Below are 72,089 nucleotides of genomic sequence, written 5' to 3'. Positions count from 1 at the left end.
TCCTCCTTCTCTCTCTCTCTCTCTCTCTCTCTCTCTCTCTCTCTCTCCGTATTCGGAACCATCACCTGGATTTGAAGTCGTCCTCTGGTTTTAGTTAACTCTTCATGCCAACAGACTTACTGGGACCCTTTCAACTCTCTCTCTCTCTCTCTCTCTCTCTCTCTCTCTGTATATACTATAGATAGATAGATAGATAGATAGACACAGATAGATAGATGGGTAGATAGACAGACAGACAGATAGATAGATAGATAGATATACACTAATTGGCTGTACAGGTCCAATTTTGATCCTTCACACCTACATGAAGTTAATTAAGCCCCCTCCACTCTGTTCGCAGAACTGGCTTCTTTTCTCGACTTTTTAAAAAAATTTCTTACTTTTCTTTCTCCTAACTTCTGCATATTTCTTTAGTCTCTCTCTCTCTCTCTCTCTCTCTCTCTCTCTCTCTCTCTCTCTCTCAACTTACTTCTGCATATTTCTTTAGTCTCCCTCTCTCTCTCTCTCTCTCTCTCTCTCTCTCTCTCTCTCTCAACTTTCCCATCTTTCTTTGCCTTGACTTGTCTCTTTCTTAAAGTATTCACTTTATTTTTTTTCTTTCTTCATATCTTTACTTTAATCTTTAGTTCCTTGACCTTTTCTAACCTACCTCTGTGTCAATTCTTTTCCTCTAACCTACCTCTGTGTCAATTCTTTTCCTCTAACCTACCTCTGTGTCAATTCTTTTCCTCTAACCTACCTCTGTGTCAATTCTTTTCCTCAAACCTACCTCTGTGTCAATTCTTTTCCTCTAACCTACCTCTGTGTCAATTCTTTTCCTCTAACCTACCTCTGTGTCAATTCTTTTCCTCTAACCTACCTCTGTGTCAATTCTTTTCCTCTAACCTACCTCTGTGTCAATTCTTTTCCTCCTACTTTCGATCCAGTTTCCTGTGTTTCAGATCTCCCTACTTCACTGGTTTTCCCCTCATTTCTTTTTTATGCTTTGCCTTTTGTTTCCTCACTTTTCCTCTCTTCTGTTCTTCAGTTTGGTACTCATTTTCAGTTTTGTTATTTCTGCATCTTTTCTTTAACTCCCTCCCTCCCTCTCTCTCTCCCTCTCTCTCTCTCTAATCCTCCCTCACACACGGTAGGATGTTTTGACGTATCTCGACCCTCTAATGACGTGCTGTTATGGCTTCTCTCTCGCACCCCCTCCTCCCCTCTCCGTAACACCCCCCTCCCCTCCCCCGTCTCCCCCTTCCAAATTTTGTGCCCCATCCCTAGTTCTGCGTCTTTCCCCCCTTACCCCATCCCCTCCCTCATTCTGTGCACCCGCCCCAACCCCCTCCCTCATTCTGTGCCCCCGCCCCTACCCCCTCCCTCATTCTGTGCCAACTCCCCCACCCCTATCCCCCTTCCTGATTCTGTCTTTCTTCCCCTACTGCCTTCCTGTGCCCCAAACACTACCCCACACACTCTCTTCCTCCCTAACCCCCTCCTACTTAAGACTTTTTGCTCTTACCCCATCTTTCCACCCCCTCCCTTTCTCACTTCCCTATCCTACCCATGATCATCTCACAGTCCTTCGCTCCTCCCTTATTAGCGCTATATCTTCTCCCCTCCCCCCCCCAGGTCCCTCACTGCTGCTGTACCCCCTCTTTTCCCCTTTCCCCAATCCTTCCTTGACCTTCTCCCTCCCCCCTCCCTCCCCCATTTCCTTCCTCTCCTCCCCTCTCATCTCCTCCCTCTCCCCTTCCACTCCCCTGCTGCAGTATTCCCTCCCTTACCTCCCGCCACTCCCCTTCACCTCCTCCCCCTATCTCCTCCTATCCTTGGCGGTTTCCTCCCTTTCCCTTCCTTTTTTCTTTTTTTAATATATCTCCATTAGATTCCCTCTCTCTCTCTCTCTCTCTCTCTCTCTCTCTCTCAGGTCACTTTGGCCTCAATTCTGCAGGATAATTCCCCGCAATCTTAAAAGGTGCTGAAATACCTCACATCCGGAGAGAGAGAGAGAGAGAGAGAGAGAGAGAGAAATAATATCGATCACTGATTATAGAGATGCCACTGAGAAGTATGGAATGAGGGTTGAAGCTAATATTTACCTGTCTCTTGACCTCCTCTCTCTCTCTCTCTCTCTCTCTCTCTCTCTCTCTCTCTCTCTCTCTCTCTCTCTCTCTCCTTCATTTTCGTTCCCATTCATCTTTCTTTTTTCTTTCACCTTCATCTTTTTCTCTGTTATTCTTCCATCCATAATTCCTTCACCTTTCCTTCCTTGTTTTTTCTTTTCATCTTTCCTTTCATACGTTTTCATGCACCCTTCCTTCCTTTCCTCCTCATCTACCCCATTTTTATTAATATCCTTCATTCTTCCCCATTTTCTTCATCTTTCCTTACCGTTTTCCTTCATCCTTCCTTTCTCATTTATTCTTCCTTTCCTTTTCCATCATTCTACTTCCCCTACATCGTTTCTTTTCCTTCATTTTCATCATCGTTCACTCTTGTTTCCTTTCTCTTCATACTTCTTTTCTTTCCTTTTCTTTTAACCTCTATTTCACTTCTCTATTCAACCTGCCTCTTCATTCATATTCATCCTTTCTGTATTTCTTCTTTTATTCACCTCTCATTCTTCTTTTCTTTAATTTCCTTTCCTTTTAACCTCATTATTTCACTCCTCCATTCAACCTGCCTCTTCATTCTTATTCATCCTTTCTGTATTTCTTCTTTTATTCACCTCTCACTCTTCTTTTCTTTAATTTCCTTTCCTTTTAACCTCATTATTTCAATCCTCCATTCAACCTGCCTCTTCATTCATATTCATCCTTTCTTTATTTTTTTTCTTTTATTCACCTCTCATTCTTCGCTTCCGTCTCCATTCAACCTTCAAAGAGAACATAATTCTCCCCAAGCTCAAAAAGGGACTCTTGACAATGCCCTCTCTCTCTCTCTCTCTCTCTCTCTCTCTCTCTCTCTCTCTCCATTAGCCCTCCATTCTCTCCTCTTCTCTCCCCCTTTCCCCTCCATCTCCTCTCCACAGGGGGCGATTAAGATGGAATGAGGGTGGTCCTAGTGTGTGTGTGTGTGTGTGTGTGTGTGTGTGTGTGTGTGTGTGTGTGTGTGTGTGTGTGTGTGTGTGTGTGTGTGTGTGTGTGTGTGTGTGTGTGTGTGTGTGTGTGTGTGTGTGAGAGAGAGAGAGAGAGAGAGAGAGATGCAACACTGCAGCAAAGAGAAAGAAGACAAACATCAGTAATGAGTCTTCCCATATATAAGATATAAGGGCACACAGTATATGAGTGACAGTGTTGTGAGATGGAGGGAGGAATGTCTGATGGCGGAGGATAAGGCGATGTGGAGGCGACTTGTTTACTGTCAACCCCTCTGGATTAAGGCGTCTGGCTATACAGATAAATACCAAGGCTCACAGTTACTGGTACACACAAAGACAAATATTCGCCTATTTTATCAATGCGTCTCCTTTACGTTCAAGGTATTTCCAGCACTTATCTCCTTGACACATTATATCAAGGAGAATCATTTTTGGGCAGAGAAACATACCAGGCTTCTCTCAAAATCAGAACATTAGCCAGCAGAGAAAAGGTAAAAATAGACGGAGTTAAATATTAGGTGACCTTATGATCCCGATGGCACAGAGAAACATACTAAGCCTCTCTCAATTTACGAACATTATCTAGAAGAGGAAAGTGAAAAAGAAGGGGTAAAATACTGTGCAACAATGAAAAACTGAAGAGATGAACTATTAGGCGACAGTGAAAAGAGGTGAAATATTACGTAGAACTAGTTAAATATCTGCGAGTGAAAAGTAGAAGAGATGAAATATTAGTTGACTGAGTAGAAAGGTTAAAATACTAAGCGACATTTTGACTCCTACTGTAGAATGGGGGAGAGAGGACGTGATGGCGTGATGGCCGAAAAAAATAAAAAATAATTGGACTGAATTGGTTAACAGTAAACAATTTCCAGGTGTTGGATAATCTATAAAATGCCCATAAAATATTCGTAAATAATCGCGTACTGGCTGGAGGCCGCATCTGTAAGCTTAATTGATATCTGTGCTCGTCCCCCCCCCCCGCCCCCTCCTCATTTCCCCCTTCCCCCTCCTCCCTTTCTCCTCCTCCCCCCTCTCCCTCTCTCCCCTTTCTTCCCTTCACTATGCCACCCCTCTCCCTCCACTCCCTTTCCCAATTCCCTCCCTCCTTCCCCTCCCTCTCCCCCCTCTTCATCCTGTTCTTCCGTTCATTCTCCCGCTCTTCTTCCTATACTTCCTCTCCCTCTCCTCTCTCTTCCCCTCCCTCCTCCTCACCTTTCACGAGACAGACAGAAATACAATCGTAATCAAGAATCCCTTTACACTCTCTAAACCTCATAAAAACCCACTGTCAAAACCTATTAAGTGTATCTGATTATTTCTGAGTGGGATTATTGTAAACATCAACACCAGAAAATCAAAGAGGTTAAGGTCTGAATTGCGCGTTTACGTTAATATGACAAAGATCTTACCTCCACTCAGCATATGGCCATTTCCTAGTCCCTTTCAGCTTACAGTAGTTTATGGCAAAGCGTTGTCAGACTGGAGGATAAATGTGACTAGTAACCAAGGAGACTCATCGCTACCCCATAACCAAGGCTCATCATGTCATGCAACCACGAATTAGTGTTCAAATTATAGGAGTGGTTCAGTTCCCTCAGATGAAAACAAACGGACTATAGCGAAGTGACCTGCCCCACTCAGGTCCCCACAAATGAACCAGTTAACTTTTCTTTTCAATTCCAGTAATGAGGAGGAAAACACACTTGTCCTCCCCTGTTTCATGCGTCATTTGCTGCAGCGGAAAAAAGTGTTAAGTCTGATTTTTTGTCCTCTCTCTCTCTCTCTCTCTCTCTCTCTCTCTCTCTCTCTCTCTCTCTCTCTCGTGTGTGTGTGTGTGTGTGTGTGTGTGTGTGTGTGTGTGTGTGTATTTTCTATTATCTTCTACCGGAATAAATCGTTAAGGGGAAGGTGTTACAAAATATCCATTGCCACTAGGACTACAACCTTATTAACTTAGAATACTGGGATGTAGTGAGGAGAATAAATCACTACAGAAAAAGTGTTGCAGGACCCTTAAAGCACGCACACACACACACACACACACACACACACACACACACACACACACACACACACACAACGAACGAGCACTACCTTTGAACTCTATCCCACTTTTAATTTTGATCCTAAGAGCGCATTACAAGAGCCAGTGGGTGAGCGACCTGGTAAGAAGATTATGTCCCGCCAAAAAATGTTGTTCGAGCTACTTCTCAAGGGGATACATTAGGAGGGCCGCCTGATGAAAGACGAGGCCGGGGATCATTATTAGATGTGGGGAGGGTGGGGATGATAGGATGGGTGGGGATAGGGAGGATGGTAGACTGATGGTTGACGGACAGACAGTGGGCGCAGAAGTGGGAGGGTGACAGGTAGGATGGGGCTAGGGGTGAAAGGTTGGATGGGGCTGGGGGTGACAGATGGGATGGGGCTGGGGTGACAGATGGGATGGGGCTGGGGTGACAGTTGGGGTGGGGCTAGGGTGACAGATGAGGTTATCCATACCTTTTTATTTCGACAAATTTCTTCAATAACATATAAGAGGAAACTGGGAGGTAACTGAGTGGAATGAATCGCTAAGGAAAAAGTGTTCCGAGATCTCAAAAGCCACTTAGAATAGGACCCACAGAGTCAAGATATCAAGTCAGGTTGGTGATAAAACTGACGGCGGTACAGGCAAGCGATTCCACAGGTCTGAAAAATTGGCTCAAAGTTGTCGCAAAATGCTGGTTTGTCTTTTTTTTTAGGCAATCTGGAGGCAAGTGTGTGTGTGTGTGTGTGTGTGTGTGTGTGTAACAGACACACGGACAGACTGGGGGAGAGAGAGAGAGAGAGAGAGAGAGAGAGGGAGAGAGAGAGAGAGAACCCGTACCCTACTGGAATCTGAACAAATGATAGGTTTTCTCAACTGACTTATATATGAATAGGTATTAAGGAAGGAGAATATTTTCCCGTTCGATCTTTTTAGTTTGCATTCAGTAGTGGTGGGGATGAATAGGACTGTGATCAAATAAGCTGCTTTTATTACTCTCTCTCTCTCTCTCTCTGAAGCAAACTCTCTCTCTTTTTTTTCTTTCAGTGTTTCTGTCCTCTCAGTCATCCTTGAGTTCACCTTTTCTTCAACCAGCACAAACACAAACATTCACTCATGCACACACAGGCATGGAATGACACACACACACACACACACACACACACACACACACACACACACATCTCTTGAGGGTCGGAGGATCACAGGAGAGTAAAAGGAAAGTTTTGAGCCAAGTAAGTCTCAGTTTATCTTGCTTGTCTTTTAAGTGTGTGTGTGTGTGTGTGTGTGTGTGTGTGTGTGTGTGTGTGTGTGTGTGTGTGTGTGTGTGTTACTGGCACGTACTGGGTTAATGTATGCAGGATGCCGAAAAAAAAAAATCGGCTTGGAATATATGCTAGCGACTGCGAGCTCAGTAAGCCATGAGACCGAATGACAGCACCACTAATACCAAAAACAGCAACAACAAGATAGGGAAAATATAACAATAAAAACAACAGCAACAACAACAGTAATAATAATAATAATAATGACAACAATAATAATGATAATACTCTGGTCTTTTGTCTGTCAATATTCATATACCATACAAACCATCTGCATGTTAAAATAAATAAAATAATCATACAGTACAACTGTAAAGATAGTAGCTTTAAAAAAATACTTTGATCCGTCTCTTAAAACATCACAACCCATACCTGTGAAAAGCTCAACTCTTTCAATCAGACGGTTTATTAATTTACTTCAGTCTTACTGCCTTCAGGCGGTTTTATTCATGCTCAGAAATATCTCTGGTAGAATTTAATGAAGGGCTAAATTTAACGCCTCTGGTTCGAGGTCTCGAATAAGTAAAATTAAGCTGTCTGGACAGAGGAAGAATAAAATGAAAATGACATGCTCGGGTTAAAAAGTTTAACGGGAAGGTACAGTATTTACCTCAAAATCCATGGCCCTTTTCTGAACATACTCAGAACTGGTAGACGCACACGCTACCCACAAGTGTATAAAGAAATGGACTGGTACCAGTGTACTGAGCTCTCGTTTACACAAACATGTCACTGAAATCGCTACATCGACTGAAGGTGGGCCTCCCAAGAAGATGTAACAGAGCATTCGCAGGGCTGCCAACCTGTTATATTCCCACGCCACAACAAATTTCATTAAACATGTTTCCTCATACTCTTATTAGCTTGCAGCAGAAATAAATTTCCTCTGTACTATTACAGTGTTTTGTTCTCGCATAACTTTAACATAACACACAGCGTACTCGATACTTCCTCCTGATGATTCAAAAACACATGCGCGCGCACCATGTTGGTATGCCTGCGACTAGTTAAAGCGCCCACCGTGTGATTTAAACCATAAACATTTACACTACTTCCTGCCTCTCGTCACCTGCCCCTGACGTATTTACAAACCCTGTGAGACAGTATCATCACGTGGAAAGCTAACAGAGACGCATAACTAAAATACAAGTATTTACTGGAGAGGCTGATCAACACAACAATGTGGGATGCTGCGTACTTACATTACTGATATCTGTAGCCACTCAAGCTGTACACAACAATTTCATGCATCTGCCATTGCTGCCTTGTTCACTGTCACCGCGCAGCACATCGCGAGTCCGATAACCACTGTCTTCAGACAGATACGTAGAAATTTATAGCGGACGTCTCTCACTCACACACTCGCGTCACCATGTCAACTCGCGAACGAGTTGACGTGCTGATTCTGACTTACGTTGAGGTTTGATTATACGATAATATTTGTATGAATGCACTACCATTGAATACTGACAAGAATATTACTACAAAGTCCATTGTAATTTACATAATTATTTGTGTAATATCCGTTTCTCAGAAATTAGAATGCTCCCTCAATTCTTGATTACATAAGCAGGAAATACACAGTTAAAGGTCCCTGCGCTGTGTTTACGGAAGATGCCATTGGTCATTTAAATGGAATTTACTTTGGTCTGCACTTTGTTTCGGGGTGGATTTTACAGCCAAGTCTAATCATTACACGAGTTGAGAGAAATTAGATATAATCCTATACATGAAGCCCCTGATTAGACGGGATGAAGTACAGTGACCAGACTAATTCTCGCAGTAGCACACCTTATTATCTCTTAGCCATCCTGTGATCCTAACAGACGCTGTAGCCTTGATATTTACAGACAGTTTTATTTGGCTGAGGAGACTTTTCAGACTTCAGCGGTTAGATATACTGTAGCCTCGATTAACTCCCGCACGTCTAAAGATCTTTCCTAAGTTTGAGATGACTGTTTAGAAGTAACACAATTCAGCTGAAACAGACGTCACCGTACTGAAAGAGTTTAAGGATCGTGCTCTCGCCAAAATCACCGCCAAAAGTGACAATGGAAAAGTGAAACTGAACAGTGAGAAGATCCGTTGATTAGTATTTTAACCCCTTTTCTATGACGACGTATATTTTAGCTTACCCTTGTTATCTCGAGATGTTACTCAGCTCAGAGAAAAAGTCTGCTATTTCGAGACGTTATTATTCAGCTCAGGGGAGACATTTCGAATGGGGGCGGGGGTTAGAGATTGTTTTCTTTGACTCCTTTGCTATTACAGGTCCTTCCTTACTTGAAAAAATTATATGCTGATAGCCAGAGGAAAAAAAAAATCGTAGTAAAGAGATTAACACAGAGTAGTAGTAGTAGTAGTAGTAGTAATAGTAGTCGTCGTCGTCGTCGTCGTCGTCGTATAATAACAATGATAATAATAATAATAATAATAACAATAATAATAATAATAATAATAGAGCGCCTGTGGAAGCAAGTCTTAATGAGTCTTTAAAATCAGTAGTGAAAATTACAGGTCTGTGCCGATGTCTTCACCTATCTAATTAAATTAAGGTGGTGCGGTGTTCATGTTTTGCTCGTTGTCATAGCAACCTGGAGAAGGGAGGGAAGGAGGAGAGGAAGAAGTGGAAGAGGACTGAGAAAGGGAAATGGCGAGGGACATGTAGGGAAGAGAGAGAGAGGAAGGGAAGGGAAGGGACGGGAAAGGGTGAGCGAAGGGGAAAAATAAAAGGAAATGGAAATGGAGTGGGGGAAAGAGGGGACGGGAGGGAAGGGGGTAAAGGACAGGGAGAGGAATATGAAGAGGGAGAAGAAAGGGAGGGAGGGGAGAAGAGAGGGTAAGGAGGGGAGGGGAAGGAGGGGAGGGGAGAGGGAGAGTTACATCTCGCACATCACATAAAATTATTCTCTTCCGAGGGACCCCTCTCTCGACGACCTGACCTGCGACTCACAGACATACAACCAAATGCCGTCGTTAATGTGATATTTTCTTTTTGCAGTACCAAAGCTCAGACATTTAATTTTACAGGAGGGACAAGGATAGAAGAATGCTGAATCTTTCCAGGCCATTATCAGCAACGTAGGCCTTGTTACCTCTCCCGCTTCGCTGAATGGACTTCAGTCTGGTGATTCAGGAGTACACAGCATTGATTACTGTATCTGTATTTAGCCAGAGATCAGTGTCATCAGTGTCGTTTCCTTCGAATCCAAGAGACTAATTAACGCAGTCCACCAAAAGAATAGGCAGGAGAAGCAACAGGACATTTGTTGTTGATAGGAGGATCAGTGGAACATCTGTCTTAGTAGTTTTAGTTTTGTATGAATAAACTTTACAACTTAAGAAAGATAACGAGTCTCATCTCCGATTATCCATCTTTTCCAAGCTGTATTAATTAAAGCTGAGACAGATACTTCGTCCGCTTACTATACAACAAAAAGAGGACAAATGATCCTGAGTACCATGACAAGAGTGTCCCAAGGTCCTTCGGAGACGTTGCCCTTCAGGACTAGTAAAACGTGACCTGATGGTGTATACTCGTAGCAGAGCTGTGTCCACGCGTCTTGAATTGAACAGATCTTGATACACTCGAAGAACAACTATCTTCCTAGTTTCGTCTGAAGAAAATTTACAACCGGCGAAATACATTGAAAAACCCTCTCTCTACTGGTGCGTGTTTCAGATGGATCGATCTTTCCGCTAAATATTCGTCAAACTCTGGGAATGTATTTGCATCTCTGTCTGTACTTGATTGGTATGTTAAGTATGAGAAGTGTGGCGGGGAGGAATGAGCAAACCAAGTGTGTGGCCATGAGATACGGAGTGAGTAAGGAGTAAGGGCAAGAAGTGGGCGAAACAAGTGTATGGCCGTAAGAGTGAGAAGTGGGCAGGAGTAAGGAGGAAGAGTAAAGAGTAAGAGTATGAAGTAAGAGTAAGAATAAAGAATAAGAGTAAGAAGTAAGAGCCGGAGTAAAATGTAAGAGTTAGGAGTAAGAGTATGAAGTAAGAGACCAGTGAAGAGCAAGAGTGAAGAATAAGGAGTAACAGTAATAAGTGAGCGAGACAAGTGTGTGACCGTGTGATAAGAAATGAGGAAAGTAAGAAGTAAGCAAGAGTGTAACAGTAAGAGTAAAGAGTACGAATCAAGAGTAAGGAAGACATATGTGTGGCCATAAGAACAACACACATACTTACCCCCATCTTCCCCACCATATAATCTCCCCGTATAATTGCAATAAGCTTTCCCAGGTGGCTACACACGCGTCCGCTCAGTTTCTCTTGGTTACTTCGACGGAGGGGATCGATTTCTAGCTGGCTTTCAGTATTACGTAACGCTTCTTCCTCAGCGATTTATCCTGTACATTATACGTCAATATTCGCAGCTGTGTTAGTGATGGAGACTATGTTGATATTGAAGACAAAGATATCACACGAGAGAACATCAATCTGTAATGTGGAAAATGAATAGCAAAGGAGAAGGTGCTACGGGAATACGAGCACTAGATCTCACGGGCTTTGGAGGCGAAACGCTTCTTCCTTAGCGATTTAATCTGCATATTACAGTTTATTATTTTCTTGTACGTCCTTTAAACCTTTTTAACATCCACACAGACTGATCCATAACAAACAATTATTAACAAACTCGATGAAAAAAACTGTTAGAGATGATATGACGTATTTTCCCACGATATTTGTTTATTCATCCATCTATCCATCAATATCTATCTATCTATCTATCTACCTACCTATCCATATATCTATTCCTAACTCCCGCAGTTCGAAAAGTCTCTCCAAGGCTGAATAAAATCCTCTGGTGGCAGCAATAATACAACATAAAATACAACATCGGTGTGAAGTACTTAAGCAGCGAAAATACGGAATATACTGTATAAAGACTCGTATTCTTGTGTGGTAAGAAGGCTTCCTAGCACCTCTTCCTTACCGGTTTATTTTTGCATATAGCTCGTAATTAATCCCAGACGTGTTATTTTTTACGTCTATGCTGATGTTAAAAAGACGCAGACATGATAAAAGAAGGCAGCAAAATGTTGTACACATAAACTAAATCGCAAAGGAAAAGGCGTTAGGGAATTAACTGTCGAGAACACGAGCCCAGGTGTGTTGTTGTGGGGTCGAACCGAATGGGAACAGCAATTTTTACACCTTTTCCTGACAGGTAAGACGTTCGTTATCTTTCTGAGGGGGCGGGGGAGCTATGAAAATTTATTGTATCACATTTATATACCGCTGAGTCCGGCGATGCCTGTTTCATTAAATTCTTTTCGTCTCGACGATTTTATTCAGATCAGTCTCCCGTATACTCTGAATTTCCTGGTTTCTGTACCCTACCTCACTATATCTTTCTCTATGAATGAGCATCCATGATGATGATGATGATAGCAAAATGGTAAAGATGATGATAATGATGATGATGATGATGATGATGATGATGACTATAAAAACGGCGGTAAGGATAATGATAATGTTACTGATGCTGCTGTTGTTGATGATGATGATGAACCTTACATCCCTCATTACCACCAACACAACCTGACTGACGGAGGGATGGACAATTGATTAGAGACGTTAATTAGGTAGACTTAATTAAGGCTGTTAAATGAGGCTCAGTTAATTACCACTGGGCGCCTTGTGAGGGTGTTGGAGTTGTTGTGGGTCGATAACATTGGGACGATTGGCCTAGGGGAGAAGGAGGCAGAGTGGGAGAAAAGGGAGATGGAAGAGAAGAAGAAGGATGAGGTGGGAGTGGTAGGAAAGGGAAAAGGGAGAGAGAGGGAAGAAAGGGAAATAGGGGAGGTGGAGGTAGAGATGGGGAGAAAAAAAGGTGAGGTAGGGAAGGGGAGAGGAAAGGAAGGAAAGAGGGAAAATGAGGGTGACGGAGGAAAGGGGAGAAAAGAGGGAGAAGGAAGGAAGGATGACGGGAAGATGAGGGACGACGGGGGGGAAAGGGAGAGAGAGGGAAGGAAGGGCGGGAGAGGAAGGAGGGAATGATAGTTAAAGGGGAGGGGGGAGGGAGGAAAAAGGGGAGAGAAAGCAGAAACTGAAATGAGGAAGGGAAGAAGGGGAACAATGATCAAAGAGGCAAGGAAAAGGGAAAGAGGCGGGAAAGGAAAGAAGAAAGGGAGGAGTCGTGAGGGAAGAAGAAAGAGGAAGGGGGAAGGGGGGATATATATATATATATATATATATATATATATATATATATATATATATATATATATATATATATATATATATATATATATATATATATATATATATATATATATATATATGAGAGAGAGAGAGAGAGAGAGAGAGAGAGAGAGAGAAGATCAAAGCAAATCCTCTCTATCTCTCTCTCACATCATCATCATGAACATCATCATTTTGTGACCTGCTAGTAATTCCTTTCAGTCGCTTATACAAACGTACAGTGCATGCAGATTGAAGGTTCTCGTCCTTTTAATCTCTCTCTCTCTCTCTCTCTCTCTCTCTCTCTCTCTCTCTCTCTCTCTCTCTCTCTCTCTCTCTCTCTCTCTCTCATTCCATTTCTCCACAGTCTGGAAATTCTGACCTGTAAGCTTTGCCACAATTACTCTCAGTTCCTTCTTTTCATTTTCATTTTTCCCCGTCGTAAAGGACTTCGTTTGGCTTCTTTTTAATAATATTATCTCGGGAGCCACATACCGCCTCGTCTTTTTATTCTGTCCTGTTTTAGGATTATTATGTATCCGGGTTTCAATTAGGTGTCTGTCTCTGATTGTCTGTGTATCTGTCTGTCTCTCTGTCTGTCTATCCATTTACAAATATGTATGCATGTATGTATCTGATATCTATCTACTGTACCTAGCTTAGTCTCCATTTCTCTCTCTCTCTCTCTCTCTCTCTCTCTCTCTCTCTCTCTCCAACTATCTACCTGTCTATCTATCTCTTCGAGCTTTACAGAAACTCTCCCACCACAAGCAAAAATACGACAACAAAATCCTGACATTCTCACCAGCGACACACTTTCACACTTCCCTGCATTCTGCTTTGACTCAAGGTTTTTCCTTTTAGCTCTTATTTTCTCCTAATCCCTTTACCACCTTGGGTTCTTACTGCGTTGTAATATAATCCCCTCTTGCTCTCTTTTTAATTTCTTTTCTTGTCTTCTGGTTTCTCTTCTTCCTTGTTCTCTTTTCTGGTTTTCTTGTCTCTACTTCTCTTCCTTTCATTTTTTCTCCTCTCTTCCGTTTTCTCTTCTTTCTTTGTACTTCTCTTCCATAACCCTCCCTTCTCTTGCCTTCCGTTTCTTCACAACGCTTCTCTTTTTCTTTTCTCATCTCTCCATGCTCTACATTTGTTCTCCCCTCTAATCTTCACGTCTCTTTACCTCTCTTTCGCTTCTTTTCTCTCTTTCCTCTTGTCTTCTTTCCTCTCTCTTTTTCTCCACCTGATCCCCCACGACTCTCAGTTAGGCTTATTTTTCCTCGCCAAAGGTTACGAGTTAATCAAGAACTTTTTCAATCACAAACTGATCGGCCTTTCTTGTATTCGTCTTTTATTGGTTTTCTGTTCTCTCTCTCTCTCTCTCTCTCTCTCTCTCTCTCTCTCTCTCTCTCTCTCTCTCTCTCTCTCTCTCTCTCTCTCTCTCTCTCTCTCTCAGTTTTCAAGCAATCAGTCCGTTATTTTATTATGAGTACCTCCAGATGATATTATATAAACTCTGAAAAATTCTACGTGCCTCTGATTGCTGAAAATACACCATAAACACTTCAATACATGACCTTTAGTATTAGTTCTTCTAGCCATAAAGAATTAAGATTTTTTATTTTATTTTTTTCAGTTATTCAAATTTCTCTTAGGTTCCATTCGATTTTTTTTAAATTACTGTAACTCAGAATTGTGTCATATTCTTCCTGGTTGCTGTGTAATGATGATGATGATGATGATGATGATGATGATGATGGCTCTATCTAGATTATTTATGTTGTCTTTAATTTTCTTAGCCCCCAACCAATTAATTTACGTTCTAACCAATCGGAAATGACTTTGTCTCATTTTTCTTAGCTCCTTTCCAAATATTACCCTCCAGCCAAACAGAAGAAATGTTTTTAGTGTCTCAACTGCATGTCCATTATTTTATTTTCAAACCACCCAGATAAACCAGTTTCCTAGTTCCTCTTATCTAGTTATCTATAGTCAGACGCCTTAATCCTGGAAGAGGTGGCCACAAACAAATCCCCTCATGTCACAGTCTTTCGTCATCAGGCTGCCTCCTCTCCAACTTACACCCCGTCTTTCATATACTCGTACCTCTCTCCAAAATCCCTCCCTCTCATCCTCAGCCTCCCCCTCCCTTCCGCCCCCCCCCTCGCTCCACTACAATTATTTTATCCTCCAACCAGCCAGAATACATTGTTCTTGTCTTTATTGTCTTAGTTCCGGTCCAATTATGTTACCACCCAACCAACTGGAATTGTTGTTTTTGTTGTCTTCACCCGCGTCAAACTTCCCCCTCTGTCCTCCCCCGTGACGATTCTTCCGTTCCGTGTCGTCGCCTCAACTTTGCGATCAATTTGGCTTCATCTTGCAATTAAAGCCTCTCTCTCTCTCTCTCTCTCTCTCTCTCTCTCTCTCTCTCTCAACAAAGGCATATATGTAAGTTGGCTGCTGTTCTTTCATCACAACGACGAAGATGTTTAGTGTGTGTGTGTGTGTGTGTGTGTGTGTGTGTGTGTGTGTGTGTGTGTGTGTGTGTGTGTGTGTGTGTGTGTGTGTGTGTGTGTGTGTGTGTGTGTGTGTGTGTGTGTGTGTGTGTGTGTGTGTGTCTATTCCACGCACAAACTCAGACCCCATTCATCAGGCAACAACACAGTCTTTACATCCAGCGCTGAAAAAGCTAAAAAGAATACATTTGTCTTCGTTGTCTTTGTTTTCTTATATTTTCTTCGGGTTTTCAGAGATACTGTGTGGGTTTCATGTACCATCTTTAGCTTCCTCAGACAAAAGGACATTCTCTGTTCTCCGCAGCATCTCTCTCTTTCTCTCTCTCTCTCTGATACCATGATTCTTTCCTATACATTCTCTGGAATTCTTGTAAGGCTGGGTTTCGGGTTTTTCTTTTTTCTTCTGATAACACTATATGAAAAGTTCCTGTTCTCTATTTTCCTGCAAATCAAAGAGTATTTTAAACTTCCTTTGAGGATTATAAAAGAAAATGCCTGTTATCGGTGATCCCTATTTTCTAAGATATCCTGCATTTTGCCCGAGATATTTATTTCCCCTTTAATCTGATTTTCCGAGTTTCCTTTAATGTTTTATGTTTCCTTATTTATTCTATTAATGATAAAATGATAAAAGGATGCACCCCTGTTTCCGTTCGTCTTTCTCTTCTCGAATTTTATAGTTTCTGGGAGTTGCGACGGAGCTCTGCCTGAGGGACATTCACAACACTGGCCCACCGCTCCACCAAACAGGGTCGAAGGAGGCCAAGATGTTTCCTATACCCCTCTTACTTTAACTTGGCCTAAAATTGTCATCTCTTCATCTTCTGTGCCCCTCTGTAACAAATGCTGATCACCAGAACATGTTGCTAGTCACGAATAAGTGCTAAGGAATGGGTGTAGAGTCATAGTACTCTCTATTTCTGCCAGTGAGCTCTGTAAAATATTCTGCACAGTGATGGAAATTTGAGGCAAGGTAAGGTGAAGAGGGTAGAGTATAGCTTGCCCATGTACAACCCAGTAGCAATGTCTTCCTTTCTTCATTTCTTCCTTCATGCCTTCCTTCCGTTCTTTTTCTTTTTTCCTCCCTTCCTTCTTTCTCTTATTTTCTTTCTTCCTTCTTTCAGGGTTTTTCAAGGCAGACTATGGCGTCCCTTCGTGAACCTTATTTATGAACAGGTTATCGGTATCGCCTTCTTTTCTTCATTTCTTCTTTTTTCCTTGCTTCCTTTCTTCCTTCATTTAATCGTACCTACTTCCTTTCTCCTTCCTTCATTCCTATTTTCCCCTCTCTTCCTTCCTTCCTTCCTTTTTTCACAAGTCTTGCAAGGCGGGTCGAGGCATCCCCTGGCAGCTGGCTCATGCACAACTCTCCTCAACCTCCTTCCTTCCTTTACTAGTTTTCTTTCCGTTCTTTCCTGCCTGTTGCGTCGTCTTCGGGATTATTCATTCATTCATTTATTTATTTTTTACTTCAGGGATTCGGGTTATACAGTTCCACAGCCATACCATATTTTATTCTACCTGCTTATCATCATTATCATCATCATCATCATCATCATCGTCATCATTATTTCTTTCCTTCATAAAGTTTCTTAATCTCTTCGTTGTTCTAAAGTTGTTGCCAGCTGGTTCTATTTTTGTGGTTTTTCTTTTTTCATATTCATTCTTTTACGTTGCTCTCTTTTTATTTCCTCTTTTCATCATCCTCATCCTCACGACTTCCGTTTTCAAATGAGTTACCCTCGTTTCTCTTGCATGATTCTTGGTTATTTCGTCGTAGTTATCATTCTAGTACATTCCTCTTATTCTCGCTACCCACTTCTATCATTACTTTTATGTTCATGTCGTGTCTCTTCATCGTTTTTGCATGTCTGTTAGTTCTGTGTAATTATTCGCTTTTTTTCATTCCTTCTTTCACTGAGGCTGTTTCTATACTGACTTTGCCCTCTCTGCCTTCCTTCCACTGTATCATCATTTCTACCTTCCTTCTAAAATTGCAGTTCTGGGAAAATGACTTTGATTCCACCTTCCCCCTTCCCCTACCCCTTTCCCCCTCCTCTCCACCTTTCCCCCACCCGTCTCCTCCTCCTCCTTCCCTTCATTTCCCTCTGCCTTTCTCCTTCTTCCATCTCCCTCCCCGTTCTCTCTTTCCATCCTCTTCACTTCCCGCCTCTTCTTCCCTCCCCTTCCTCCATTCTCACACCGCCTCCTTTCCTCCCCCTCCTCTCTATCTTTTTCTCCTCCTTCTCTCCATGTCCTTCCTCCTTCCACCATTCCAATCCCTCTCCCCCTTCCACCATTCCAATCCCCCTCCCCCTTCCCTCTCCCTCCCCTCTCCCCCTCCCCCTCTTCACCTTAGGGACAACTTGGTGACGAACAGATAATTGTCACGAATTACAGGGAGTTTTGACGGAGGGGAAGGGGAAGGGAAGGAGGAAAGGAGGGAAGCAAGGTAGAAAGGAAGAGAAAAAGGGAAGGAGGGAGGGAGGGAGGAAGGGAGAGACAGAGGGAAGAGAAGGAGAGAGGATCAGACAGGAGGAGGAATGGAAAAAGGTGGGAAAAGAAATGAAGGAAGGAAGGAAGAAGACAGACAGACAGATAGATAGAAAAGACAGACAGACAGACAGAAAAAAGGAAGGAAACAGAAAAAGAAAGCAGACTGAGAGAATTATCGATAACAAAATGAATAATGGAAGGAATGAAACACGCAAATAAATACAGGAAGAGGGAAACCAGGAAGTAAGCAACTAACGAGAAAGAGAGAGAGAGAGAGAGAGAGAGAGAGAGAGAGAGAGAGAGAGAGAGAGATAAGGGTGAAAGAAGGAGGAAAGGAAGAAAAAAGTAAAATGAAAAAGAGAGGACGAGGAAAGATAAAGAGGAGGGAGGAAAGAGGAGGGGAATAAAAGGAAGAGAAGGAGGTAGAAGAGGGAAAGAATGAAGGAAAGGGAGAGAAGGGAGGAAGGGTGAATGGAGGAGAGAGGTGAAGGAAAGAGGGAAGGTGTGAAGAGGGAGGGAGGAAAGAGGGAGAAGTGGAGAGAAGGGAAGGGATGGAGGAAGACGGATGGCTGGAGGTACAGATAATTGTGACGAATTATGGTGAACTCGGGACAGAGAGAGAGAGAGAGAGAGAGAGAGAGAGAGAGAATTGTCTACCTTTAAATCCCCTGGAGTTAGCAAGAATTAAAAAAAAAAAAGACGTTACAGAGATGGAGATGGGAAGATGGTGTGGGGAGAGATGGGAGAAATATGGGTATGTGTAATAATAATAATAATAATAATAATAATAATAATAATAATAACGACATGATGATATATATAAAAGAATCCTTCATTTATTGACCGTACAATTTATTCCCAAAATATAAGCTACCGTCACCAATATATGACATCTGTTTTCCTTCTCACTCAGCACACAATAATATGCCACAGTGGATTTCTGTGACTCACCTCTCTCTCTCTCTCTCTCTCTCTCTCTCTCTCTCTCTCTCTCTCTCTCTCTCTCTCATCCAACATGCCTCATTCTATTTCGCCTGCCATGCTTAACTCACTTTTATTTTCCTCCTTCCTTTGCTCTTCCCTCTTCCTCTTCCTCCTCCTCCTCCTCCTCCTCCTCTTCCTCCTTCTACTTCTTCTCCTCCTCCTCCATCTCTTGTTCTTCTTCTTCTTCTTCTTTCTCGTCCTCTCTTCTTTTCAGCCTAAATCACTTAATCTCCCTCTCATTGCCTGCTTTTCTCACTTCCTGCTTCTTTCAGTCTCTCAGTGCTGACTCACATTCTCTCTCTCTCTCTCTCTCTCTCTCTCTCTCTCTCTCTCTCTCTCTCTCTCTCTCTCTGCCGAGCACCTGTCTGTCTATCTATCCATCCATCTATCTACCTATCAATGTACTTATCTACCTATCTTTCTACCAACTCATTTATCTGCCATCTTTCACTCCGTTCCTCTCTCTCTCCTTTTATCCCTTCATTTTCTCCACCTTCCCTCTTTCACTCCTCCATCTTTCCCTTCTCTCCCTCGACCTAGTTTACCTCTCTACCCTCCTGTTCCCTCCCTCCTTCTGCTCCCTCTCATTATGTTGTTATTTTCTTCCTCCCTTGTCCCACTTCCATCATAAATCCTTTTCCTTATTTCTGCTTGTACCTCACGTCTCCTTCTTCCCACCTTACCCACTTTCTCTATTTCTGCATTTTTTCTCTTTCTTCCTTCGTACCACACTTCTGCTTCTTTCTCCCTCTCTGCTTTTTTTTATTTCTACTTTCTCTTTGGTGTGGAGAGCTCCTGTATGCCCTCCATTTCTATCTTCTTCTTCCAGCGGATTTTCCAAGTTGGCGTTTTTCCTTTATTTCTTCACTAATTCGCGTCAAACTTTGTCCAACTGTTCTTGGAGTCAATAGTACCAGACACCTTTTTCTTTTTTTTTCTTTTTTAATTCATGTTTTTAAAAGGGATTCATGGGAACAAACGTCTAACCACATAAACACGCAAAATTTTGAGATCCCGTGGTTTTGCATTTTCATTACTCATCCTGGCAATTCGCAGAGATGCATATCAATGTTTTTTCAACTATTCATCTTTCTTCGTGCTTTATTTCTGTTTTTTCCCTCCTCCTTTCCTTCTTTATTCAGTTCTTTCCTTCCTTTACTTCTTTCTTCTACCCCAGTCTTTTAAATATACTCTGCGTTTCTCTGTCTCCTTCTCCCCCTCACTCTACCCCTATCCACCTTGTACCACTTCCTCTACCTCTCTACCTGTCCCCTTTTCCCCACCTACTCTCTTGTTTCCTCCCTCCTTCACCCTGTAATCTCCTGTTGCTTCTTTCTCCTCTTCCCCCACCACTCCGTACCTTTGCTTTCATCCTCTGCCTCCATCTCTATACCTACCCCCTGAACCCTTACCCCGACCTACAAACACCCTCATCACGCGACAGTGCTTCCTTTTATCCCAATTAGCAGCAGTGGTCCCTTATGCTCGCTACCTACCTACCTAACTACCCATCAACCTACCCCTACTTCCTCCATCTCACGTAGCACTGCTCGCTACCTACCTACCTACCTACCTACCTACCCATCAACCTACCCCTACTTCCTCCATCTCACGTAGCACTGCTCGCTACCTACCTACCTACCTACCTACCTACCTACCTACCCATCAACCTACCCCTACTTCCTCCATCTCACGTAGCACTGGGCCCTCTTACTCCTCACCTCAACCCTATTATTTACCTTATCAACTTTTTGCTACCTCTTCTTCACTCTACCTCTCTTTACCTCTCTTCTCTGCCCCTGTCTTCTACTTCCTCTCTCTTTCTCTACTTCCTCTCATCATTCTCTTCCCTTTCTCTGCTTCCCCTTACCTTTCCTCCCCTTTTCTCTACTTCTCCTCCCCTCTCCTTCTCTTTACTTCTACTTCCCCTCGTCTCTACGTCTTCTTTCCCTTTTTCTCCATTTTCTCCTCTAATTCTGCTTTCCTTTACCTGCACTTTCTCACACTTCCTCTCCTTCTAATTACCTCCACTTCCTCACCTTTTCTCGTTTTCCCCTTGCCTCTATTTCCTCCACCTTTTCTCTACTTCTCCCTACTGTCATTTCCACTCCCTTTTCTTCACTTTCTCCACCTGTCTCCCCATCCCCTCACCTCTCTCCCCTCCACCCTCTTCACGCAGCACTACACCCTTCGTCCTCGCCTCCTACACCCCGTCCTAACGAAGGCCATTCACTTCCATCCACAATTTCACCCCCTCCCTCCCCTCCACTCAAAGTCTAGCCGGGACGTAGGTAAGTGCAGTGGCGGGGAAGAGGATGACACAAATGAGGTAATAGGTTGGTCTTTGGCTAATAACACCTCCTGCATTACTCTCTCTCTCTCTCTCTCTCTCTCTCTCTCTCTCTCTCTCTCTCTTATATATACTCCATCAACCTATCTTTCCTTTCACCTGGTTCTCTTCCTTCTTCGTCTCTCGCCCACCCCACTCTCATACACCCTCCTTGTCAATCTCCCAATCTCCATTCACTCAACGTCGCTGCCACAATACCCAGACCGTAATAATCAACTGGGTGTACCTTCGACTACGTGTGCTAGGGGAAAATGGGATGATGAAGATGATGATGATGACGATGATGATGATAATGATAACGATGATGATGCTCAAGGTAATGCTTAGTTTCCATGCCTAACCCCACTATTCCACAGGCCAGCATTAATACACACACACACACACACACACACACACACACACACACACACACACACACACACACACACACACTCCTGGCCTTGTTTACTGCACTCACCCAACCGAAGGGATGGCGTAAGCTGAAGGTTGGTAGGAAGGACAATCTAAAAGCCGCATACTCGTTGACATAGGCTTCGTGGCACCTTCCCCATCCCCTCTCTCTCCACCACATTATCATCCATCATCCTCTCATTCACCTCTCTTTCCTCCCTCATCTCACTCCCGTCCCTTTTTCCACGACCCCCTCCCTTCTTTCTCCCTACCACTTTCACATATTTTCTCCCTCTTCCTCTCTCTGTTTTCCTTTTTCCTTCTCTCCCCTTTCCTGCGTAATAATATTATCTCATGTGAACACTCATATACAATCTTTTATACTCTCTCTCTCTCTCTCTCTCTCTCTCTCTCTCTCTCTCTCTCTCTCCCGGCGTTGCATTGCCATGATTTAAATGATCTTTCCCTGACGTTCAATTTCCGCCCCTAATGACGCACGGCTCATCAGATGACGTCGTGTGTGTGTGTGTGTGTGTGTGTGTGTGTGTGTGTGTGTGTGTGTGTGTGTGTGTGTGTGTGTGTGTGTGTGTGTGTGTGTGTGTGTGTGTGTGTGTGTGTGTGTGTGTGTGTGTGAGCGTCATTCACTACCTGGCACAAGTCTATCTAATCAGAGTCTCAAAGGTACGAGATAAGACGCGATTCTCAGACTACCTGCCCAACGTCTCAACCTGTGCATGGAGCAACTGGCCTGGGCGTTCACTTAACACCATCAGTACTATTACATCTTTTTAGTCCATTCTTGTTACCTGCAGAGGATTTTACCGTTTCTTCGACACTCTTGCCTCGCTCCAGCTAATTCTTGTTACCTCCAGACGATTTTACTCATCTTCTCTTTAAGATTTCATTATTTTTATCTTATTTCTACCTCCAGACGATTTTTCTTATTTTCTGTAGGGCCTAATCTATCTATATCTGTCTATATTTAATCCCTCCAACTCGAAATGTCTTCCTGAAGCTGCATAAAAATCATCTTGACTCTTTAATGATATGCTTTACTTCAACGAGTGTTTGCTCAGTGGCGGTCTAGTGGTACGGCAACTGACTACGAATCGAAAGAACGCAAGACCGATTCCAGGACTGTGCTTTATAATCTTCATCATCTTCTTTCTCTTCTTCGCAGTTTCTTCTTCGCTATCATGGCATCTTGGGTCAAAGATTCCCTCCCTTTTTTCTTCACCACAACCTCCTCTCCTCCTCCTCCTCCTCCTCCTCCTCCTCCCCATCCTCCTCCTCCTCCTCCTCCTTCTCCTCCTCCTCATTGTTTCAGCATCCTGGCTCAAAGTTCATCTCTTCCTCCTTCCTCTTCCGTCTTCCCGTCTCTCATTGTCCTCTCTCTCTCTCTCTCTCTCTCTCTCTCTCTCTCTCAAACATTTCAGTGGTTCTGTTTATCAATCCATCTGTTTCTTTACCAGTCTATCCATTACTTCATGTCTCTTCAGCCCTCAATTCTCCCTATTTATCTATCTTTATCTATTTACCTAATATTTTTAACCACTCTGTTTAATCATCCATTCTGTCTATCTGTCTACCAATATCTTTCTTCCTACCTATTTACCTACCTACCTACCTACCTATCCATCTATCTAACCATCTATATATATCTATTCGTATCTATTTATCTATCTATTTATATCTATCTTCCTGCTATTATTACACACTCTCCAGTTTCTCCCTCAAATACAGTCTGCCGCAAAAATAATCAGCCTGTCAATCATTCCTGTCTGCCCTTTTCCATCCTGTCAATCCCTCAGTCTATCTGCGTGCCTGCCTGTCTGTCTGTCTGTTTGTCTATCTGTCTCTGTCTACCTAGCAATCTATTTATCTATCAGTTACCTATCCCTGTTTATCCTATTTTAATGCTTGTTCTTCGTGCTTGTAATTGTAGTTAAATCTCTCTCTCTCTCTCTCTCTCTCTCTCTCTCTCTCTCTCTCTAGATGCAGCCAGTTTAAGACCAACAAAACTTCCCTACGAACAATACAAGAATGAAGCATAATCGTAGTCTCATAATTAGAAAAGAAGAGGGCAAGAGCAGGACCGCAAATTACATTCAACAAAGCCCTCCAGGAAATGAGGAGAAATTAATTGAAACTTAATGAGGCCGTGACGAAAACAAAAGAAACTGAATGCTTTAAACTAAGGGATTTGAAATATTCGTAACGCCTTCCTTAAAGATTTATTATGCTTCACGATCCTCACTTTTTTTTTTTACGTTCTATCTCTCTGTAAGCTAACATCCATTTTTTTTTTTTTTTGGGGGGGGCGTCAACAGGTGCGTAGGGTCCTGAGGTACGCCAAGGTCCAGAGAATACCCTACTCGTTCCTGATATTTAAGGCGAGGGTGACCAGCCTCACTCGCCCCTGGGTGGCATTATGTGTGCAATAAACCCCAACCACCCCTCAGATGAACACTCTTATACCTCCCATCCAGTCGGGGCGCCATAACCCACTAGATCACTAGGCATCATTTAGTAATATGGTTACCACCCAGCGTACAAAATGGTTTCTTGATTTACAGGAAACCATTTGGCTTGTCACTTAGTGTAAAGTCACCTGAAGGCAGAACTACATCAAGTGAGTGGATGATGGGCGCCCCCACCTACCACACTGGTGCAACTTATAAAATTAAAAATACACAAATATCATACAAGAGAAGATTAAGGTGTAATAAACAAAATAAATCGCTAAAGAGACGGTACAAGGAATCCCACAATGGCGCCCAAAAAAAAACTACCGCAAAGACGCATACGAAAGCTCTCACAATAGCCACACCTTTCACGAAAAGAGAGAGAGAGAGAGAGATTATTAGTTAATGATTACAGGCCCAGTAAGTAATTCTCTCTCTCTCTCTCTCTCTCTCTCTCTCTCTCTCTCTCACACACACACACACACACACACACACACACACACACACCATTTGTTTATCCTCCTTATCCTTCCTAACATTTTCTCTCAGCATATCCTCCTCCTCCTCCTTTTATTATTATTTTGCCCTCCTCTCCTTTTCTCCTTGTTCCTCCTCCTCCTCTTCTCCCTCCTCCATCTCCTTATATCTGTTTTCTTTACTTTTCTCCTCTCCTCCTTCAGTCTTCGCTACTTTCTTCCCCTCTTCCTCCCGTCCTCCCTAACCTCTTCCTCCCCCAGTCTTCTCTACCTTCTGCCCTCCCCTCCCTTCTTCCTCCCTCCCTGCCCCGTTTATTTATAGATCAAAGGTTCTAATTTACCTGAAGGAAAGATGGGAGGACATCGGACATTTCCCCTCCCTCCTATCTCTCCCTCACCCCTGTCTCCCCTCTCTTCCTTCACTCCTTCTTCTCTCCTCCTCTCCTAATCCCCCCTCCCTTACCTCCTCCTACTCCTCCTCCCTTCCCTCAAATCCTTCACATTATATTTTCCCCTTCCCTTTCCTTCCTTCATCCCTTTCTTCCTTACTCTACTCCTCTGTCTTCTTTCCCCTTCCTCCTCCTCCCCTTCCCTTCTCTTCCTCCCCTCCCCTCTTTAACTCTTCCTTCCCTACCCTTTCCTACCGTCTGTTTACCCTCCCCTCTTCACCCCTCCCTCCCCTCTCCTTCCACTTCTTCCTTCTCCCTCCCTTCATCTCTCTACCCTCACCCTTCTCTCACCTCTAACCCCAACTCCCATATTTTCCTGTCATTGTTTTTTCATTTTCCAACAAGATCGCCTTGTGCTCAATGTAACCCACCCCCTCTATCCCCTAATCCCCTAACCCCACCCTTCCCCTCAATCCCTCACCCCTTACCTCCCCTCCCCATCACCCCTCACCCCTTACCTCCACTTTTCCTCACCCACACATCCATCTCACCCCTCCCTTCCCTCAACGCTATCCCATCTTCACCCCCACAGCGTCCCTGTTCCCTCCCCCACGCCTACCTTACCCCCTCCTCTGCCCCCACCCCGAAGCCTCTCAATCTCTATCATCATCAACCTCTCATCTTCTCCCCAGCTCGCCCTCCCTTCATTAGCCCCCCCTCCCTTACCCCCACCCCTACGTGAAAGGCTTTAGGGAACGGGCTGTCAAGTCTATGTTCAGAGTTGGTAACATTAAATAAAATAATAAATAAATAAATAACTTGTTAAATCTGTTGCAAATACCTGAGCTCAAAAACTGTCTCCTCATAGTCTAAACAACAATACCGGTAACTAATAATCATAACAATTAACAATATAATAATAATAATAATAATAATAATAATAATAATAATAACACTTAATCTTTTCGTACGTCCATTGCAGCGAGATTATTAACTTACTTTCACTGGATTTACCTGCACAAATTTTAAATAATTTTTCTTATGATTCCTATGAGTGGTAATTTAAAGGGCAGTGCCAAGGAATTACGTGTTAATTTTTACAGATATGTAGATGGAGACAGACAGATAGATAGATAGACAGACAGACAAATAGGTAAATGGACAGACAGACTGATGCAGAGAGAGTGAGAGAGAGAGAGAGGGGGGGGGGACATTGCACTCGTCACGGCTCTTGATTCAATTGGGATCCATTTTGCAGGAGATCCAGTGTTCCTTCACATCCCCTCCCCCTAAACCCCTTTTCCTCCCCCTTCACCCCCCCTCTCCCCCCACCCTCTCCCCGCCCTTCCTATATCCCTTTCCCTATCTTCCTACATCCCCGTCCTTTCCCCCCACTACCCCACACTCTTCCCAAACTCCGCTACACCTCCTTCCCTTCCCCCTTCAACCACTCTTTCCTTCATCCCATCTCTTCCCCCGTTACACTGCTCTCCACCTCCTATTCACCCCCCAGGCCATCTTGTCATCATCATTATCATCCTGACCTTTCTTCCCATGTAAAGACGTGGTGAGGTAGGTTCCACAACACACAAAAATAGAAAGTACGGCCCTGGAAGAACTATTAACAGCATGCCAGAGAAAACGGCCACGCAGTCACTCATGTAACAATCAAGCCCCTGGAATCGCAGCTCCACCTCACAAGCCTAACCATCTGTTCACACACATTTTTATCTCTCTGTCACTGACCTCTTAATACCCACGCCACACAGTCATTCAGTCGACTTTCAAATTAACCATCTCAAGGTCGAAACACTTCTAGTATTGCCCCAGCTAACGCCAGACGATGTTATTCAGCTGAGAGTGGATCACAGGAGCCTTAGGGAGTTAAACAAGTGATTCCGTAAATACCCCATCCAGTTAACACAATCCCCTGCCCTTTCCTAGTATGTCAGCCCTTTCAATCAGGAACGTTTTTTTTCTGTTCGTTTATTCTTGAAACGTTTTTTCCTTTAGTTTATTCTTGGAACGTTTTTGCTTTAAGTTTATTCTTGGAACGTTTTTAGTGTATTCTTGGAACGTTTTTTCTTTTTGCTCATTCTTGGAACGTTTTTTTGTTTTAGTATTCTCTTGGAACTTTTTTCTTTTAGTTTACTCTTTGAAAGGTTTCTCTTTTAGTTATTATTGTTTCTCTTTGACGATTTTATCAGGTCAGGAGAGAATTTCAGACCTAGAAGTGTTAGATATTGTCTACCTAGATCCCTTCACTACTAAGCCACTCTCTGAAGCTGAGTGAAATATCTCGCAGCACCATGATTAGTATTTTAAAACCTTTGCCTCTCTAATTCTTACCATCTCGTCCAGTTTCCTTCTCTCTCTCTCCCCAACTCCCCCCCTCTCCTCCTCCCCCTAACGTTTCTCTCCCCATTTCCTATTCCCTTCTCCAACATTCTCTCTCTTTCTCTCTCCACTTCCTCTCCCCCCCCTCCTCTCTCTCTCTCTCTCTCTCTCTCTCTCTCTCTCTCTCTCTCTCTGTCTCTCTCTCTCTCTCTCTCTCTCTCTCTCTGTCTCTCTCTCTCTCTCTCTCTCTCTCTCCCAATTTTTCCTCCAGGTCTTATTCCTTCCTCTCCACTCCTTTCCTACCTCCCTTCACATTCCTCTCCTCCAATAATTCTAATCCCCTCCTTTTCCATCTCGCCGCCCTGACCTTTCCCCCTCCTGAGGTAGCCGTCTCCTCCCTCCCTCCCTCTCTCTCTCTCTCTCTCTCTCTCTCTCTCTCTCTCTCTCTCTCTCTCTCTCTCTCTCTCTCTCTCTCTCTCTCTCTCTCTCTCTCTCTCTCTCTCTCTCTCTCTCTCTCTCTCTCTCTCTCTCTCTCTCTCTCTCTCTCTCTCTCTCTCTCTCTCTCTCTTTTTCCATTTCAACCTTCCCATCCCACTCTCCATTTCTGTCTTACTGCATTCCTACTTCTCCTCTCAGCTCTGCCTTTTCTATCCACATCTTCTCTCTCCATCTCTTCCTTCCTTTCCTACCTCCATCTCCATCCCTACCCCTCCTTCAGTCCTTCCTCTCCTTTTCCGTCTCACTGCCTTCCCCCCCACCTCCCCTTTCCTTCCATCATGTGATTTCTTTGAAGTTTGGAGTACACTTTCTACATCTGCTGGTTCGGATTAGGCTTCCCTCCTCCTTACTCACGCCACCCGAACCTGGCACACGTGTCACCTCCCGAACTAACAATGTTGTGTATATATATATATATATATATATATATATATATATATATATATATATATATATATATATATATATATATATATGTGTGTGTGTGTGTGTGTGTGTGTGTGTGTGTGTGTGTGTGTCAACCAGAATGCAATGGTCCTGAGAATGCAAAAATAAGGTATATAATATGTTGTCGGATTGAAGGGTTTAACGCTTTCGATTATATGACATCCTTTATCTTATTTTTAGCTACTATGGGGTTAATGAAGGCGTCACCCAACCCCTGCCATTCTAAATGTCGCTGCTGAGGCGAACAAAATCGCGTGGCAGCAGCATGAAAACGAGGTCCATCATGGGAGTGACGGGGGCTTAAAGGTGAAGAGAAGTTCCGGCGTGTGTGAAATACGCATCTCACGGCTCACCTGTCTGGCTGGGTTTGTACTTATAAGGAATCCCAGAGGCGGATCCAGGAATAAATAAATTCAAGGTGTTATATCAAGAGTCTGGCATACACTTTCTCTGTCATATATGCACCACATGTCAATCATGTTCGGGTTGAATAACTTTTGTTTTGGAGAAATTAATACACAAGAAAGTAAGGATGTAGTCTACAGTATATAGTGTACTGCATACTGTTACTATGATTAACAAAGGAAGTCCGGGCAGCATGGGCAACATCTCTGGATCCACCCATATATCCTAACTCAATTTTACGCCCCCCCCCCCAGAGAAAAAAAAAAAACTAACAGTGACTTACCGTCAAGAAGAAAATAGCCGTCATATTTTTCATTTATTATTCATTATAGTTTGGTTGTGAAATATTTCGTTGCTGTATGAGTTGAGACAAAGGTATAAGCACGCAATCTGCACCACGGCTTAAGCTTAAGTGACCTTATACTTTCAATGGGGCTGCGTTACCAAAGGCCGTGGCAAGGAAATATCTTAAGCCCCTTCACTTCAATAACGTAACTTTCGTATCACGTGTGCTGTTCCTACACGATTCTGTTCGCTTTTTGAAACACTATATATACAGGTGAGGCATGAAACGGTCTCAACTAACCCTTCACAACCCAATTTCTCTGCCTAATGTGAATAAATCGTCTGAGGAGGCTAATGAAAACACTGTCTAACCTCTTGAGCTCGAAAAGTCCCTCCTAATGCAGGTTTTGTTGTCTGAATGAACCAAGAAGACAGGATATCAGATATTATAGTACGGAAAAGGTTAACATTTTACAAAATCCTGATTCAACGATTTTTTTTTTCAGGGTCGCAGATTATTAAAAACAAAATTACACAACAATTTCCTTTACTCGACAGGGTCACAACTGATTCCACATTCTTAAGGCAGCAGTTTTTCATTTTACTTGGCAGTGCCACAAGTTATAAACAAAAAAAATCCTGACACAACAATTTCTTTTAATCTTCAGTGCTACAAATTACAACAAAGCCCTGACACAGCGATTTCTGTTTTACTCGGCAGGGCCACAGTGAAGTCAGCATGTACAGCAGCAGCAGCAGCAACAGCAGCAACAGCAGCAGTGTCGCCAGCCTGGCCAACAAAACAACATCCCATCACTTCTTCACAGCATCGCCCAGCACCGGCAGAAAGCCAGGCAAGAACGACACCAACAATAACATGAACAGCGAGAGCAACAGTAGCCAACACAACAGCAGCAGCAGCAACGTCCACAGCCACCACAGCATCCTAAGCCACCACCACAGTCTGCTAAGCCACGCCATTAAGCCACCAGCCAGCGTCATCAACTCCAGTCCGTACGATCACCAGCTCCTGGACAGACTCTTGCCTCGTCACATCACAACAGAACACGTCGTCTTCAGCCACAAGTGAGAGCGGGGAGGCAGACAGGTATAAGATATTTAAGATTCGTATTTTAGGTGGCATAGAGAGCTTCCTAACACCTCTGTCTTTGCAATTAATGCGGACAGGTATAGATATTTAAGATCCGTATTCTGGATCGCAAAGGAGGCTTCGTAACACCTCTTTCTTGACGATATATTTTGCAAGCTACATCGTTATCATCTCTTGTGTGCTTTTTATGTCGACATATTTTGCATCAATAACATACAGAGTAAAGTGAGGTGTAATGTGCAAAATTTTTCGTTAAGGAATTGGTGCAGCGAAATCTACACTGGCCATTGAGAATACAGCTTGCTGAGACAAGTGTAGGATAAGGTAAAGGCAGTGTAGAAAAGCGAGACTGGTTAATAACCGTACTGAGGATTACTGTACTGTAGGTGACCATCCCACTTAAATGCCCCACATTACAAGCATACATTATTATTATTTATCTATGGTTCTGGATGATGTTTGACATATATCTTTCACGACGTTTAGTTTAGTTTTTCTTGAAAGATAAACGAGGAAGACAAAGTATTTTGTTTTATTAGCAAACAATATATGAAGTTCAATTACAGTCGAAATATATTCATGGCCTTCATAAGGAAAATTTTTGCTCATTTTGCATACTTTACGACTTTACATTCAAGAGAAAGAAATAACTGTCCGAAGTCGTCTAGCAGGAATGTGATGAAATAAGAGACATCATGGTCTTGGACTCTCCTACGAGCAAACGGCGCAAAAACTACGGGTTTTCTGTTCATCCTACGACTTGCTTTAGCAGAAAAAGAAAAAAACACATAGATATGATAAAGCTTTACACTCCCCACCCTTGTCCGTTAAGTTAAGTTATATTTTAATTACGACAAGTAATTTTATGGCTTGTTCATGAAACTCAACACAATTTTCAGTTTGTCGGCACGGCATGAACACCTATTGGTCAGAGTTCTACCAATTTTTTTAATCCATTTATATTTTTGTGTTAGACTCTGAACCTAGACTTGATAACCCGTTCCCTGAGGCCCCGCCATCCTGAAACATACCAAACACCTTCACACATCACCCTCGCAACACAGCTTCATATGGCGGTCTTAATATTCAAGACCTTGCATTAGGGACGCATTTTCAATATTGGTGGATCCATTGTGGACTGTGAGCAGCCTCCCTTCCCATACGTCACCAACGGGATATTTGTTCGCATCAGAATTGGCTCTGGTACTTCCTTACTTCAGATTAATACAATAGAACCTACATATGCCGTGTGTGTGTGTGTGTGTGTGTGTGTGTGTGTGTGTGTGTGTGTGTGTGTGTGTGTGTGTGTGTGTGTGTGTGTGTGTGTGTGTGTGTGTGTGTGTGTGTGTGTGTGTGTGTGTGTGTGTGTGTGTGTGTGGGACCATGGACTTAATAGCCTGTTCCCTGGGGCCCAGAAATCCTCCTACGTGCCACTCACCTTCACATGTTACCACTTCAGCGCTAATATTCAGCATCTATACTGAATACATACTTGACCCGTCTCATTTTGCACTAAAGTTGTTTCACCTTAACTTGGCCAAAAGTTTCGTCCTTTTGCAAGTTATATCATGTAGTCCAGTGGCAGAAAAAGACAATACTGCAGCTCCACATCCTTGCCACGGCACTTCTTCGTGACTAGCATCACAGTCTAGTGTTACTCTATTATTACAACTCAGCATTAAAGATGAAAAAGTGGAAATTTTAGTCCAAATTAGAGAAAAAGGGGGGTACAGTATAAGATAATAATAATAATAATATATATATATTTTTTTTTGACATGGCAGTGGGTCCTATGGAGGATTAGTAAAGTCTTCTGTAGCGAAAAAATCATCAGACTATTTCCTGCCCCAGCGTGGGATCGAACACACGTCCATTGTGTATGTGCACGCGCGTGTGCACGAGTGTTTCTCGGGAGTCTTAAGTTGCAGCCGTGAGAGTATTGACAAACGGATGATGTTGGCCTCTCCTTCATCCTCGTCATCCCTCCCCTTCACTCCCTCCCTCCGCCGCGTCTTGTGTGTGTGTGTGTGTGTGTGTGTGTGTGTGTGTGTGTGTGTGTGTGTGTGTGTGTGTGTGTGTGTGTGTGTGTGTGTGTGTGTGTGTGTGTGTGTGTGTGTGTGTGTGTGTGCGTGCGTGCGTGCGTGCGTGCGTGCGTGTATGTGTGTGTGTGTGTGTGTGTGTGTGTGTGTGTGTGTGTGTGTGTGTGTGTGTGTGTGTGTGTGTGTGTGTGTGTAACTTTTCATCTCTCACCCGCTTCTTTCCTATTCTGCTCTAACTGACCCCTCTTTGCTTTATCGCAGAACTAAAGTAGGCGGAAGGTCCCTGTATTTCTTTAGCCCTGCGTCACGAGGCGGCCTCACCAAGCCAGTCTTCACCACCAGAGAGAAGCTCACACTCCTCTTGGACGGACCAGCGGTGAGTACAATGCGAACGTACCGGTTTACTGAGGAAGATTAGCTTCTAGATTTTGGTGTTGGATAGGGATACGTTCACATGGTGGCACTGATGTATCCGATCGGCTCCACTGCCCCATTATAGCCTACAAACGTCCCTCTCTTCCCTCCCTCTCCCCGAAAGAAAGGTCAAAGGAGGATGGTGAACTGCAAGAGGCGAGGTAACTTTAACCTGCAGTTCACCGCGCTGACGACTGAATGAGCCTGGGGATGCAAGCACTACAACTACTACGCCTCTAGATTTTTCACATTGTATTCAAATATTTTCACCAAGTCTAGGAGAGGCTTCTAACCTCCTTTTGGGAGACAGGGAGGAATTTGGGGGTATTTTCACAGAAAATGGTAGCTATCACTTCATGATAATACCAGTATGGGCTGGTATGCATGTAATCACGCTTTCAGTAGGTTAAAGTATGCAATATATTCAAAATAATACAGACTCCATTTGTGAAATGCCGCATATATATACACCCTGTAGCCTTATGTTATTAAATAAAACTATTTAAAAATTTTGGGGCTTACTTCAGAGGTCTTCAAATACCAAAACCTAACTTTTCTCAAGAGGTGGAGCACCTGAGGATACGAGAAGTTTTTATGAGCAAGTTAAAAATGTTTCATTAGTGCCCACCAGCAACAGGGGGCACGATGACCATAGCAGGGAGGGAGAAGGGGTGACGGGGAAGAGGAAGAAGTGGGGGAGAAGGAAGGGAAGTGGGATAGGGAGGAGGAGGGGGGAAAAGAGGGGGAATGGGAAGACGAGAGGGAGGGGCTCAGTGACCGTGGGAGGTGACGGTGCAGGCCAAGGTCAAGATCAAAGAACATACTTGAGATCACTACATCTCATAACTGACTGATATTATCGATTTTGTGTTTTAAGGACGAACATGATACATGGGGATATTTTACAGTTTTCTTTCTTTGTCTTTCCTACAAAAATAAATTTTGCATTAGACAAGGAATTGATCATACGTGTGTCTGTGAATCTACCTCTGAGAAAAGGAAGGTAACCCAGAAGACAATAACCCTCTCCTTATTATCGGATTTTGGTATTTACTGTGGTTAATATACGATTCTAGTCGGGTATGGAGAACTCCTATTGGCCAATACGAAACACACACACACACACACACACACACACACACACACACACACGAAAACACTGCAATATAAGCATACACACATACACACACCACTCATCACCCACCCCTACTCTCCCACAGGACGACGACGACGATGGTGAAGACGTGTACGGTGGTGGTCGTCGTGGCAGCAGCGTGCCGGGGGGTTCCTCGTCCCCTTCGTGGGCGGGGCGACGGGGACGGGGCGGGGGTCGCGACGAGCTGAGCCCCGGGGTAGTGTGCACCATCAAGCGTGTGCACCTGGGGGACCCCGCCTGTGATCTAGGCGTGAGTGTGTGGCGGGGAAGGGGTCCACAGAGGGGGTTACAAGGCCCCCAGAGACCACCATCAGGCACAGGACCTGCGCTGCTGGTCGAGGCTCCTGATACTGGGTGAGTTATTATGATGATATTTCTCTGTTCCCCTCTATTTTCCTTTTTTATTACTTCCAAACTGATCTTCCACTCCACTCTCTTCTCTTTTTTTATCACTTCTGTACTCTTCTTCCACTCCACTCTCCCTCTCTTCTGGCCTTTTATCACTTGAACACCTCTGTTTCTGCCTATTTTTTTTTGTTCTGTTTTACGATAGGCAGGATTATAACTGTGCAGAAGCTAAAACAGACCCGAGGTGACCGCCCCATACACCCGCTGACGAGGCAGGTCCATGCTTCTGCTATCAGTAGGAAGCAACATCAGATTTCAACCCTGTGAAATCTGCTCCATAGCGGCCTTACTACCAAGAACGCAGTCAGGAATCAATAATACATATTTCACAGCCTTTGCCCTGCACGGCCGCCAACTTGCTGTAAACCAGGGAAGTGTAATTCGATATGTGTTGTAAGTCGTAAAACTGTGCGAGTCTCATCTTCGACTTTGATGCAAAGTTGTTCAATCGTGGGGGAGTTTCCCGCCAAGGGGTGAGGCACTGTAGTGTGGTCTCAGCTTCGTCTTTGATTTTGTTTACTAGCGGCTGAATTCTCCAACCAAGAGTAATTTTTGAGTGGCCAGTTACCCAGCTTGAGGCCACACATCACCCTTATGGCACTACCTCTCAAGGTCGATATTAGCCAAGCGCAGACCACCACTTTATCAACATCTGGGATAGTATTTATAAACCCAGTTAAGCTTACATTCTGCATAAATATATAATAATGTACGTTTGCCTTCACACATATAGCTACCAAACATTTCACAAGCAAATCAGAGTGAAGATTAGAGTGAATAAAAAAAAAGCGAAAACAAACAGATGTCATAAAAACAGTTCGATGTTTAAAGAGACGTCTATTTGTAAACTGGTAAGAATTCTTTAAACATACAACCCCTGAAGCCCCATCCTCCTAGAGAACACCAGCCGGGATCCTCGAGCGGCGGCCCTACCCTTCACTACCGTGTGAAGGTGCGCTAATTTACACCTTCAGCACGAGAACCTTATTACAGTCAGCTTGTTTTCACCCGACAAAGATCCTTAACACCCTTCAGATCAACAGACGGCCAAGGGTAGTCAAACTGGGGATTAATCTGACTTGTAACTATGGAGATTCATTCCTATCATATAACTAAGATTAATACATTTTCACGCAACCACAACTTAGTATACAAGGGGTAGAAGTAGCCCAGTTCCATCTTATGAAAACAAACCGGTTCAAAGTTTACTACTGCTGGTCTCTTTTTTTTTTTTTTTTTTTAATTCAACGTTTACTGCTGCTGCTTTTTTTTTTTTTTTTTATGGGAAACGTTTGGCAATGAAGGGGTTAATGAAGGCTTTATCTAACAACCCACAGTTCGAAAAATCTATCTTAAGCTGGATAAAATCGTCTGGAAGTAGCAACAGATTACAATACGTTATCCTAGTACGAGACAGATGTACGAGAAACACATGTGCCAGATACAGATGTGTCATACTCGTACATGTGCCAGGGATAGATGTGTCAGAAATAGATGTGTCAGAAATGAATGTGTCATAGCTGTGCCGGAGATGGATGTGCCAACCTTTCAGTCTCCTCTCAAAGGCACTACGCTGGCAACCTTACCAAAGAGGATACGGGTCAGGGTCACACACAGATGCATGGAAAAATCATATTCGTAATCTGTTATGATACCGGTTCCTCGTAAAGCACTGACATCACTGTTTGAACACGGCACGGCAGTCAGATTATATTTTACGGACTGCTTAACACCTTTTGAAGTGATTTATGGAGTGGTGTATGTATTGCGATTTATGCCGTTTATGAGAAGGGATGATAAACAAAAATCACTTCACGGAAACTGTCACACATGGTTTCAGAGTGTATCATCATCATCATCATCATCATCATCATCATCACCACCACCACCACCACCACCACCACCGCCACCACCACCATCATCATCACAGAGGTCAAAGATTTTCACAAAGCCCAGATGCAGAAGTGGATATACAACATGTCGGGTACGTACTAAAACCGAAAATTCCACCTTTTCAAATTTTTATCCACCAATGAAAGTCCACATCAGAGACATCAGAGTGACCATGAATGCAGCTTCATACACAAGTGAGTTTATACATTCACGACGGAGCTTAAGCCAGACGCGCGGATGGATGTGCCGTGGTTACAATTTTGCAATGGAAAAAAGACTAAAGGGTTGGATTCACAGGTGCTACCAACTGACTGGGTTCCACAGTTCGGGTTTCACAGTTGCTGCTATCTATTTCACCGAGGATTAATACCCACTCTCCTTTCAAGTTTCCGTTTCATGGTTATTACTCTTCATTTCGACCACGTACTATATCGAAATAAAAAGAATATACAAAAAGAACCATATAAAGGCGTAATACGTAAATTGAATAAATAAAGATTAGAGAGTGCCAATGAGCTTCCTAATCCTGCTAGACAAGGTTAGTTAGTGTCTCCCTACCTTCGACATCAAAGCTTCACCTTTCTGCTTGAAGTACTTCCCCCTCCATCATTACTCTCTCTCTCTCTCTCTCTCTCTCTCTCTTCAATGGCTCTTCCTCCAATCTCACACTCTTCCACCTTCCACCTGCCTTCCTCCATAACAAAGGTGATACTCCCGCTAAAGGAATATTGCTTTCCTCCCTCCCTCCCCTTTTCCCCTTCCCCCACTCCCTCCCCTTTCCCCCCTCTTCCCACTCATACTTCCCCCCTTCCCTTCCCCTCCTCCATCCCCAGTCAACGTGTCTTCGCGGAAAAGATGGGTGAAATGGCTAAGCAGAAATTTAATACAAATGTGAAATATAGCGACCAGTGAAGATGAGACATGGAAAAAAAAAATGGATGAAAATACTAAAAAAATGCGGGAAAATAAAAAAATAAGCAGAATGATGCATGGTTGAAAATAACAAATCGTACGAAAAAAAAAAAAAAAAGCAAAATATCCGCGTTATAAAACTAAGAACATATAAGATAAAGTTGGGGATGTAAAGCAAAATGGTGCAATCCGGAGAAACCATAGCGACGTAACGTAATAATAATAACAGTTGTAGTTGTAGCAGTAGTAGTAGTAGTAAGAAGAAGAAGAAGAAAAAGAAGAAGAAGAGTAATAGACCGAAAAGGAGATGAAATTAATGGTGATCTCCGAATAATAATGGTGAGAAATGGAAATATATTAATACCATATCGAAATACGGAACAAAAACAAAACTGCAAGAAAGGTGAGGATATGAAATGAATTATTAAAATGCAAATCATAATGGAGCAAGCAGAAAAAAACAATAATGCCTTGAAAATGGAAAGGCAGGAAAAAATATAAGAAAGGAAAAGAGATAAAATTAATGTTTGGATAACAGGAAAAAACAAAAGAAAGGAAAAGAGACAAAATTAATGTTTGTATAAGAATGAAAATGAGGTGTTTGAAAAAAAAGTTAATGTTCGTATGGGAAAAAAACATAAAACTCAAATGCAAGAGACAAGTTCCATTATCAACACAACAAAGGAAAGAATTAAAAGACTTGCAAACTAACTAAAACAATGCTGCAAGGATTAAAAAAAGACAGTAATAAGACCGAGTTACAAAATCAATAGGTCAAAAGAACAGAAGAAAGGAAGAAAGGGATACAAGCTGGAATATATTTACGTCAATAACGAAAAATAAAAGTCACGCTTATAATCAGTACATCAAAAGAAAAAGCTGAAAGAAATGCAGGCTAGAAAATTGTTAAAGCAGTACGAATGAAAAAAGAAAAAAGAAAAGAAAAAAGAGAGAAATGTAAGACAGCCAAAGTGTAAGATCAGGGAAACACACACACACACACACACACACACACACACACACACACACACATGTAAGAAATCCTTGCAAGAAATTATTTACCGTTTGTGGGATACCAAAAACAGAGATGTAGGAAAGAGACGTTGTTAAATTACTCAAGGCGGCAAGAAAACGAAAGGAAATTAATAGAAAAAATAAGAAACATAACGACTGCTACTGTCAGACTGCATCATTCATTGCAGGGGAGTCCACTTGTAGTGAATGGATCAATGAAGGCTCTATTTAACCCCGATTGTACGAAAACTCTAAGTTGAATGAAATAATCTAAATGTAGGAAAGATAAACTAAAATAACACCTGAATTTGTGAAGGTGATAATGCAGTACGGATAACAGATAAATTAAAAATATAAATAAATAAATAAATCAAAGGTGCATAATCAATACACCCAAGAAGAAAAAAATGAGTTTGTGTTAAAAAATATATATATATAGGCGAGCCAAGTTGTGAAATCAGTGGAGACGGGAAGAAAATGAAAGGGCTACGTGTTATTGGCCAGCCCTTCAATCTGGCCCCGTTGGTGTGGAGGCCCCACTGTAAACACCACACCAGCCTCCACCTGTTTTATTAACTTTTTCTTAGCACGATGCGTCTTGTTTTAGTTTATTCTTCCTGCCTCTAGTAAATATTTTAAAATTTGGAAATAGACTCTACTGCAGTGATAAAATATAGAAAAGTTCCCTATCACAAATGCTGAAAATTCATGACACTGAAAAGCAGTACAAGTTCAGCAAAGGATGGTGTCTATCCCGGTCTGTCTGGTCGAGCAGACCCATCGACCATAAGCAAGCAACTGCCTTCCTGTGGCAGACAGCGCTTCGCCAGGGTCGAAATAGGATCCTTCCACATGGCGAAATGCATACAAAATGCAGGAGGCATAGTTTCGAAGAGGATGAGCTGTGTCTAGGAGATTTGAGTAGCTGTCTCTGCTCGGACTTTGACTACTTGGGTAAAAGTGGCTGCGTTCTCCGCCAGGGAGTGTTTTGCATGCCCAGCTACCAGGCCTTGGCCGCACGTCACTCACATAGCAGTACCTCCCGGTACGATGGTAACCATCCACCTACTACCTTTTTGGGAGGCTAACGGGTGCTACACCCTGACCAAGGGTGACCCGGGACTATGCAGGGCAGGGGCGTCCATCTTCCCTGAGCCGGGCACATGTTCCGGCCGCATACCCAACCAACAGCGTAAACATGATATACTTATAACTCACTGGGAACATTTTACAGTCATGTACACTTCTTCTTAGACGAGAAATCAATACTATCAAAGTGTTAAAAATGCACGGAACTTCTACATTTGCCTTTCTAATACTCCTTACTTCCCGCTCCATAGTCTCCCTTTGCTACTAACTCCTGGCTGCCTTTCATGGCCCTCCTGATACAAGTCCAACTGCCATGGTTAGGACTGAAGGGTACTAAAATTCGGGCCACATAACCAAAGCCTGAATTGAAGTATACTAAGGTTAGGACCACATGACACCAAAATTAGCACTGAAGGGATACCAAAGTTAGAACTGAAGGAAGTTGAAGAATAACAAGGTTGGGGCTCAAGAATAATAAGGCTAGGACTAATGGACACTAAGGCTACGACCGAAGGCTATTAAGGTTAGGATTGAGAGGACCGAATGATACAAAGTTAGGACCAAATAACATCAACGTTAGGACCGAAAGATGTTGCTCTCACAGTCAGCTATCTCAAAACGATGGTGGTGGAAAACTAATAAAGTCAAGTGGTGAGGGAAAAAAAAAAAAATTAAAAACGTGATCGTGCTGAAAGGGGCCGAGAAAAAGATTGCAGCCGACTGGACGGACTTCGTGATTTAAAAATTTACTAATTTCCCCAGGGAGCAAGACTTGAGCTTTGACTTACATCTTTTCATTATTATTATTATTATTATTATTAATTTATTATTATTATTATTATTATTATTATTATTATTAATATTATTATCGTTGTTGTTGTTATTATTATTATTATTATTATTATTTATTACTTACACACACACACACACACACACACACACACACACACACACACACACACAGAATCCCTTTTCTACGAGAATCCTTCCAAAACTGAATAAAAACGTCCTGTGTTTATGGCAAAAAGAAAATACATAAACGACGTCACGGTACTATGTTGATTTCAGTTTTTAAACCCCTCTAAAAAAAATTATACATAGTTCAGTGACAGTTTTGAAATTTTGAAGGTTCTTCCTAAGTTTAAATAAATCATGGTAGCTCAAGTATAAAAAAAATGAGAGGGGAGGTCTTTGTACTGAACGGTTCAATGGGACATTTCTAAAACCCTCACTACGATATCCACTTTTACAGTTAAATAAAAATAACAAGAAGTTAAAAATATATATATTGCATTGAGAGGACTGATTAATAGCAAACATTCGGTAGCCTACAGCACATATGCATTGCCCGGGCACACATGACCTGCCAGTAAAGCCATCATCAAAACACACACACACACACACACACACACACACACACACACACACACACACTCCCATACACCTCTAGACGTACACGTATTCAAGGCTCGTATTTGAGACGCATGGAGGCGCCTCAATCACACATCCTCACCCCCTTTCATTACCCTGATGGCGATGATGTAGGTGTAGTGGTAGTACTGGTGGTGGAGGCTGTTATGGTGGTGGTGGTTAAGGTTGTAGTGGTGGTGGTGGTGGTGGTGATGGTGGTGGTGGTGCTTGTGGTGAAGGTTGTGGTGGTGGTAATGGTGGTCGTGGTGAAGGTTGTGGTGGTGGTTGTGGTGTAGCAGTAGCAGTGGTGGTGGTGGTGATTATACTGTGGTGGTGATTGTGGTGGTGAATAAATAATGTTGGTGGTGGTGATAAAGGTTGTAGTGGTGATGGTGGTGCTTGTGACAGTGAAGGTACTGTAGAGTCGAGGAAAGCTTTAGGGGTCTCCTCGAGCGGATTTTATATTCGTTTCTTGACTCTGTGCGTTTCTTTTCATTTACCACAGAAATCATAAAGGCAATCAATATAATTACGGCTCTTTTTATATAATTACTTGTCCGGCCTCATTCCCTCTCTCACCACTTCATCATCGGCTCTGTGGATTTCTTGCCGTTCATTACAGAAATCATAAAGGCAATCTATATAATTATCACCTTTTTTATATCATTACTCTCCCGGCTTCCTTCCTTCTCTCACCTCTTCATCTCCTCTCCTCACCCTCCTTCACTGTTGGTCTCGCGAGCATCAACTTAGGAGAAAAGAAGAACTACGCTTCTACTAAGATGACGTATTTCTTACATTATTTTCGTTAATTGTATACGATTATGCTTATAGAGGAAGTTCCTCTCGCAGTGAGGAGTTTAATGATGTTTGTAAAAAATCTTTTAATTCAAAATGTCTCTACTAAGCTTAATAAAATCGTTTGGAGGTAACAGTAGTGGCAGTAGTAGCAGTGGCAGTAGTAGAAGTACTAGCAGTAGTAGTAGTAGTAGTAGTAGCAGTACTAATAATTGTAGTAGTAGTAGTAGTAGTAATAGTAGTAGTAGTAGTAGTAGCAGTAGTAGCAGTAACAGTTGTAGTAATATAGTAAACGCACATCCTTATGCTGAAGATCCTTACATGCCATATGCAAAAATAAATTATAGGCATTTTCTTTTTAGCTGAGGGAACCGGGTCACTTCCACAACTCCGATACTAAGTCCTGATTGCCTGAAAAATCTGAATCTATGCTATGAGGTACGTATGAGTCTACTTTTGTTACTCGTCAAATTTCCCCTCAACACTTGGCCGTCAACTGAGCAGAAAAATAAAGTACGGATCTTTGTCAGGATAAAGAATGGGGAGAAAAAAGAAAGAGAAAAGGAGTATGGTTTGGAAGACATGTTGAGAGAAGTACGTAGCTCATGAATATTACGGTGCTCTGTGTTTTCTATCCCTTGCCCTTCATTCCACTACATACCTTCCTTTCACTGAGTTCTCTTATATCTATCCTACGCCTCTATATATACTCCCCCCCCCACTCTCTCTCTCTCTCTCTCTCTCTCTCTGACCCAGCCTTCACACTCCTCTGAAGCTCAATGCACGAGTGGCCAAATATGAAACTCTTTTACAAACCTTCACAACAATAACATCCGTCTTACCTAACTGCAAAACAAAATCTATTTCTAACAGCACAAAAACCATATGTATTTCTAGCAACATTATATATTAAATATATTTATACCAATAAATACAACGAAATCTATTTCTAACACAACACCGCACAACACTAAACACAATACATTATATTAAACCCATGCGTAAAATCAGATACAATATATATAAATGATCACCACATACCTCTACAGTTAGAAGAGATGTTATTAATATTGCTGTTGCCATCCCATCACAATTTTATCCAGGTTAACCCTTTAGAGTCCATCGTCCTAAAAGAAAACGAATAAACAAATAAAAAAAGGAACAAATTAATCAGCTTAACCCATTAAAGCCAATCGTCCGAAAAAAAAAAAAAAGATCAAATTGAACATTTTCAAACGTAAATAAAAGAGGGAACTCTCAAACTGGGATCTATCGGCTATGGGACAATGAGCCGGTGGGCGGAGGGCGGTACGTTCAGTACCCTTCCTGTAAAATCCTACACTAGAAGGGTGAGAGACTTTTAATACGCTAAATAAAGTCCGATGGCAGGAAAACAAAACTGCCTATCAGTAGAAAGAATAACATTTGAATAAACGTTCCAAGGGGTTAATTAAGTTTCCTGATTCAGAAAATCGTCCGCGGTACTTATGAGGAATATATAAAACATAAAAATGTACTCTACAGGATAATTAGTTCTCCCAAAAGTGATCCAGTGACAGCATGAACAAAATACAAAACAAAAAAATCGTGCTCCAGAGGTTAATTAATTCCAGCCTCCTTTCTCCTCCTACAAAGGATATGCAAATGACCTCACCCCCCCCACCGCCCACCGTACTGCAGGGACCCCACGCCTCCATGCACCTCTACTAGAGTCCTTTCCCCGCACACCAGAGCCCCTCACCCACACCAGAGCCCCTCACCCACACCAGAGCCCCTCACCCCACACACCAGAATCCCACACCCCACACACCAGAGTCCCTCACCTCACACACCAGAGCCCCTCACCCCACACACCAGAGTCCTCCCCCACACTAGAGCCCCTCCCCCACACCAGAAGGCCCCCCCACACCAGAGCCCCTCCCCCCCACTCCTAATCCAATATGGCCGGAACCCTCACAAATACCAGGCAACGGAAGGATTTGTCTGGTTTCTCCCTTTAACACTAGGAACTGCTCGCTCGCCTTCTGTGTGTGTGTGTGTGTGTGTGTGTGTGTGTGTGTGTGTTAAAGGCGAGGGTGGCGTTCTTTTTACTCCAGAAAGAAAACCGCAAGAACGAAACACTCTGAGCCTGCAAAAGCTGTCCTATCCAGGGAAATATGAATAATATGGTCAAAATCATAATTCGTTCAGTCGGGCAATTTACCTATGAACTTATACAAAAACAGAGGAAGATAAAGACATAAATACAGATACAAATAAAGATATCAACTGATACAGATACACATGCAAGTTGAGATATAAATATGCACACTCAAGTTTAGATATGAATACAAATGCAAATAAAGATACAGAGGGTGGCGTTCTTTTTACTCCAGAAAGAAAACCGCAAGAACGAAACACTCTGAGCCTGCAAAAGCTGTCCTATCCAGGGAAATATGAATAATATGGTCAAAATCATAATTCGTTCAGTCGGGCAATTTACCTATGAACTTATACAAAAACAGAGGAAGATAAAGACATAAATACAGATACAAATAAAGATATCAACTGATACAGATACACATGCAAGTTGAGATATAAATATGCACACTCAAGTTTAGATATGAATACAAATGCAAATAAAGATACAGACTGATACAGATAGACATACAAGTTTAGATGAGGAGATAAAATAAAGATACGAAATTATATGGATACACGTGCAAATTTAGATACGGATACAAAAACATAACATCACTGGTATTTTACTGTACAGTATATTTCTGAATCCGGAGATAGGAGGGAGGAATCAATCTCTTCCATTTTTCATGCTCACAAAGCACCTGTGCTGGGTGCTCAGCCTTCATTCCCTGACAAATATTTCACTATCATCATCCTCTCAGTCTGATTTCTCACTCTGTTAATGTGATGAGTAAGTCTAGAAACACGAAAGAGAAATAAAAATTCAAATGAAAGAAGTAGAATGATAATGCGAAAATCTTGGGTGCTGCTGGTGACATTTACAGCTTTTAAAAAAAATAATAATAAAAATAATAATAATAATAATAAATAAGGCTCTTTCACTTTCTCATTGTCAATGGACAAACTTTGTGTTATATTCAGGTTACCGACAGAAAAGTGTATGGTTGAGATCAATCCGTGGTAGGTAAAGGGGTCAAAGCTATCTCACGTGTCTCTTTGCTAGGATTATGCACCAATGAATTAAATCATCTGGTAGCCTACATAAACTAGCTAAGTGTGTCCGTATGAGGGAAAAAAAAAGTTTAAAAGTGGGGAACTTTTAAGTGAGGGAATTGTGTGTGGCAGTACAGTTACCTCAACCCCCCTGTTTCCCTTTCAAGAATTTCAAAGGAGAAACCTCAAACACACTCCCACCATCAAATAACTCCGAGTACTTCTCACGCAAGTTACCTGAGAAGTGAATCTAGAATGAGTTAACAAGACTGACTGACAAATTAACGGTACTGTCGGACGAATTTACTATATTAATGCAAAGTGCAAGCGGAGCGATTTCACAAAACCAACTGATGAAACTCAATAACCCAAGCACTCTGAAAAGTCTCTACTGAGCCGAACAAAACTGACTAGAGGAAGAAATGCTACTATAAAAATGCAATCGGGCTGAAGTGACTACTGGAATACTTTGATCTGACGTTCATTCCTATCTGGCGATAGGTCCAATCTCCGCACACTTTCATTAAAGTTCCAGGAGTGACGGCCTTCCACAGGCTTGATCCACAAGTGGAAATAAATTATCACAGACAGCAACCAACTTCTTGTGGCCCCGGGCTCATCTGGACGTATACCTGCTGGGCTTTAAGCTGAAGCTGCCTTTTTCCTGCAGTTCACCATCTACTTTGGATGGGTTGGGAACAGGGCCGAATTACCAGGTATGGGCAAAATGGGCAACTGCTTACCAGGCCACGGCCTGCCACAGGCCATCCAGACTTCCATAGCGGAATAAATATACGCTCTGGGCCTCCAAATAAGGGTCATAAACCATCAGGCCATCAAAAAAGGCAATTATAGGTCATGCCAAAATTTCACTGAAAATAACAGAAAAAGAGATCTATATGTTGCAGGCTAACAGTCTGCGTTGCCTACAGGGCCACAGCAGGGCTAATCCGGCCCTGGTCGGGAAGGAGTTGAGGGAAGTTTGTATAAACGGTTTTATCGATCCACCGCGTGAATGCATCTCTCTCCAGTACCCAATTGTTAGTGAAAAGATTAATCATCGCGTGAATGCATCCCTCTCCAGCACCCAACTGTTAGTGAAAGAATTATCACGGGATACTACTTATTCCAGTGAACATGTTTCAGAGAAAGGAGAAAAGGCACGACAGGGAAAAACAGAGGTTGCATCATGGCCAAGATAAACATACCTCAGCTTACTGGGGTGATTGCCATCCCAGGGGGCTGCGACGCCAATATCCGGTTTAAGATGAAGCCGGAGCCGCCTCTCTTTGCACCTTACAAGGCTGCCAGTCTTGCCCATTACACAACCTTCTCTGTCTTTAGTCAGTTGTTAATCTGATCCACAGTTAACGTCTCTAGCAGGTAATTCAACTGCATCAGAGTAATATACCAATAATTAATTCAGTTCATTACAGACATTCATTATGGCCCCAAACGTATCGTATCATTGTATCGTATATAAAGGCTCCAACGTGCCTGCATGCGTCGGTCTTGGTCACCTAATGGTGGCTCCCCACACCGCTCGATCTCTGGCAGCCTCCCTATTCAGTTCCCTTATCCTGAACTACCTTTTTCTTCTTTATCTTTTACTTAGGGATGATCAACTGGGTTCAGAGCAAAACTAAACAATAAATAAATAAAATAAACTATCTCCATATATACTCCCTCACACTGAAAGGTTTCCCCTTCGTTTGGCCAAGCAAGAAAAAATGAAAATGAAAAATCTCCATATAGTTACAGTGATCGAACTATTAGCGCTTGTCAGGCACGGCATGCACGGAAACTTGTCCTGGCACTTTTGGGTTCCTATTGGGACTAATATTTCAAGGTATGCAGGATTCCCAGCCCTACAAACCCCTCCATAAGTCGCATTTTACGACACGCAGGGAATACGTAGGTAGTATTCTTACTTCCCTAATCCCAGGGAGACGTTCTTAAAGGCAGAATGAATAATAGGAATAATTATTTTATGCTCCTTACGAAAACGCAGCGATGCTACTACGGTCCATTAGGAAAACACAATTACACAGACAAACGACATACTTTTAAAACCACTTTGTTGGACTGTGATCTCCCTCAGCTGAATTTATCAGAACCAAATACCTAGGTGCAACTCTGTTCGACAAAGGAGTAAGATTGAAAGACGAAAATACAATGAACTGTTGACCCCTTCGTTGCGAAATGCATTCGTTCATTTTACACCGGCATCAGATAATTAGGGCGTGAGGAATGTTACATAATATCATGATTTAACTGTCGAGAATAACATCCCTTCCTATTTCTATTGACGTCATACTTCTTCATTCAACTCATATTTACAAACCGCAGTCAAAGAGTTAAAAGTGTATCTGGAAACACAAGCCCCAGTTAAGGCAGGCCAACCAGACTCACCGTGCTTGGCGAAGGAGATCAAAGGGAGACGTGACCTGCCGCCACAATACCGCCTCTGTGCAGCCTCTCGCCCCTCTCTGTTGTCGTGCAGGGGTCGTATTTATAAACTGTCCTGCTTGAGTGAGTGAGTGATAAAAGTTTGGCGCAAAGGCCAGGCACTAGGACAATGTCCTGCTTGACGTGTATAAGGTTGCTAAACTTGAGTTGGGTATACAGTTGTTTGTTGTGCTTTTATCTTCTGCTGTAAGCTACCAAACGTCACACAATCCATCCCCATCAACCATTCCTCTTCAGTCCCTTAAGGAATGTAGGGGCCAGGGGCTTGGCTATTCAGTCCCGCCAATTAAGGCAAGGGTGACCACATGCCCTCCTCCATTATGAGAGAGATAAACCCCAACCACTCCTCGGACGTGAACCTTTCCGGGCCCCATCCGGTTTGCGCCCTTTAACCCACCAGACCAGCAGACATAATATGGCTATTCGGTATAGTCAGTGGTTTCCTGGGTTACAGTAAACTATTTCGTTTGTAAATGAGTGTAGAATCAACTGAAGGCAGCACTACATCGAATGACGAAATACGAAAAAAAAAAAAAAAGGCAAAAACAAAACGATTTGGTTTACTAGTTAACTGTTAAGATACCTGTAACAGTTATCCTGTATATCGGTTAAGGTTCTTTTCAAATATGGCCCCAGATATGGCCCCAGGTATGACATTATGGTGCTCGGGAAAGAGAAGGAAGTCCCTAGGCACTGTGCACTGTGTTGGCGCTTAGATAAGGGGTGATGATAGCCTGTGTCGGGGGCTTTAGGGACTCTGTGTGTGTGTGTGTGTGTGTGTGTGTGTGTGTGTGTGTGTGTGTGTGTGTGTGTGTGTGTGTGTGTGTGTGTGCGTGCGTGCGCGTGTGTGTGCGCGCGCGCGCGTGAGTGAGAGAGGGAGAGAGAGAGAGAGAGAGAGAGAGAGAGAGGGGGGGGGAGAAGAAGAAATAACTTTTGTATATCTAGCTCTTGTACTCCCCCACCCTCACGCACACTCACAGGTCGAACTTTGGCCTTATCCTGTGTCTTGGACCATATGGACATTGTACTTGAGTGCTCCTTCTCGTATGCATTTCATTCTAGCTCGTTCCTATGATTTTATTCAAGTTAGGGCTACGAGAGAAGTTTCGAAATGGAGGGGATGGATATATCCTAAGTCCCTTCTACTAGGGTGAGCTTTTATTCTGAATATAATCGCCTGGTTACAGCAAGACTTGGAGAGCATTCAGAGAGAGACACCCACACTCACATACGTACCCTACATTACGTCCCTTCCTGCCTAACGTTTCTTCATCCATGAAGAAGCTAAAAACCCATCTATCCATCCCTCTAATTATCTGCCCTTCTGCCTCTTTCCCTCCCCACCAACCTACTAACCCGTCTCCATCCCTCGATTTATCAGTCCTACTACTTTTCCTCCCTACCAGTCTACCTACCCATCCTTTATTATTTCATACATCCTCCTACCTGTCCACTCGTCCAGCTGTTTTTATTTATCAGTCTGTCACAAGCGTGGTGGTGACGGTATGGCAAGCTATAGCGAGGAGATGAGCTACTTACTCCCAAACACAAATTATCTACCAATCTAGCAATCTATCTAACAATATGTCAGTCAAGAAACCATTCTATGTCTATTGCAGGCGTGGTAGTAACGGTGTGCCAGTGACTGCAGGCTACAGCAGAGAGCTGAAGTACTTACTGCCATACACCAGTTACATATCAGTCTATCTTCCCATCTACCTACCTACTATCTACCCATTCACCCATCCACCAACCATTCTCTCTATTTCAGGCGTGGTGGTGATGGTATGGCAGTGGCAGCAGGCTACAGTGGTGAGGTGATGTACTTACTACCATACACCATTCTCGGCCGCGCGGACCTTGAGCCTCGCGCCACGGAGATACTTGTACAGGCCAGTTACATATTAATATAGTTTACGACGTCCTATGAATTTTTCACCTTCACTTGGCCCAAATTCTCATCTTTTTGCAGTTTGTTTTACGTATTTTAGTGGCAGAAGACAGCCCTACAGCTCTACAGTCAATCCACTGCACTTCATTATATACTAAGATAACCATTTTAAGCCAAGTTAAAATAAAAATGTAATAGTTCAAGCTACTCACTAATCAAGTCAGCCACTTGCTACTATTACTCTGCTCATACTTGATATAAAATTGCTGTCCCTCCATCTTGAATGCTGAGCTGTAGCAATAAATATAATAATGGTTATGAAGTGCTGTGGAAGGGATGCAGAGCCTAAGCACTGTCTTTTTCTGCCACTGACTTACGTAAAAATAAGTTGCAAAGGGACGAAAATCTGGGCAAGTTAAGGTGAAAGATTAAAGCTATCATTACTCCTATCAGTCAGTAATTCTGTCATCTTTTCGGGCAGTTGTCACTCTCACTAATAGGTCAGTTCAGGCTAACTTTACGAGTAGCTTACTTGATTACTCAGTCAGTTTTACCATTAACTTAGCACGAGGACAGTTTTCTTTTTCTGCTGCCAGACAAATTTATTCAAATTAAAAGAAAACTCAAGTAGTAATGGGGTTTATGAAGCTATTTAATTATAACCGCTGCAGTTCAAGTAGCCTCACCTGGGCCGAACATATACCTGTCGTATGATAATAAGGGTGAAACGAGTTAACTTACAAAATAACTGTTAAGTTGTGGAATCGATTTGTACTGTACTTATTCCAGCACAGAAGGAAGGGTGTCCAAACAGCATTCTTTCTCCCCCAGTCGCAGGGTTAATGCAAACTGTATTGAGGTCGTTGTGTATAACGGGTATTCCAGTACAGTATTACCACAGTGGTTAGAACATCTTCGTAAGAGTGATGACCTTCCATAGGTTTGATATTCAAGATGTGACAAGGTTTCTCGACCATTTCAATGCTATCAAGTGGGAGAGGCTTGTCATCCACCCTTTATACGTGTTGGCAACTTGGCCTGTGGCAGCCTAGCCTTGGACCCCTACACTTTGCAGGGAGCAAAATGGGATTGCCAGTTAGTTTTTTTTTTACCAGATTTCTAGGTAATGGTTGCCATCATCCACTCATTTGATGTAGTGCTGCCTACTTCCTTCACCTCAATTATTCTTTTTTATATCTGCCTTCCTCTCTTCCTATTTTACCGATCCATCCTGTCACTTCTTATTACTGTTCCATCTACTTCAGGTTCCTCTACACTGAGTGATCCTTGTAATCCACAAAACCATTTACAGTGCTGAGTGGTAATCATATAACTAAATAACAGGATGATGTGGAGCCTACTATGCTGCCCATTAACTGGGTAGTCACAAATGCAGCTTGCATCCAGAGACCAAACCTCCACACGCATCACCACGCTTCGCTGTGATGAGACGTTCTCTACTGTAAGGGAATATCACTTTACTGTATGGAATGGCCCTTCAAGGGCATTTGATTGCCTGTGGTTGATGAGTCTGGTCAGTCAGACAGACCAGGGTTACTCAACAAGAACAACCAAATGTCTAATACTGATGGCTCAGAAATATTAATGGTTCTTCTCCCCTGACCAGGATGCCATGCTGTCATGTGTAAGTGAATCTGTGGTGTGGTTCGTGGTGAAAAGCTTCACCCGCAGGAAGGTAATGGCCAATGCACGCCAACTCTCAAACCAAAAGATCAACATCACCAAGACGCTCAACCTTCGATCTCCTGACCTTAAAAAGTTGTCCTGATAGTTGACAAGTGCAGGTTTAGCCATAAGGTATTTGTTTGTAATGTCTGAGGGGGAGGATTACAAGCTGAATATTCACCTATAAGAAAGAGTAATGAAAGAGTGGCTACCATGTTTGCATTGAAGTTAGTCATGCATACAACAGAAGAGAACAAATTTATCAGCTTACATATTTTCTTAAAGTAAGTGGCAGCCACCTTACATCCTCTAATTCACATCTGATGCTGGCATATGTGATGTAAGGATAAATCTATCTAATGTGAAAAAAGGACAATTACATAGAGGGGATAAAAGACTGGTGCCTTCTGACTAACATTAATATCTACTCACGTACACACATACTCATGAAATCTTGTTTGGTGATACTGGGTCATATTCTTGTTAGCACAGGAGACTTTGCAGCACCTCTTCTTTAGCCAAAAAATTTTTATGCTACACTTTGGCAGAGCTGTATGCTCTTGTATATGTTAATAATCTTTTCTTCAATACTGACACAGTTCCCATCAACAACATAACAATATACAAATGAATATTACGATGCAATGTGCAAAATAAATTATTTGGGAAGAGTTTTTGTGAAATCTCCAAAGCCAATGAGAATATGACAAATTCTCAGCACAAGAATATGTAACTAATTTAACCCTTTTAATGTAGCAATGTCTATTTTTAGTTTACTCTTTCTACCTTCAAACAATTGTACTTAGACTTGGGAGACCTCTTGTAGGGAAGGGGGTAAGACGTAGTCTCAGTTAATCCTTTCACTATGAAATGTCATATAAGCTGCACAAGATCACACAGTGGTACCAAGAATGAAATGATAAAGATGTCCTTGGACTAATGGGACTTAAGAGGTTATTGTATTTGATATGGTAGCTGAATGTAGTAGATACTGTCCATTAATAATGCCTTGGAGAATACTTTGTGTGTATGTTAATATATGGGCAATAGCTGTACCAGACTGAAATTTTATCATTTTACCAGTATGGCACTTGTTACATTCTTTGCAAAAAAATCCAATCTCCTGCACATACCGAAAGAAGGTACTGGAATGTTGTCTTTTTTTCCCCTCCAACATGTAAACCTTTCACTTCCAGTCATTGATTAAATGACATGAGGAAGGTATTGGAATGTTTTCTGATTATTTTCCCCCCAACATTTAACTTTTCGCTTCCAGTCAAGGACCCAGTGAACATGAGGGATACACAATTCATTGCAGCACAGGATCTATCCCACTCTGATAACTTTATGGTGCACCATCCTCAACCAGAAAAAGGGAACAACTTCCCTACACTACACAGAATGCATCAAACACATCCCTTCTCCTCCACCTAACACTAGGCTTCATAAACATATACACAACATATGGCCATCCATCCAAAACCTCCAGCCAGAAAACATGCTTCATGAACCCCCACCAGATACTTGTTCCACAGTGACTGTCCCTTCCAGAGACACACAAATGCACTTTGGCTACCCAGACTAAAATGTAACCATCACCATTCTCTCAAAAACAATCTGCAATGCTCTCATTTTAGTGTGGTCCTACACATCACAACACACTCATCTCATGCCCCTCACTCTCACAACACAGACAATTCATCAACAGAATAAAAGATCTCTGGGAGCACCTAGCTCAAGTGGCTGATTTACTGAATTCCATAACCATTTTACTCTAACTTGGCCCCAAACCGCCATCTCTCCATCTTGAATTAGATTAACACCTGAATATGATGCTAGTCATGAAGATGTGCTGTGAAAAGGATGTAGAGCTGAAATATTTTTATTTTACCACTGACCTACTTGAAATAAGTTGCAGTAGGCCAAAAGATCCAGGCCAGGTTAAAGTAAAAGGACTAACTCAAGTGATTTTATAACCCTCAGGAACGCACCCTAGTAAAGAAGAGATTAATGAATACTGTATCTAACTCCTTCAGTCTGAAGAGTCTGTCCTGGGTTAAATGAAACAGTCATGAGACAAGAAGGATAAAATGAAAAGGACTGTCATAGTGAAGGAGTTGATATTTGAATGCTGTTCACTTGTGTTCCAGTAACTATTTTTCTTTGTTTACTGGCTCCTTACTTTTCTTTTACTGATTTCTTATTTTATTTTTATTTTTACAAAAACTTTTCAGTAATAAAGTGGTCAGTTAATGTTACTGTTATTGTACAGTCATATAAATTACTATGATATGCTTACTTATGTATTTCTGTTCTTACTTGAGACCATTAACTGAACAATAGATTTAAATAGTTTTAGATGGCATTACTTAATCTGTTTTCAAGATCAAAACTACCCATATACAGTAGGTAATTACAATATGTCTATTATTTTTTTTCTTGTGTGGTTCTCAGCAAAAGGCTCCCTCAATACCTTCACCTCTCCATCCAATAACTATCCTCTTTCATGTCCATATTTGACTATAGTGATACACTAATAGGAAATAAAATGAGAGAAGATCTACAGCTGATACAGCTGCTGCCCATACATAAATTTGAAACTTTATCTGAAATGGTGAGTTGTACATGTAGTTTTGCATTATCAGTGTTTTATAAATTAAACTGCCCAACATTGCTTGCATTACTAGATACTCGTCTGTGATTATTAGAGAAGATACGAATCAAAACCAGTCTTGATCAAAGCTACAGAATATTAGTGCAACCAACCCATACAATGAAAAATGAAGCCACACTATTGTAAAACAGTCATAACCCTAATTAGTGTATACCGTACTACATTGTAACCCCTCCTTCTAACCAAATACCAATATTTATACATACTGTGCTGTATTCACGGAGGACCTACAATCCCACATCAAAACTTTCTACAGATCTTGTTTTATATATCAGCAACATTCATGTATCTGCCTGATATTACCATATATATATTTAAATACAAATTCTGGTACCTCATTCAAAAAGAAATTTCATTTTGGTAATGTAATGATCTTTTCAAATGCACATGCAATGCTACTTACTTGGTGAAGACGTTGCTGGGTATGCATATACTGTAGCTATTTTTCCTCTCCAGGCAAGTCACAAATGCAGTTGTGAAGTTACAGGCAATGTAGATGCAAAGGACTCCTCACAGTGACAGTTTGTTTAGATTCTGGCAAGCTGAAGAAAGATGTAATTGGCTTTCACTCTGTGTTGTGAATAGAATTTGAAAATACAGGTACAGAAGCTCAATTTAATGATTCATAAAATATTTTGAGTGACAGGTAAAAAGACACCATGATTACTAGAACCTGAACTATGCCTGTTGCAGTGCATCTGGAAGAAGGTTTGTAAGGTCAATATTTCTTACAGTATGAGCCCTAGGCCTATAAGTGGAGGTGTGAGAAGGAATCGAGGGGCACAACAAACCTAAAAATGGGTCACTTGTTCACCTGGCTGGTAACCTATAGCTTTTCTGTAATAGTAACCTACATTGCTAGCTGGGAAACTTTTTTAACCATTGGTGCTATACCAGCACTTGTGGTACCCTGAAAAAAATGCAGGTGGGACTTTCCAAGTTAGTTTGTTTTATCTTTTCAGGAGTGACTTGACAATCAGTCATATAGCTTTTAATCACATTGCCCTAGTCTGACTGATAGCCTTGCTGGTGGAGGGTTTGATGAATGAGCCATTGCCAACCTCGGAGGAAGCACCTCTGTCAGACTTCTACCTGTTCTTCATGTTCTGACTGGGAGCTTGCATTCAATTTCACAACCAACCTCAGGTTGGTTATGGTGGGGTGTTTCACACGAGCACGAACAGCCTCATCATAGGTAAATAGTACGTTCATTCATAAGCCATAATTTGTACTCACCCTCTCTCCCTACCCCTGGCTGGAGCAAAGTCATAGCCAGGGTTTCACAATAAACGAAGACCTGTTGTCCAGTGTTAGCGTGGCAATTCAAGAGCTTTGTTAGCCTACACTGGGAACAATTTGCTATGACACTGATCATCATCATCATCATCATCTAATCCTGTGTTGCCCCATGAGGAGTGTAGAAGCCCAGGGCTAGGCAAGTTGGTCCTGACATTTAAGATGGGAGTGATCAGCCTCATTCATCCCTGAGTGGCATTACTTGAGCAATAAACCCCAACCACCCCTTCCATATAAACTGACACAGGCTCAATCTGGTTGAAGCACTTTAATTGCCCACTAAACCACCAGGCACCATAGTTTGGTTATATGGTTACCATCCAGCATAGTAAATGGTTTCCTAGTGTACAGCAAACCACTTGGTTTGTGAAAGGACAGTTATAACACTGATACCTGTGTAATTTTAAGGCATCTTTCCTATCACAACCTTCTTTCTGATCGTCAGTACGGGTTCCATCAGGGACGCTCCACTGGTGATCTCACCTACCTTTCTGACTCCTGGTCATCCTCCTTTCGGGACTTTGGCGAAAGCTTTGCCATTGCACTTTACATCTCAAAGGCTTTCGATCGAGTCTGGCATAAATCTTTAATTTCCAAACCTCTTACGGTTTCTATCCTTCTAACTGTGCCTTCATCGCTAGCTTCCTTTCTGGTTGTTCTATAGCCGCTGTTGTAGACGGCCATCGTTCTTCTCCTAGATCTATCAACAGTGGTGTTCCTCAGGGCTCTGTCCTATCACCAACTCTCTTCCTTTTATTCATCAATGACCTTCTAAGCTGCACATCTAACCCTATCCACTCATACGCTGATGACTCCACCCTTCACCTTTCCATACGGTTCCCGCAATGCCTATCTCAGCAGTTACTTCAGCAAACAAGGGATGAGGCTAAGGCACACCTAATGTCTGACTTGGCTCGTATCTCTGACTGGGGTTAAAAATAATCTTGTTGTTTTTAATGCATCTAAGACTCAGTTTTTACACCTACCAACCCACCAAAATCTTCCACAAGTATACCCACCAATGTTTAATAATATTCAGCTTAATCCTGCATCATCCTTGAACATGCTTGGGGTTTCATTTACTCGGGACTTATCTTGGAAAGATCATATTTCATCTCTTGTAAAATCTGCTTCCAAGAGATTGGGTGTGCTAAGCCGACTCCGTTCTTTCTTTACCCCTGCACAATTGTTGACTCTATACAGGGGTTTTATCTGCCCCTGTGTGGAGTGCAACTCTCATGTGTGGGGAGGCTCCCCACATACAGCTCTTCTCAATAGGGTGGAGTCAAAGGCTTTTCGTCTCATTAACTCTCCTCCTCTTACTGACTCCCTTCAGCCTCTGTCTTTTCGCCGCACTGTTGCATCTTTATCTCTTTTCTGTCGCTACTTTAATGGTCACTGCTCCTCTGAACTGTCTGCCTGCATTCCTCCACCTCTACGACGGGTGCATAGCACCTGTCTAGCAGCAAACTCTCATCCCTTTTTTGTCCAACTCTCTAATGAAAGAGTTAACTGTTACTCCCAGTCCTTCATTTATGCAACAGGTCAACTCTGGAACTGTCTCCCTCTGTCCATATTTCCTGCTGCCTATGATCTCCAGTCTTTCAAACGCAGTGTGTCCAGTCATCTCGAAATGAATGGATCTTGAATTTGGCTCTCTCTTGTATTTTGTTTTTCCCTTGGAGGGAACTCTTATTGTGGGCTCATGGCCTTTAGTTCCTTCTTCCTCGCATTTAAAAAAAAAAAAAAAAAAAAAAAATCTAGAAAAACTTAAAACCACCACCACCATGCCCTCTCTGGTGTGAAACCCTTGCTACAACTTCCCCTCAGCCAGGAACAAGGGCAAAGGGTGAAAGGAAATCATAACTCACAGCTGTACAATGTGCTATATTGATAAGCATTTATGGATCGGCAACCTATTCCTCTAAGATTTTTATGCAACTGATGTAATCTATATGGAAGTCAAGAATCTTCTCAAGGTCTGTTCATAATGGGTGAAAAACGAGTCTTCTGGGCCAGTCTGGGCTGAAAGGGTGTGAGAGAGGACAAAAAATGTGAACTATAGCCATCACTCAGCTGACAGCATTTCATCTCAAGGACTTGACATCATGGATAAAAATCATCATCATCATTCAGACTTCCTTTCCCACCCTAGGGCAGGGTGAGGAGTAGCAATGTCCAGACAGCCCAAGTTTGCCCAATCCAATGGGCCACCCTTCCATTCACTCATAATTCAAGCCCCCAAAATCCTGGCTCTATCTGACACACCAAAATGTTCACCACATTCTGTAGCTTCACATAAACGTGTTCGACAGAGTCAGTCCAAATGCTGTCACGTTGAAAGGGGTGTCAAATCCCAAATCATGCACTTCTTCTCACAACATTCATCCAGCCAGCTCGATCTCTTGTCAGTCCCCTAGTCTCACCAACTTCCATACCTCTCTCCCTCACACACTCATCCACCATATTCCTCCACTTCCCTCCTTCAAATTTACTCAGATATACCTTTTTCACCACTCTATTGTTATCCATTCTCTCCACATGACCATACCATCTCAATACACTCTCTTCGGTTCTGGTGTCCACAGACTTTCTCACTCCGTATCTTTAATGAATCACATTATTTTGTATCCTATCCACTCTCTGTATTCCACATACATTATTCAGCAGTCCCATCTCCATTGCTCTTATTCTTGACTTTTCATTTTCATGCCACACCATTGTCGCACATCCATATGTTAAATTTAGCACTAACACTCATCCATGTAGGCCTCGTGCAGTTGCAACACTCAAACCTCTATATCTTACCAAGGCCTTCATAGCACCAGCTACTTTCCTTGTCACTCTACTTTCCATTTCTTTTGCACATTTTCTCTTTTCTATCACTGTACCCAGGTATTTGAACTCTTTCACCAATTCCAGTACTTCTTTTGCATATTTTCCTCTCTTTTCTATCATGGTACCCAGGTATTTGAACTCTCACCAATTCCATTCTCTCTCCATTTACTCTAACATCACACTGGGAGCCACCTTCTCTCTCAATAATCATCACTTTACTTTTTACTACATTTACTCTCAAGGCATGACAATCACAGACATCAACAAAACTCTGCACTAGTCTACCAAGTTCTTGTCCAGTATATGCAAGTAGCACTGCATCATCAGCATACAACAAATTTGAAATATTCCATCCATCACCATTCATTACCAACACCATCCCTCTCTCCATTGCTCGTGTTTTTACTTCTCTCATCACCCCATCTATCTATATACTGAACAACCATGGGGACTTTGCACAACCTTGTCGTACACCCACACTGATCGTGAACCATTCACTTAGATGCCTATTTATTCTTACACATGCGCTGAATTAATTCTGACTGGGAATTGACCAAAAAAAAAGGGGGGGGAAGAGAGGAGGGGGATGTTCACTTTAATTACAGTTAATACCCATGTGAGGAGCTTGTTCAGGATTTTAAATCTCCCAGTGAACACTGACCAACTTTGTATGGCTGTATTTGTGGCCCCTCTACTACAGTCCTAAGATGGCTGCCTGGCACCAGCATTTCAATTCAAAAAGAAGTAGTGACCACATGAACTGCTCATCCCAATGTGCTGCATCAGGAACAGTGATTTCTCAATAGTTTTCCAGTGGAAAGCTTTGGACAACTTTAAAAAGGATTTTCTCTTATATTCCTATCCACATAGCAATGAAAGCATTACTCCCCAAATACTGCTTGGGTTGAGGTCTTTGTATAATGGCCTTTTCAAACAAACTGATCAGATCACTAAATGCATGATATATGAGTTCCTGCAATTCACACACCATGAACAACTGTGACAGGCACTCACTGCAACCTGCTAAAAAGGCACAGGAAGGACAACTGGATCAAATTTAACTACTAAATTCATTGGGAAACAGGGTATAGTTTCAGCAGTCTGTCCATACATTTTCCATCCTTTAAAAATGCACAGCAGCACTGCTTTCAGTCAGTATACATAATGGAAATCTTATTCTGGCTATAAAATTGTAAGGAATTCAGATGACATTCCACACTGCAAAATAGATGACGGGTATCATGTCTTTCATATACAGTATGTGCAGCTTCCACATTTCCAGCTTTGGTACCTGCACACATCCACCACCCATTCTTACACCACTTGTACCACAAATAACAGATTACCATGTGAGAGACCACTGAAATAGGAACTAACATTACATTCACCACAATGAGAGTAGTCATGACAATGTGTAATCCTAGCATTGTACTGTACTGTAGCTGTTTGTTGCCTCATATACTGTACTTATTTCTACGGCAGCTAAATTAGACATGTAACTAATGATAGGGTATTATTGCAATTTATACATGGAACTGGTAGGCTTTATAATATGGTTCAACCTGTTGCCTTAAGGCTCGCAACTCAGACTTTCATAACATCCCATTCATGTAATTTTGTATATGGTTGGTTATATGGTACTGTTTGTTGTACAGGACTGCTTGAGGAGGAGATTCAAATCTAAAATATTTTCAGTGTTCAAATCAACAGGAAAGTACTTAAGCCTTGCTGAAGACTAAGCAGTGGGAATGTCAAATGAATAAAGTGTTTACTAAAGCCATGAGTCTTGAGTAACCTATCCTAAATGAGTCATGCTTTTCTGTGTGCAGTATGGTAACAATGACTAATGTTTGGCAGGGTGGAAGAACAAAGATTAAGTGATTATAATGGGAAAAATTCACAGAACTCTTTGGTGTACAGCATACCACATTAATTGAAACATACAGTGGATCACTAAAAACTCACCAATACTGTACTGACATACTTAGGTTCATCACAGAATAGATTATAGTACTAACATTGAATGTATAAAAAAAATATATATTGCAACACAAACATCTGCAGGTAAAAAAAAAAAATCTATATAAGGAAGTCATAAAGGCATATAAGAAAAGAGCAACCTGAGATGTTTTCACCTGCCACATACACACATACTGTACACTGGTTACAAAGAGGACAATCATCATCCATCCATCCATCATCCAATCCTGCGTTACCCCACGAGCAGCATAGAAGCCCGAGGCTAGGCAAGTTGGTTCTTTAAGATGAGAGTGACCAGCCTCACTCATCCCTGAGTGGCATTACATGAGCAATAAACCCAACCACCCCTTGGATATAAACTTTCACCGGACCAATCCAATGGGAGCACTGTAATTACCCACTAAACCACCAGGCACCAAAATTTGGTTATATGGTTACCACCCAGTGTAGTAAATGGTTTCCTGGTGTACACGAAACCATTTGGCTTGTCACTCAGTGTAGTCACCCACAGGCAGAAGGAAGAGGAAAGAATGAAGGAAAGAAAGACAGAAGAGGGAATGTAAAGTCATCTGTAGGCAGAAGGACGAGGAAAGAATGAAGGAAAGAAAGACACCAGAGGATGGAAGGAAAGAAGGATGGAGGAGAGAAAAGAGCAGACACCCGAGAGCAGCACTACATCGAGTGAGTGGATGGTGAGCATCCCCACCTACCACAAAGAGAACAATCTCATACCTTGACAAATATTTTATGAGAGAAGTGTGACTCAACTGTGCCTGTGAGGAATCTGTGAATATGTTACTGTCCAAGGCAAACAAAAATCCACCATAGATGATTCAGAGGTCACCAAGAAAGAGGAAGGGAATTCGCGCTAGGCAGCTGCACCTAGGATGACAGCAGCTGCAATGGCCTCTGAATGTCGTGAATATGGCAGGCCAATACACCTGCTTAGCCCCTTCATTCTAATGATATTTATATATTCTATTCTTGCTACCACTACATGATTCAACTTAGGACAGACCTCTACTGGTAAAGGGATTAATGAAATTGTATCCTACTCCTCTAGTTCAAAAAGTAGCTACTTCAGGTATACCAAAATAAAAATAAACACGCAGGTATCTGAATATCACTCGATAACTTTCAAGTATACCAGACTGAGGTTAGGACTGTACCTGAAAATCAATTAAGAACTATTTCCATACATTTATTTTTGAACACATAATAACAAAGGACAATTTTAATACAAATTATCATATTCATATGTAATGCATTCTGTCACAAAATCAATACCTTATTGTTAATGGGTTCATCATTTTAACTACAGACCATGTAACAACATAATTATCATCATCATCCAGGCCTCCTTTCCCGCCCCAACATGGGGTGAGGTAGGATTCAGGGAGCCAGAAGAAACTTATCCCATCTATACTAGGCTCCAGCTACCATTTCATAATTATCATGTATTATAGGTTCATTCCAAACTGCTTATATGTTTTCCATAAATTTCTATTCATAAAGAAATTTACTAATTCAGGCTTAACTTATATGGCAAAAAAATATGCTGTAAGCTTACGGCTACTATATGGCAATTGATAAATTACTGAAAACACCATTATGAAATGAAAAGGTTGATTTTCTTGCTCAATACATTTTCAGTCATTTCAATTAATGGGTAGACGAGAATATTTGGTTACTAAAACTAAACTATCCATACTGGATCATGCATATCAAATAATTTGCTTCTAATGATTCAACATTATCAAAAGCATAACCTACACTACAACAATGAGCAGTGAACAAGAAACAACAGCTTTGTGTTTCTGTTAATATCTTATCAGCAGTCACAACATAACAACAATTTTGTGTTTCAGTTGATACCCTATCAACATTTACCAAGAACCATTGCAAGCAGAGCCATTCTGACATACATGCCACCTTCTGCCTGTCTAAAGTATGCTGCTCGAGGGTCTGTGTCAAATTCTGGAGAGATCTCTTGGTTCCTGGGAAGTGGGTGTAAAACAACCATCCGACGCTTGGCATGAGTCATGAGGTGAGGTGTCACAATAAAATGACCACATGCCTGGGACAAAAACGAGGTCAGTTATGACGGAAAAATTTTCTGTTAGATAAGAAAAAGTAGTTATTGTTAATGTCACTGTGGCTCCAGGCTCATCTGGATGTGAACTCTGTGGTCTGTAGGCTGAAGTAATCTGAAGTCCAGTAGCCCTGTTTCCAGAGATATGGAGGGAGGTGATGGACATTTTTCAAAACAGACTGGCTACACCTGTGCCACTGCATGGTGGCATGACTCTCCAGTACCAAAGAAAAGTCAAAACAGGTACACAGGAATTCAAGAAATGACAGGTACCACATATACACACATATACAGATAGTCTGGTATAGTAACTACAGACACTCCTGAACTAACATCTGTGATACTTTCAAGGAAAAACTACATCACCTGAAACAGTTTTGAGCACAATGAAAAATAAAACTTGTTCAGAAAATTATTTCTGTCCATGCTGCATCAAGTGCAAATTGTATTATACAAGAAAACTTTAGTCACATGACTTACCCTTTCATATTCCTGAAGAGTAGCAAATCGCTCTTTTTGAATGCGTGTCATGTACAGAACATCAGTATCAGGAAGTGCTGCCTCTAGACTGCTGAATTCCTCCTGTATAAAAGAAGTATGTAAGAGGCACTTTCATCTACCAATTTATGATACAGTGATACACTGAAAAATCCATACCGGTATATTCTTGAGGGGAACATGTTGTTGAGAGGATTCTTGGCCTTTCTTGGATATGAAAGAAATAAACAGGAAGAATATGGATGGGAAAAGTGGAAACAGACATCACAATGCTTGAAGTAAGACTGTCAGATAAATAAATAAATAAACAAATATAAATTTTAACACATCAGGAAAGGCTGACAGACTGACTGGGATACAGTATATGGTGAACCATTGAAGAGTGGGGGAGAAATGGCAATGGATTAATTTTCTTCAAGGATTTCTTGAAAGGAAAGGTGCCAATGACCTATGAAATATTTAACAGTGCCCTTTAAAAATGACCCAAAGAACTAAATACAGACCTGATGGATGCCCTGAGATTTAGCAAACTGAACAATGTGATCTGGCATTCCCAAGCCTGGAGGGGCCACATAGCGAAGCTGGACATTGTACAGAGTCAAGAGGCGTGCTAACGAATGCACTGTCCTTCCATGTTTCAAGTCCCCAACCTGAAAAACAGAGTATTACTATCACATTGCAGTGGAATATGGCAGCATATATTTTAAGTTACTCTTCAACCAAGTTGATGATCTTTCTTATAATGCCAGTGCAATTATCACAACTACAATTAAATGACATAAAGAACACCAAATTAAACTAGAAATAAAAATGCAAGATAAACATGATGAGAGTTATAGCACAGTATTTCTTTAATAAATCAAGAGCCAGAGAACAGAAGTTTTCATTTCACTAATACAATTCAATCAACACTTGCACTTACTGTAAACAACATACTGACACCACACCAAGGAAAAAAAAAAATGCTGAGATATGAAAGGAAGCAACATTAAACATGCATTCCTTGCGAAGCTAGAAATACAGTACCCTTTTCATACTGGCATGTGGATATGATAATTCCATATCACAATGCAAGATGTGTGCACACAAATATCTCTCGTGACACATACAAGATGGGGAGGTTGCCTTGCCCCTATGAATCATGTTCCCAATGAAGTTTGAGAGCTAGACTGTAGATCTCCTCATCTCATGTGAAAGTATGTCTGGGTTCACAATATACAGTATATCAATTCAATAGGATCCACAGCTAATCCATGCCAAAAATGTTTCAAAGCTGTTCTCTTCATTTTGTTTCATTTATAAAGGCTCCACACTGCTTGAATACATCAGCTAAATTTAGTCACCTAATGGCAGCTCTCCACACTGCTCAGTTTCTGACAGTCTCTCGATTCAGTCCCTTATTCACGAGCTCACACTCTGTGACTTAGCCCTTGGTCTTTTTCAGTTTGCCTCTATCAACCCTACCATCAACATTCACCCAGCTGTCATCCTCCATCCTCTCCACATATCTATACCATCTTAATCTACCCTTTCTTATTACAGCACTAATACATTCAAGTCCCATACTTCCCCTCAATTCTTCATTTCCACTTAAAACTCAGACCTGTCATTCAAGGAAACACCACATATCTCTTACCATGGTAATAATGAGGCCATTCACTGTACCAATCTCTTCTCTGATGGCAAACACATCAAGCAGTGCCTGGGTTGGGTGTTCTCCCACTCCGTCTCCAGCATTTATAACTGGACGCCGACTCACCGATGCTGCACTCTGTACAACATAACACACAGTATACATCAAGTAATGGAATGGTTATTCATTTCCTTCTGGGATAAGGATAGAAAATAAGTCCTTACATAGTGATTACTCAGTACCTTTGATTTCTTTTATATCATTTCATCAAATAATTATGCAAGCAGTTATCCACAGTCCATCATGTATTTCTCTTCCTCCAAATTTAACTGATTTTGTCCATCATGCATTTCTCTTCCTCCAAATTTAACTGATTTTACTAAGAATATAATAATTAATTCTTACTGGGCCTGATTATCTTTCTAATAAAACTCTACTATTTCTCAAGCTATTAACATTTACTGTAGTCAGTCTACTTCAGCATAATATTACAAATCTTACTGTCAAATGTTCTTGGAAACTTAAATAAAACTAACCAATCAACTTTTCCAATATTAGGTCTAAACTTATTTATATTATTCAATACAAAAAATATAGTTCCTTTTACTACTTACAGCAACAGCTCCTGGTTCCGGATGTCTAATTACAATGACATCAGCATAACCTGCCATCATTATCACAGTATCTGTAATGTCATAAGGTTTTATTTATTTATTTACTTATCTTTTGTAGAATAACAGTACTGGATAATAGTTTAAAAATTATCATTTACACTATCATCCTATAACTGACACTTCCCAATATGATCTGGCATCCAGACCTCCTTTCCCACCCTAGGGCAGGGTGAGGAGTAGCATTGTCCAGACAGCCCAAACTTGCCCAATCCAATGGGCCATGCTACCATTCACTCATTATTCAAGTCCCTGGAATCCTGGCTCTATTGGATACGCCAAAAACATTCACCACATTCTGTAGCTTCACATAAACATATCCGATTGAGTCAAAACTTGATAATAAAAAATATCATTTAATAAAAAGTGCAATCCATATGTCCAAACCCATTTCACTTCATCTTATATATTAATTAGGCATTGTGACATATGTTCCAGACAGCTCTTACTACTTTAAACCTTGCATAATTATGCAGAAAAAGATCAGCAGTAAACACAAACAATATTTTTCAGTCTTTACTGTGCAAAGCATTCAGAAATACAGGTACTTAATTCCCCATAAGTTTCATGAGACTGCAGTCTGCTCATCGAAGTAACTGTCTGTACCAAATGGCATAAACTAAAGGAAAATGATTGGTGTCAACTGGCAGTATATGGTGCCCATGAAATGGCAGACTGCAGTGTAGGTGGCTGTCAGGAATAAAGACCTATGGAAAGTCACCTCCGCATATACTGTACTAGGAAATTACTTGTGCATAAAACCAACTAAGCCTGGAAAACCAGAAGCCACCACCGTCCACAGCCATGATTCAGTTTTTGATGAACCTGCAGCATTACAGTGAGTGAGAGGATGGTAGGAGCACCCACCTATCAATATTACTACAGGGTAATATCAAATTCAGAATGGAATAAGACACATAAGCAGCACAGTATTGGTTCCTACCCATGACAGAGGAAGCAAGTGAGTAGTTCTTATGGTGCTCAAAGAACAGCTGAAACTGTCTCTATGTGTCCTACTAACCAAGTACTGTACAGGGTAGAGAGCAAAACTGCATTTAAATTTCTTAATCTGAGGAATTATGGTGCATGACTATCAAAAATAGCCAATAATTAATCAAGAACTAAAAAAAGGAAAAATAATTACTAAATTCAACTGATGGTTCCATACTAATCACAGTGTAACAATCTCTTTATCATACCTTCTAAAGTCTCTCCCTTCTTGACTGATGATGTATTTGTGTCCATGTTCAGGGTGCGGCCTCCCAGGCGCTGGACAGCAGCTTGGAAACTGCAGTGAGTCCTGGTTGATACCTCATAGAACATCAGGGCCAGCAGTTTTCCCTAACATCAAAAGAAATGCTTAACAGCTAATCTACTTTAAAATTTACAAACATAATCATTTCCAGTTCCCCTCACAAATGGCCAGAAATGACTAAAGTACCACAACATTCTTAAAAGACATAACAGATGTTGCTGTGACCCCGGGACCATATGAAGAACCTAGCAGACTGCAGGATATAGCTGCTCTTTTCCTGTTGTCCACCAACCTCCTCTTGAGGAGATAGGGAATGAACTGAGGGACACTTGTATAATCGGGCAGCAGAAATGCCTGGTTTTACTGTGCCACCATGCGAGGGTTTCCCTCTCCAGCACCAAAAGACAGACTACATCATACATAACATTACACCCATTGATTTAAACATCATAACATGATATTTCTCTATCTACTGCCTAAATGGTAATCTGTGAGTGGTGGCCTCAACAAGGAAAGTACCAGGTACATTGGTCCTTTGTCAGTAATGATCCTTCTTCCACAATACTGCATACAATATCCTAGTCTGTTTTGGCTCCTGCACACTTATGTAAAAACCAGCATAACTTTTAGGGCTTAGAACATCATAAAAGGATTATCACTTACAGATTATTTCTGACTGATGCCAGACAATTCTGCTCAATTCAGGGAGACCTTTGGTGACCAGAGTTAAAATCCATATTACAACTGGCAATTACTATACTGAGATGAAGACCGAAAGTTACAGTACATACTTAGACTTTACCAGCATGAGAATTTGGTACTGGTAGCACTTTATCTGTGTGCTGAGGACTACACACCCTGCCTAAGTGCATTTAATACAGTCAATACCTAAGCTTTCAGCAGCAATCCAAGCTTTAGACAGTGTTCTACACTGTTAGTATTCAGTATCTGCAAACACACATTTTGTAACAAAATATTCAAAATACTGCACAGCACTTACCTCTAACAATCTTTCCATCCCAGTCTAGATGCAACAGATAAGGTAAAAGTAAAATAATTCAATTAGGAATAAAGAGAGCAAAGAGACAAGATGCAATAGATACATCAGAGGGAAGATGTTTAGGATGGAGGATGGTTTTCAGAACCTAAATGTATTACACTTATACAAAATAATGAAAAATTTTAAAAAGTTTCTTGTGAAGAGCACTCTGAAATGTCTTTGTCACTCGGCTACAACAGATGGTTATTCAGTCAATAAAGTCTATCTATCTATCTATCTATAGCCCGACGCCCTAATCCCGCAAAGGGTGGCCGCAGACAAAACGCCTCCAAGTCACTCTGTCACCCACCATTTGACTCCCCTCCCCCCAACTCACCCCCCCCCTCCCTCATATACCTCTCAACTCCATCCCTCCACCTCATCCTCGGTCTACCCCTCCCTCTCCCTCCCTCCACCTCACCTACATACACCCTCTTAGTCAGTCTTTCATTCTCCATTCTCTCCACATGTCCAAACCACCTCAGTGTATTTCTCCTAATCTTTTCAACCACATCCACATCTACCCCACAACGTTCCTTCACTTCTTCATTCGTCAACCTGTCCCTCCACGTCACTCCACATGCTCCTCTCAAGTAACTCATTTCCACTGCTCTCACTCTTGACTTGTTCCCCTCTTGCAAGGTCCACGCCTCGCTTCCAGTCAATAAAGACATCCAAAAAATGGTCTTCTTCAGTAAATTTCATAAAGGAATGAAACATGGAGTTTGAGGGTGAGCTGCCGCAGCTTGTCTAACTCTGTGATGGCATTGATAATAGGTAAATACAAGCTGCAATTCAGTCAATCTGGACATAATGAATAAAATACTGTTCACAGCATAATTACTATATAACAATGTGCATTATCCCACCATTTTCAAGAAATTATTCTTATGTCTACTGCAAATTTTAAAAACTAAGAGATAAGTGAAGCACAGTACCTTCAATATATGCTCAAGAGGTCTCTCCTTGTTGCTACACACCCGGAAGGTTTGAGCCAGGTTGAAGATGTGATTAAGCTGATCCTTAGTCAGGCCCTCCACAGAAAGAAAGTGCCGACCCTGACATGAAGACAATATAAACACATATACAGTACACTAGTCAAAAACCATACACTACATACCTTTAATTCAATAATCAAATTAAGGTACAGCTGTCAGCAGTTATAATGCTACAATTCTCAGCAGTCAGTTTGTACACATGGCAATGCAGAAATTGCTTCCTGAATGATTTAGTACCTTGAATTTGGCAGTTTTCAACCTTTTCATGTTCCTATACTGTGATGTCTAGATACATTATGAGCAGAGGGAAATAACAAAAACAGTAACTTATGAAAAAGATCTGCATACAGTTACTGCAAATGTGACACTAGGTGTATTAATATGCAACCAACTCAATAATTCAAACATGATCAGCAACAACATAATCCATGTCAGAACACACTGACTGGGGATGTTTTGTATAGCAACACTTCAGTACAATAGTACATTATCATCCAAATACCTAAGAAATCCAGAACACAATATGAAACCTGGGATGAAACTAGTTAATAACAGCTTGACAATGGTTCAGCGTTACAAACATTTACAACTGGTGAAAAACAAAGCTCAAATATTGTATGTGAATACTAGTAATGATATAATAAAGCACAGCACATAGGTAAGAGTGTGAATGACAGGAAATGAGGGCATATGGTTTGGCTTTTGGTTGTAGGTGGGCTTGGGCTAAAGGCTGCAGGTATTGATTTGTGTGTGAGTTTGAGTTTTCAAATGAGTCTGATCTGTCTTGGTTTTCTTGGGGGGTATAACACATTTAATAATATGGAGTTATATCACAAATGCAGCAATACACATTCTGCAAAGAGAATATGGGAAAAATGGGATTCTTTCCATTCAAAACACTGTCCAACATCAAAAGAATTACTAACTTGTAGCCCATGTGAAGGTGAAACTCCTGGGAGACCAGATGGGATAGTAGGCATCATAGGGACAGGAGAAACAACTCTTTCTCTGTGCTGCACACTCAAAGCTTCTTTTCTTTCACCATAGTCTCCCACTCCTAACTCCATCAGCATTTCATTGTACAGTTCTGATCATAGATAAAGGATGTCTGGAGTGAGAGTAATGCATTGCAAGGGTTATGTGATGTAAGACCATATCTGTATACAGTATTTAAATATTTATACTCACTGGAAAGAATTAACATGGCACAGGTACATGCTAGCAAAGTAAAGGATTTACTAAAAGCAAACCACTTCAAGTATCTGCCATAACTGGATATAAACTCATATTCATGACACTGTAGATCAGGAGATGAACAAACAACTGAGTCACCATTGTTCCCATCTATGGTACTATCATCCATATATTTAAAGTCAAAAAGCAGACAAATATTTACCTTTCCTCATTACGACACTTATATCATTACAGTGATCGACTAACCTGAAGTCTTGTGAATGTTCTGTCCTGCCTTTCTGGATGGTGAGGCAAGCTGAGGAGGACCCACTGAGGCCTGAGGGATGACTATCTCTGGTGTTGGAATTTCACCGTTCATGGTTACTTTATGACCACCATAGCCTATAATCAAACATCAACTTCATCCTTTGGTTCCCAGCTTAAGAAATGGTTCATATTTCATAACATACATCTACTTGAAAGTACTGTCAGCATCAAAAGTTCTGTTTCTTCTTCTGTTTTTCTTTTCACATACTCTCATATCATATTGTGTCATTTATAAACAGTCCAACACGCTTGCAAGCATCAGCCTTGGTCACCTAATGGTGGTTCTCCATACTGCTCCATCTCTGGCAGCCTCCCTACTCAGTCCCTTATCCCTGAGGTCATACCCTGAAAATCAGTGGTAAATCCACAGCAACCAACACTGATGGCTTCATTTGGTCTCAGATCAATATCATAAATATTGTTTGCTGAAGGGCCTACACAATGATTTTCAAAGTCAATGAAGAGAAATGCAGGAGAGGTGACACAACTCTTGATAACGTCTACACTCTATATCATCAAATAAAAATATCAATTATCAGACATCACTTAATCCTCTTTTCCCTCATTTACAACACAAAGGTCAGCAATTGTGCTTCACTGAGCAGCAGCATTAAGTAAGCATTAAATCCTGAAATCCCCTTAAGTATAAGCCCATATGGCACATCCATCTGGAGCGCCTTAACCCACCAGGCATCAATCTGCAAGTTATGGTTACCACATAATGTAGTAAATGGTTTCCTGGGTAACAAGAAACCATTTGGTTATATCATTAAAGTCACTGTGGTTTTGTAATGACAACCTCCTAAAAGCTTACTATTTCATTTCTGTTTCTCCCATAAAAATTACCAAAACAGTACAAAGATTTATCATTTTAAATAATTCTTTACTGTGGTGGAAATACTAATCTTAAGAACTAATAACAATAATAACAGTCAGCAAAGAAGCACACAAAGCAAAAGCTCCCGAAGTCCACTCTATATACAAGACAGGAAAAATGATATGAAACCAGATATGCAATAAAATTCCAGAATATTCTACTTGCTACATTAGTAATATGCTTCTCAACAATTTATGTCTTTTCATCATCCAGCTTTAATTTTAAAAATCCTATGGAAAACACTTTAAGCTATAATTAAGCAATTTTATCAGCTTACACAAGTAGTTCATGGGTGGTTGCCATGGGCCTGGGAGGTACTATCATGAGGGTGAAATGTGGCTGCAAGCTAGGTAGCTGGCCACACAACCATTACTCTCAGGCAGGAATCATGTACCCACAACCCCCAAGTACGGTCACTCAGTAGTCTATATAAAGTCCATGCTGAGACTCATCTCAGTTTTTTTTTTTTTTAACAGCTTCCAGCAACTACTGGGAAGTAATTAGTTGGTTCTGGCACTTGGTTTAGCTTCCAGTCCATAAAAAACATCAGCTGTTCCATGGCCGACTCCAATACAGGAATTCTTTATATGGTGTCATACTTAGATAAGATTAGATTATCTGCTTATGCTTTTCCTTTAAAAAACAAATGGCACAGCATGCATAATGCATTGCTTAACACATACAGTACACACTGAGAATGATAATGAATGCCTTTTACTGAGTGTACCAAATGAGCAGAGGACTATGCAGTTTCACTCGGCTCTAACTGTCTGAGGCTGTACTAAGTGATCTCATCCTAGTCCTAGGCAAGAAAAGAAGTCTGGATGATGATGATGTACAAAATGATCCATGGGCTAGGGACTGAAATGAGATGCAAGCATAAACAAGGACTTTGAAAATAAACAAATGAACAAATAAATACTATTATAAGAATGGAAAAACTCAATCCCTTTGATGCAATGATGATTTGTATTTCATTCCTCCTTCAGTCTATAATGTATAGTCTAGAATATTACTGAGCTGCTAACAGACCATCCTAAACCATTCTCTGCAGACAGTTTATATTCACATATACCAACTCGGCTTGTACAATCTGGTTCTCAACAATTAAAAACTCCAACTCTCTGCTACACAATATAAAGCCTTACACATCATATGAGGATGCATACACATCCTTCAAATACAGATCATATGCATACAGGGGTCAAAGCTCTTTCCACTAATTATCACCTGAATACATTTTAAATCAGTTCTAAACAAAAGCATGAGATACATCCTACACATATGCCTATACAGTATACAGGCATTAGTTTCCACACATATGCCAATCACATTACAACCCAACCTTCGACAGACATGGATACTTTCATTCATTTCATTTATAAAGGCTCCACTGTGCTTGCATGCGTTGGCCTTGGTTACCTAATGGTGGCTCTGCATGCTATCTGATCTCTATCAGCCTTCTTATTCTGTCCCTTGTCCCTGAGGTCACACTGTATGACCTTATCCCATGATTTTGGGGGGTCTGTTTCTCATGACTCTACCCTCACCATTCACACCCCATCCTCCACACCCAGCTGTCATCTTCCATCCTCTCCATATGCCCAAACCATCTCAATCTACCCCTTCTCATCACATCACTAATACATTCAAATCTTATCCTTCCTCTCAACTATCCTTTCACAATCCTCAACTCCTCCATGCCAGGGACATACTACACATCCATTAAATCATTCTCATCTCCGCAAGTTTGAACCTATGAATATCATCTCCCTTCAGTGTCCAACTCTCACTACTGTACTGCTTTACACTCCTGACACATGCTGCATACAAACAGACAAGAAAATAGTTTCTGCCTTTTACTACTCTCAGCAACACCAAAGTCTACTACAAATTTCTGATAATACCAACATCTTAAATCAAATCCACACACAAATCATTAGGTAGGTTCTTCAAAACAGACAAATTTCTCAGCAAACTCTACTAAACAGCATTCCAGACGACAAAGACAAAACCAACTTCCCATGATCAACAAGAGTAACTTATGCAAGACATCACTCAGGCAATCACACTTAACCAACAGACATAAAATAAACACCCTACCTGACATGCCAATAACACACAGACAACACTAAACACATAATACTCCAGTATTAAAACTTCACCCAGAAAAGATGTATCAATATCATAACCTCACCACGAGATCTCTGGTACTGCCCCCAGGCCATGGCTAGCCTCATGGAAGCTGCAGGGTTCCTATGAAGAGACCCTTGGGGCAACAAAGTAAGTAAGTACTTTAAGCATACATCATAGTCCAGCTGCATCATCACCATCATCATCATCATTGTCACTGCCTAGTAAAAATCATTCATGTCCTCAAAATCCTGCCTCTACTGCACAACCCTTATCATCTGCATATTGTTATTTTTTATTTTTCCTTATATGTCCACACCCCTAAAATCTTACCTATAATACATATTTTCCTATCCATGAAACTAAACTTCTGCATACAGTACAGTATTAATAATTCATTAGATCTTTTAAATCATCACTATCTTTATCATATTTAACCAGTCCCTGTTTTATTAGTTAAATGTGGTGT

The 72,089-nt window shown here is 41.6% G+C and overlaps 2 protein-coding genes across 2 annotated transcripts in view; one reads left to right on the top strand and one right to left on the bottom strand.

The window, feature by feature from the left end:
- The first annotated feature begins 29,411 nt into the window (after positions 1-29,411).
- LOC145408011 (uncharacterized) lies at positions 29,412-50,239 on the top strand. The gene is made up of 6 exons (XM_080278812.1): positions 29,412-29,569; positions 29,651-29,758; positions 32,084-32,198; positions 33,457-33,746; positions 48,331-48,451; positions 50,078-50,239. The coding sequence occupies exons 1-6, from the start codon at positions 29,412-29,414 to the stop codon at positions 50,237-50,239; spliced, it is 954 nt and encodes a 317-aa protein (XP_080134938.1).
- A 9,995-nt stretch (positions 50,240-60,234) lies between these two features.
- r (carbamoyl-phosphate synthetase 2, aspartate transcarbamylase, and dihydroorotase rudimentary) overlaps positions 60,235-72,089 on the bottom strand; it is a 126,243-nt gene continuing 114,388 nt past the window's right edge. The window contains exons 39-47 of the mRNA XM_080278801.1: positions 68,551-68,685; positions 68,037-68,197; positions 67,051-67,170; positions 65,018-65,159; positions 63,762-63,832; positions 63,151-63,285; positions 62,018-62,164; positions 61,497-61,598; positions 60,235-61,001 (exon numbers count right to left, since the gene is read on the bottom strand). Coding sequence (XP_080134927.1) covers positions 60,804-61,001; positions 61,497-61,598; positions 62,018-62,164; positions 63,151-63,285; positions 63,762-63,832; positions 65,018-65,159; positions 67,051-67,170; positions 68,037-68,197; positions 68,551-68,685 — 1,211 coding nt within the window. The 3' untranslated portion in view covers positions 60,235-60,803. The remainder of the gene's footprint in view (positions 61,002-61,496; positions 61,599-62,017; positions 62,165-63,150; positions 63,286-63,761; positions 63,833-65,017; positions 65,160-67,050; positions 67,171-68,036; positions 68,198-68,550; positions 68,686-72,089) is intronic.

This window comes from Coenobita brevimanus, chromosome 75, assembly GCF_032717465.1.
Source record: "Coenobita brevimanus isolate Jiangsu-jjx chromosome 75, ASM3271746v2, whole genome shotgun sequence".
NCBI classification, from domain to species: Eukaryota; Metazoa; Arthropoda; class Malacostraca; order Decapoda; family Coenobitidae; genus Coenobita; species Coenobita brevimanus.
The sequence above is the reverse complement of the archived record's forward strand: the minus strand, read 5'-3'. Positions and strand labels throughout refer to the sequence as shown.

Coding starts and splice junctions, on each gene's coding strand:
- LOC145408011 (XM_080278812.1), top strand. CDS start 29,412: ATGTACAGCAGCAGCAGCAGCAACAGCAGCAACAGCAGCAGTGTCGCC. Junction 33,747..48,330: donor GTCGAGGCTCCTGATACTGG/GTGAGTTATTAT, acceptor TCTCTATTTCAG/GCGTGGTGGTGATGGTATGG. Junction 48,452..50,077: donor CCACGGAGATACTTGTACAG/GCCAGTTACATA, acceptor TCCCCTGACCAG/GATGCCATGCTGTCATGTGT.